At 46.9% G+C, this 53,294-nt stretch overlaps 1 protein-coding gene across 1 annotated transcript; it reads right to left on the bottom strand.

Annotated features, from left to right (window-relative positions):
• Positions 1-14,502: 14,502 nt before the first annotated feature.
• On the bottom strand, positions 14,503-33,272 carry ECHDC3 (enoyl-CoA hydratase domain containing 3). The gene is made up of 5 exons (XM_084781059.1): positions 33,018-33,272; positions 29,017-29,138; positions 27,380-27,477; positions 19,593-19,793; positions 14,503-15,297 (listed from the first exon to the last, which is right to left on the bottom strand). Exons 1-5 carry the CDS (start codon positions 33,185-33,187, stop codon positions 14,986-14,988), a joined length of 903 nt encoding a protein of 300 aa, XP_084637185.1. The 5' UTR covers positions 33,188-33,272; the 3' UTR covers positions 14,503-14,985.
• Positions 33,273-53,294: the final 20,022 nt, after the last annotated feature.

The raw sequence follows: 53,294 nt of genomic DNA, 5'->3' as shown, positions 1-53,294 counted from the left end.
TTTTTTTTCTTGACATGATAGGCTCTAGTTCCGTGGATATGGCCACGTTTTAAGAGTGCTGATTGGAGTCTCTGGTCTCCCCCACAGACTTGTGCCATTTGATTTGATCTCAAGAAGCACACGCTCCTCCAATTTCCTTCTTCTGCCTCCTGGACAACACTCTACAAGGTCAGTGGAAATGGCTGGGCTTCAGCTGGCTTCCGGGAGACACATCCTCCCGCTGACTGTCCCCCAGCCTCCTGCGCTATGGCTGCCCTGCGCTTCCCTCTGCTGTCATATTTGGAGTACTCGTTACCTCTCCTCATGTTGCTATCTTAGCCTGTGTTCGCCCTGAAACCAGAACTTAGGACCCAGGTTTGCGTGTAGGTGGCTTATTCTGTCCCAGGGGGCAGGAGTAGAAGGTCACACAGGAGGGGGAAGGTGAGACAAGGGTGAGACACTGAACTGGCCACTGTGGAAGGCGGCTTGGGCTCCATCCTTATGGCGATATCCACGGAGCCTGCCCTCATTCCCTGGTGGTCCAGGCTTGTAACAAAGGATGGTTGGCAGCCCCTTGTTGGTCTGTGGTGAGTGCGTCATTTGGAGACTCCTGAGTTGATGTCTATGCAGAGTGAGTCCAAGGTGGCCTAGGAAGAGAGGTAGCTTGACAGAGAGAGGCAATGGGGTTGTCTGATTTCTGGTTTCTGTGTCTTCTTTCTTGGTTTATGCATTTGTTCCGGCGTTGCAAAGAACATAATGGCAACAGTCCTTTGAGCTGCCTGGCTGCTGGTGGACAGGGTGTCTGCCTGTGACAGTTATCTTGCTACTTCATCATCCCCAGCACCCTTATATGGATCCCCTTTGCCTCCCTGGGGGGTTGAAACCCTGTTTTTTTGTACCCCTACTTCTTTTGTGTTTACTCTCTTGGGAGGGACATTTCTCCCAGGCTTTCCGAAAGAGGCAGATGGAGGCGGCCATTGTCTTTACGACAAGCAAGCCTGGGAAATGTTCTCATTTTATTGTCACATTTTGGGAAAAACTTGGAAATCGTGCTTCTTTGTGGTTTTGGAGGGATCTGCACTATTGTTTTTTTTTTTTTCTATTTTAATTTATTTTTTTAAATTTTTTCAATCATTTTCTTAATTCTAGCATTGTTGTGAAGTCAAAAACTTTTATTCTTTTGTTTTGTTTGTTTTTTTGTTTTTCTTTGTTTTTCCAGACAGAGTTTCTCGGTGTAGCCTTGGCTTTCCTAGACTCACTCTGTAGACCAGGCTGGCCTCGAACTCACAGAGCTCTGCTTGCCTCCGCCTCCAGGACTGCTGGGATTAAAGGCGTACAGGCTCACAGCCTTTATTCTTAAACTTTTGAAGTGAAGTGTTTGGGGTTTTGTTTGTTTGTTTGTTTTTTGTTCTTTGTCTTTTGTTTTTTGAGACAGGGTTTCTCTGTGTAACCGCTCTAGCTGTCCTGGAACTCTCTCTGTAGACCAGGCTGGCCTCGAACTCACAGAGATCCTCCTGCCTCTGCCTCCTCCCAAGTACGAAGTGAAGTGTTTTTATCTCCATTCCACACAGTCTGAAGAATGATGGATGGCAGCCACACTTCCAGTCTTCAGTGACTGGCTTTATTAAGCATGCAGCAACCAAAGTAAAAGAATAAACAGCCAGTGAGAGATCTCTTGGTGAGCGCAAGCAACAGACGAAGCTTTGCCACTATAACGTACATTGCAGTCCATACAACTCCCCTTGTCATCTTCACACATCTTCTCTCCGGTCATGCCCTGCTTCTGCCTTGATGTAGACCAGCTTTTCCCCACGTGGAAACTTGTATAGCTCTGAGGATGTTGCTTGGGTTATTTCCTTAAAGGCTTTTTCCTCTCCCTTTCCTCTGTTCTTAGTTTTGGGAATTGCTGTTAATTGTTGTTTCTGAGGCTGGTCCTTTTCAATGTCCCTGCCTTTTCCCTAGTGTTTGTGTTTCCGCTGTTTTCAAGAGCTTCCCCCAAGTTTTATGTGACAAGTCTATTGAATTTATGCTTTTAAAGAGACTTTAGGTTCTCGTATATTTCATATACATCTAAAATCATATGTGATTGATAATAATATATAAAACATAGGCTTTCCTGTACTTGGGAGATGGTTCCGTCAGTAAAGTGTTAGCTTGTTAGGATTCCTATTGCTGTGAAGAGACACCATGACCACAGCGACTCTTATAAAGAAGAGCGTTTGATTGGGGCTGGCTTAGAGCGTCACAATCCAGTCCGTTATCATCAGTGGGAAGCGTGGCAGACACGGGACTGGAGGAGCCCAGGGTTTTTGTTTTGTTTTCCGAGACACGGTTTCTCTGTGTAGCCCTGACTGTCCTGGAACTCTCTTTGTAGACCAGGCTGGCCTTGAACTCACAGAAATCCACCTGCACTGGGATTAAAGGCATGCGCCACCGTGCCCGGGCGAGTTCTACATCTTGATCTGCAGGCAGCCAGGAGACTGACTTACACCGGGCAGAGCTTGAACATACACAGGAGACTTCAAGGTCTGCCTCCACAGTGACGCACTTCCTCTACAGTGACGCACTTCCTCCTTCAACAAGGCTACACCTACTCCAACAAGGCCACCTCTCCTAATAGTGCCACTCTCTATGGGTCAAGCATTCAAACATGAATCTATGGGGCCCAAACCTAATCAAACCACCACACCTTGTAAACAAAGGGACCTGAGTTTGATCCTCAGGACCACATTTAAAAAGTTGGATGTTGTATTAGTCAGGATTCACTAGAGGAACAGAATTTAGAGAATTAATTCCCCCCCTCTCTTGTCACCTGTCTGTCTGTCTATCTATCTATCTATCTATCTATCTATCTATCTATCTATCTATCTATCTATATTCTATCTAAAGTAGATTTATTAGAATGGCTTAGAGGCTGTGGTCCAGCTAGTCCAACAATTGCGGTCTGCTAACGGCAAATCCAAGAATCCAGCAGTTGTTCCGTCCACAGGCTGGATGTCTCAGCTGCTCTTCAGTAGATGCTGGAACCTGAAGATGTCACCTCTAATGCCAGCGAAGGGCTGGGCTTGCCAGTGAGAGCTAGAGCAAGCTAGAGAGAGCCAGCTCCTTCTAGGTCCTTTATACAGGCTGCCCCTAGAAGGTGTGGCCCAGATTAAAGGTGGATCTTCCCACCTCAAAACCAAAAAAAAAAAAAACAAACAAAAAAAACCAACAACAACAACAACAACAACAAAAAACCAAAACAAAACACCCCCCAAAACAAAAACAAAAACAAAAAGACAAAAACAAAAACAAAAACAGACTAAGAGTGTATCTTTCCCAACAGCTCAGGCTCTAAGATCAACAATTACTAAACAGAACCTCACGCAGCTAAAAAGCTTCTGTAAAGCAAAGGACGCTGTCAACAGAACAAAAGGACACGCTATAGACTGGGAAAGATCTTCACCAAGCCGCCATCTGACTGAGGGCTAATATCCAAAATTTAGAAAGAACACAAGAGATTAAACACCACCAGACCAAATAATCCAATTAAAAAGTAGAGTATAGAACTAAACAGAGAATTCTCAACAGAGGAATATCGAATGGCTGAGAAACACTTAAAGGAATGTTCAATGTCCTTAGTCATCAGGGAAATGCAAATCAAAATCACTCTGAGATTCCATCTTACACCTGTCAGAATGGCTAAGATCAAAAACTCAAGTGACAGCACATGCTGGTGAGGATGTGGAGAAAGGGGAACACTCACTCCTCCATTGCTGGTGGGAGTGCAAACTTGTACAACCACTTTGGAAATCAATCTGGCACTTTCTCAGAAAATTGGCAATAGTTCTACCTCAAGACCCAGCCATACCACTCCTGGGCATATACCCAGAAGATGCTCCACCACACAACAAGAACATCTGTTCAACTATGTTCATAGCAGCTTTATTCATAATATCCAGGATCTGGAAACAACCTAGATGTCCCTCAACTGAAGAACAGATGAAGAAACTGTGGTACATTAACACAATGAATACTATCAGCTATTAAAAACAAGGACATCTTGAAATTTGCAGGCAAATGGATGGAGCTAGAAAAGATCATCCTGAGTGAGGTAACCCAGACCCAGAAAGACACACATGGTATATACTCACATACAAGTGGATATTGGCCACATAATACAGTATAACCACATTACAATACAGAGACTGATGGACCAGCCAAGGACCATGCACGGTGTGAACCTAGACCCTCTGCTCAGACGTAGTAGATAGGCAGCACAGTCTCCTTGTGGGTCCTACAATATGGAGAGTAGAGACTACTTCTCACATGGACTCTGACTCTGCCCCTCCCCCATGTCGATCACTTCCCCCTGGTGGGCAGCCTTGCCAGGCCACAGAGGAAGAGGATACAGGTAGTACAGATGAGACTTGATAGGCTGAGATCAGATGTTAGGGGAGGAGGGCTCCCCTTTCTGAGGACTAGGGGAGGGAGGGAGAGGGTATGAGGATGGAAGGGTTGGATCAGGAGGTGACGAGGGACGAGGCTGCAATCGGGATGTGAAGTGAACAAATTAAAAAGTAAAAAAAAAAAAAAAAAAAAAGGTGTATCTTTCCACCCTAAATGGTCTTTGTTAAAAGTGTGTCTTCCCACTTCAAATGATTTAATTAAGAAAAAACTTCCTCACAGGTGTGCTCAGCCACTTGGGTTTTAGTTAATTCCAGATGCAGTCAAGCTGACCATCAGGAATAGCCGTCACAGCGTGGAGGTGCATAATTGTAATTCCGGAGCAGATCCCTGGGCACTCTGGCCAGCCACCCCAGCTCATGTGGTGGTGAGTTCCAGACCAGTGACAGACTAGGTCTCAAAGTAAGATGGAGAGTGTCCCTGAATGTCACTGGAGACGGTCTTCAGACATGCAGAAGTGTGCACACATATCTTTATATGTACCCACGTGTACATATATACCTGCACACACACACACATGAACACATACACATATAGATATTCCTTGGTATATAATGGGACTTTGCATTAATAAACCTCCATAAATTGAAAATATATCACGAGTCAAAAATATATCTAAACTACTTTGCCTACCAAACATCATAGCTCTGCCTGTGTATTGTTGTCAATTAACTGTTTCCTTGCAATCACAAGGCCAACTGGGAACTGCGTCTTGCTGTTACCATTCAGCACCCCAGGGCAGAATCTTATTGCATAGCGCTAACTCTGGTTAGAAGATGAAAACATTTCTGCTGACTCCTTATTGGTATCACACCATTATAAAGCCCCAAAAATTGTCAAGTCAAACAACTATTTGTTAGGGATGACCTACACATATGTCATGTGCATATACATGCACGTGCACACATCCATGTATAATAACTTGTTCTTATTTTGTGAATACACTTTCCTTTTTCTCAGAACATCACAATGACTATTATTAATTTTTAAAATATTTATTTATTTTCATTTTGTGTGTATGCACATTTGGCTTTCCTACACAGGTTCTGGGGTCTGAACACAGGCTGAGGCATCTCTCTGGCCTACTAAATTTTTTTTCTGTACTGTATGGTTTGTTTCTTCCAGATTGCTTTGTTTGTTTGTTTGGTTTGACTTTGGTTTCTCAGGATCCCTTCTGGCTCTCCAAGTTCTAGGATTGTAGGCCTGCGCCACTGCACCCGGCTCAGATAGGTTTCTAATACTAGGGTCTCTTCAGTTTCGGGGGTCTCTGTGTTTGACAGCTTGTGGATAAGACTTTGCCTGTCACCATGGAGTGATCTGGGGTCTGAACAAGAGGGCCATCTGCGTGTCTTTTCCCCATGCGCTACTTAGAGTCCCTCGAGTGTGTTTTCTCAAACTGTTCCCCATAGAGTGTCATTGTACGGGTATTAGGGTCTGGGGGAATGTGCAGTATTAGCTGCATGCTCCCCATCTGTGCTTGACTTTTCTTCTTCCTGGCCGTCCACATACACCTTCCTGCGAATTCTATCTTTCCCCAAATTTAGTCGTCTCCAAATCCCCACATTTCTGTGTCTCTGAGATTGAGAAAAGTGATCTTGAAAAGTCTGAGTGAGAGGCTTGACCCAGTAACTGATGGAAACCGATGCAGAGACCCACAGGCAAACATTAGGTGGAGCTTGGGGAACCCTGCAGAAGGGGGGAGGGGACCACAGAAACCAGAGGGGTCAAAGACACCACTAGAAAACCTACAGACTCAGCTAACCTGGGCCCATAGGAGCTCACAGACTGAACTGCCAACCAAGGAGCACGGGACAGATGTAGGCCCTCTGTGCATAAGTGACAGTTGTGTAGCTTGGTCTTCATGTGGGGCCCCTGACAGCAGGAGCAGGGGGCTGTCTCTGACTCTGCTGGCTGCCCTTTGGGACCCTTTCCTCCTACTGGGCTGCCTTGTCTAGCCTGGATAGGACAAGATGTGCCTAGTCTTACTACAACTTGATAGGCCATAGTTAGTTAATATCCAGGCCTCCCCTTTTTTGAAGGCAAAGGGAGAAGGAGTGGATTAGGGGGAGTGGGGGAAGAGGAGGGCGGGGAAACTGCAGTCGGGATATAAAGTAAATTATTTATTTATTTTTTAAAAGCTCAGGGGCTGGAGAGATGGCTCAGCGGTTTAGAGCACTGTCTGCTCTTCCAGAGGTGCTGAGTTCAATTCCCACCAACTACATGGTGGCTCACAACCGTCTTTAATGTGATCTGATGCCCTCTTCTGGCGTACAGGTGTACATGCAGGCAGAGCACTGTATACATAATAAATAAATAGTCTTAAAAAAAAACTTGGCTTAAAATGGTATAGGATTGTGAAGTAGCAAACCTGATAACCAAGCTAAGCAATTCTCAGTGTTCGTGAAACAGTTTATACAGGAGAGCCTGGGGTTGCTGGGTGTTGGTGGCACACGCCTTTAATCCCGGCACTCGGGAGGCAGAGGCAGGCGGATCGCTGTGAGTTGGAGGCCAGCCTGGGCTACAGAGTGATTCCAGGACAGCCAGGGGTACACACAGAGAAACGCTGTCTCGAAAAACAAAACAAAGAGAGCCTGGGCTCTGTGTCATACAGTGCTGTATAGTGCATAAGATGTAGAATAGCACAATACGTTTCTCTGGAAGGGACTTCACATCTACAGAGAAGTCCGCAGGGGCTCTCAGCTCGCTGTAGCCACTCTGTGAGCTGGAGACGATGGGTCCTGTCTGCGCAGCCGCAGACGAGCTGCACCTGAGTGCTCTAAGAAGCGCTGCGTGTGAGACGCAGTTTTCCAGATGGCGAATGACTCTTTGTAAAGTTCTAAACAATAACAACAATAAAGCGAATGACTTTTCAACTTACACAGTTAACTTTCTAGCATATCCTCTGTATAGTGAAGCCATGCAAATGTATTATAAATTACACTTTCTAAATGGAGTACCTTTTGGATTTAGACCGTTGCACCTGTCTGAATAGTCCTGTGTGGTGCATAAGGCCCCCTTTTGGCCTGGAGAACTGCCTCGCGTTTTATGAGATACTTATAGTCCTGGCCTTTGGTTGCTAAATGCTTGCAGTGTCTCCTAGACTTTGGAGCCATGAAAAAAATGCTATATTGAAATTGCAATTACCCTTGGCCACTGGCAGTTCTTCCACTTCCTGTTGCTCTAACATGTACGCCAGCAAGGAAGCTCATCTCTTGGCGCCCTGGCCAAGAGAAGGTAGTCTAAGATCCTTGCCTAAAATTGCTCCTTGGGGAAACAGTGTGCACAGAGAGGTACTTACTGTTCAGCTGCGCTTGAGGAATGCTCAGACATTTGCACCCTCTTACAAGAATTAAAAATGTGGTCTGGGCTTGCTTTACACAAGCCTTGGGTGTGGGAGGGGTGGGTGTCAGGAGGAGAGAAATCAGCCATAAGTTGGAGCATTATTAAAATATGGGAATGAATCCAAGGCAGTTTTGTTTTGTTTTCACAATTTCTCTCTATTTTTCTATGTGTTTGGAGTTGTTCACAGAAAACATTTTTGAGACGTGCCATTCCGGGTTATAATCCTGTGCCTGCTGGTAGGGATGGTGGAGGTGGCAATATTAAAGTAGATATTGATGCTTAAGAGTGGCAGAAACACCAGGAAGGCCTCCAAATGCTTTTCCACGGTACAATTACTTCAAGACAGCGCATTTGAGGACTGAAATAAACAGCCCATTAGGGGACACTGGGCATTCTTTTTTAGTACCAGCTCTCCAGACTTCTCTACAGTGGATTTCCTATCTTCTATAAGATCTTGTCATCCCTCAAAAGGAAGTCCTGGTGATTATTTCCACCACCAAGTTCCCCATTATTTATTTTAAAAAGAAACAGAATCAAAGCTGAAATCCGCCTTTAAAGGAGAAGAGAGGCACACAGTGCCGGAGGATGCCGGATGCGGGATGCCGGATTCACAGCAGCCTGGTTGTTTGTCTCCATTTCCTGTGAATGCCCCCAGGGCAGCTGTCCCTGCAGCAGGGGTGGGAACTGGATTATTGGAGCCTTTGCTGCTGCGAAGATGGATGGCTTCTAAGTGGGACCTCTTCTCCTTACAGTGACCAGGAGTGATATTGAGCAAAATAATGGTCAGGGCGAACATCGCCAGCCCCCTAATGAGAAGCTGTTGACAGAAAAATTGCTCTAACATTCATCAAAAAGCCAATAAATGCCAAGGAAGGGAGTGGAGATGCCGTAGCTCATAAATTCCTTCTCAAGGGGACCGTGGCGTGGAGCTGGGGACAGCGCACCTGCGCCGCCTTCTCAGTGCCGCCCCCACGGAAGATGCCTCTGTAAGCCCTGTAGCACTAATGGTGGCTTACCTGGGTGCTTTTCACTTATTTTTGAAGGGGGAGATTATCAACAAGGAGGCCACTCCAGCCCCTGGTCAGAGGATTCTGTGTCAGGTACCAATAGGCGCTGGATCTCTTTCTTAGTCTTTTTTTTTTTTTTTTTTTTTTTTTTTGGTTTTTCGAGACAGGGTTTTTCTGTGTAGCCTTGGCTGTCCTGGACTCACTTTGTAGACCAGGCTGGCCTCGAACTCACAGCGATCCGCCTGCCTCTGCCTCCCGAGTGCTGGGATTAAAGGCGTGCGCCACGACCGCCCGGCTCTCTTTCTTAGTCTTAGTCACGTAGAGGTCTCTGTGTGAAATCCCAGTTTGAAAGCGTTACAAGGATGACACACTTTGCTCACTTAGAAGCCAAATGGATTCTTCTGTGTTTCCGTCACTCTTGTTGCCCACACTGCTCACTTTATAGCCAGGTGTATGGCTCCTTGGTCTCACGCCTTCTGTGGTGAAAACTGTCTTTTTTTGTTTGTTTGTTTGTTTATTTGTTTGCTTGCTTGGTTGGTTTGGTTTTGCTAAGAGAAAGGGATATGTACCGTTTGGCAAATATGACAACTTCTAGATTTACAGATTCCTGATGGCCGTACCGGATGAGGGATTTGTGTTGGGGAGAATTGGGGAGAAGTCTTTGGAAACTGATCACAGGCAACAAGTATGAGAGACTGGGCTCAGAGAAGGTACCTAAGGATGGGCCAGTTAAGGGCGCAGTAACAAACAGGTCTCCTAACTAGGCTCAGGGATCGGAACAGTAACTGCAGGCAGCCATGAGACTTTACTCAGGTGTGTGTGTGTGTGTGTGTGTGTGTGTGTGTGTGTGTGTGTGTGTGTGTGTGTGTGTATGATTCCAGTGTGAAACGCTGCCCCCCCACCCCCAGGCTCATCTGTTTGAACAGTTGGTCCCCAGCAGGTGGCGCTGTCTGGAAAGGTCAGGAAACTTTTCTGAGGTGGAAGTGGTTCACTGGAGGTAAGCCTTGAGTTTTCCTAGTTGGTCCCACTTCCTGTGACTACCTCAGTGTCCTCCCATCATGCCTCCCCAGCTGTAATGGAGTGTGTCCCCTTAAACTGTGTGACAAAGTAAGCCCTTCTTTCCTTAAGCTGTCTGCTCCCCGCCCCCCACCCCCGTACTTTGTCACAGCAGCAAGAGAAGTGACTAGTACAGGGGCTGACAGAAATGTTCTCTGTGTAGGGCTGAGCCCTCGTGGCAGTGTTCCCACTCCATCCACTTTAAACCCTTGGTTTTTTGAGACAAGGTTTCCCTGAGGAAACTAGGCTGAGTTGGCCTTGAACTTATGACTCTCATGCCTCTGCTTTCCAAGTGCTGGGATTACAGATGTGTGGTACCACACCTGGATTGCACTTCCTTTTCATTTATAAATTACTAAACCTTCTGTCTGCTGTCTTAAGGGAAAGTATCTATCCATTATCTCAACAGCTGGAATTCTTTGTATGCTTTTGTTGATCAGATGCCTGACAGGGAAAGGGCATATAGACAAATTGAACACTAAAAGACACCTCTGAGGATGACCGAAAGACGTGTAATATATTAATGAGAGCAGCGTTTTGAAAAGTTCTGCCTACCTGTTGTCTGTTTTGTTTCGATGGTTTACGTGTGTCCAGATCTCATCCTGACAGAATGCGTGCCCTGTGTGAGATTCACATCAAGGTAAACCCCTCACTCTAAGGGCTCAAGGGCATCCATGGAGCAGTGCACATGCAGCTTGCCTTCTGGAAGACAGCCTCATGGAAATTTGGAGGTAGAAGACTGCACATAAGATTGATCAATGTTTTACTGAATCATAAATTTAAAATGAATTTCTACAAGCCGTCAAGAAAAAAAAAAAGGTTAGAACATCCTAGTGAGAGACTCTGCCTCAAAACACAAGGTGGGGAGCTCCTAAGGAACACCACCAAAGGTTGGCCTCTGGTCTCCATGCACATGGGCACACTGCATGCCCAACACACACACACACACACACACACACACACACACACACACACACACATGCATGCACACACTCTGGAGGTCAGAGGATAGCTTGTGGGTCTCTGTTCTCTCTTCCCACTATGTGTTTCCTGGGATGAAACTCAGGTTGCCAGGTTAGGGGACAAGTGTCCTATTTGCTAAGTCATCTTGCCAGACCCTGCTTCACTTTTAAAATGCAGGTATTTCTGAGAGGACTTAACTTGATGCTTTCACACCAGTGCAGGCAGTCACAAATTTTAACGTGTGGCAGAATCATCTGGAAATCCTGTAAGAAATATTTTTGAAGCAATAGAAACCAGCATTTCCCCCTCTGCTGGTCCGGTGTGAAGTGTAGGCATCTGCAGTTTTTCAGAGAAGCAATTCATTGGTCTTGTAGACTGCAGACGTACAAGCTGGCAGGGCAAGTCAGGGTATCGGCAGAACAGCCATGATTTCTTCTTTTTCTTTTCCCACCCTCCCTCCTTAGACAGGGCCTTGGAGTATAGCGCAGCCCAGAACTCTTCTCTTGCCTTAGTCTCCTGCATGCAGGATTTACATGAATGTGCCAACATGGCCAGCAGCAGTGGTGGCGCGTTTATAGGAGGGGAAACAGTGCTGTTGGAGGCTCCCTCCCCACACATGCCCACACAACCGGGACCAGCGTTCAGTGAGTGTTCTTGGTGGCCAAATGGATGCTTCTCCACAGATCTCTGTTAGAAAGCTGTGTTTCCTTTGATCTGCTAAGAGCATCACACACTGGCTCCAGGCTGCGTAGTGAGTGGTCTTTGCATATCTGGGGAGGCATACAGGACAGTTGGGAACAGAGCTCCTGTAGTCATGCAGAGTCTAAACCTCATACTGGCTCTTCCGAGGGCAATACTTTGACTTCTCAAGGCCTCACACACAGCACAGAGGAGAAGAGTGAATTCTAGGCCTGCATGGCATGGCTGTAGGCTCTCCTGAAATCTCTGGCCTTCTGTCATTTGGCCGCGTTCTAGTTTCCAGGGACCAAGCCAGCCTTCGAACAATGCCTCTCTCAGGGCTAGCAGAGGTAAATGCCCACTCTTACTGACTTGACAGGTGCTGGCTGCTAGGGTGTGGCCTGCTGGGTTTAGCTCAGCTAGGCAAAGCTCAGCTCCCCAGAGGCAAATGGGACCAAGGGAAAGATGAATATAATAGTCTTTTCAAAAACAGGCATCATGTGTAGTTATCAGGAAGTTTTCATTCAGCATCCCAGTGAAAGGAAACAGATACAAATAAACCAAGCACCACATTAGCCTCGGGATAGATTATCTATGCCGGGCGTGTGTGGCGCATTTCTTGCTGGATTATTTTCTGCCCCAGTGACTGCTGATATTTATAGCTAGTTGTTCAATCGCACATGGGCTCACAGGCTGGGGAGCCAGCCGAGAGGCCTGAGGAGCTTGTGATTATGATTTGAGGGAGTAGTGTTTGCTCATATGGAAATGGGGGCATTTCATTTTCATTTGTCAAACATGTGAGAAGGTTTTGTTAGCCCCTCTGAAGCCTGGATAGTGTCTGCCGTCCATGCTTTTCTCATCAGTGTGATCCAACACCCACCAGGCAGGAATCTTCTCAGTGGGGCCACTAAGGAGGAACAGACAGTGGGTGAGGTCCCTTTCTTTTGAAGTAACCACCGTAGCCAGCCCTTACAACCTAAATAGAAATGTCAGCCAGCCAGCCATTGCCCGGTAGTAAAATCTTCTCCAGCATCCTGAGGGTTAACAGACCTACCTAGTGTCTCTGGTGAGCTAGCAAAGCCCACTCTCTTGCTTGGGCACCTTGTGGCAGAGCAGGTCAGTCATTTGCTCTTGAGCTCAGGCCAGACTCACACCCTCCCAGGAGACTGTGAGAGAGGGGCACAGCGGGAGTCCCACACAATCAGGGCAATTTCCTGCAGACACAATTCCAAATTGTGCTCAGCCTCCGGTAACAGATTCACTCTAGCATCAGGCAACTGAGCCCCCCCAAGAGAGCAAGTGTGTGGACTGGGAACTAAACACTTTCCTTTCTGGATTTTGGTCTAATGATCTGGAACATTTCCCGTGGGGCTGTGCAGCCAGGGGATGGGAAACTGTGGCTTCAGCAAGCAGACATTTTAGAATCCTCACACTCCTCCGGTTCCACTGTTTGTCCCTGGACACAGGTGATACCTCAACCTCCTGAGGAGGGGATCACCCACTCCCCTGGCCCTGCAGAGGGCACAGAGGGCGCATTTTGGTTCTGCAGGAGATGGATGGTGCCTCCCATGGTTTCTGCACTCTCACAACAAACTCCTTTCTGCCCGCTAAAACCTGCAGAAGGGAACCACTGCCCATCCCAAGAGAGAAGCATGTAACAATGCTATCTGGGGCTGACCATGCCATGAGGCACTTTCACCCCAGCACTGGGAGTCAAAACCACAGGTTAGACCCATAGGAGCCAGTCAGTTGGCCAGTCAGTCTCTGTGTCTGTCTCTCCCCTCTCCTCGCATCTCTCTCTTCTTCTCCCTCCCCAGCCCTCCCTCTTTCTGCTGATGTGATGATAGAGCCCCAGACCTAGTATATTCTAGATTAGTGTTCACCACCAGGCTAGATCTTTACCTTTTACTTTTTGTTTGTTTTGAGACCGAGCCTTGCTAAGGTAGGCAGGCTGATTTTGAGCATGTGATTCCCCCTGCCTCAGGTGCCTGCGTGGGTGTGATTACAGGAGTGTGCCATCATGTCTTGTTCTAGTCTACTCTTAGGCGACAAAAACTGACTGAAAATCAAGACTGGGATATAAGCCTAGTATGGTGGCGCATGCCTTTAATCCCAGCACTCGGGAGGCAGAGGCAGGTGGATCTCTGTGAGTTTGAGGTCAGCCTGGTCTACAAAGAGTCCAGGACAGGCAAGGCTACACAGAGAAACCCTGTCTCAAACAAACAAAACAAAACAAGACAGGTGTATAGCTCAGTGGCGGAATACTTGCCTTGTGTACTTGAGGCTCTGAGTTCAATCACTAGCACTGGCAAAAAGGAGGTGGAGGAAGAGAGAGGAGAGATAAAGACAGACACAAAAATAGGTAGATAGATATTGATTTATGGTCAAGTTTACAGATAAAGGAATTTTGAACACTTCTTGGGCTGCACTAGACCAAAAGCCATACACACACACACACACACACACACACACACACACACACACACACACATATAATCATTAGTTTAACCAGGGAGTTCCAGTGACTAATGTCACTCTGATTTTTGGTTGTTTTTTACTAGAAATGTATTCTGAGGAAGCGACTCTCATGGGTGGGGCCCGTCTGGGTCCTCTCACTATTCTGGTCTGCTTCTCCCCTCTGATTTAGCAGTAACAGGAAGGCAAGGACATTCTTAACAAGACACGAGGCCCTTGCTAGCTGCCCATCAAAGTGGACATACTAAAAGAATATCCACTCTTTTTCTTTTCTTTTTTTTTTCCCTGTGAAATTCTTTTTTAAAAATTTAATTAATTTATTCAGATTACAACTCAATTGTTATCCCATCACTTGTATCCTCCTGTTCCTCCCTCCCTCCCACTTTCACCCTATTCCTTTCCCCTAGGTCTATGACTTTATGGTCATAGGCTATCAAGTCTCATCTTGGTAACTTGCTTATTCTTTCTTTGAGTGCTATCAGGCCTCCTCACCAAGGGGAGGTGGTGTTTTTCTTTTCTTAGCATGTGGCGGATTAGGAATGAAATGACCCGGCTCTATAATTATTTAATTTATTCAAATCACATCAGATTATTCCAAAGCCACCGGCGTGATTATTTCCTGGTAGAATCAAGATTTTCAGCGTGAAGATGATCTCATGGAGATGTGAAATGGACAGCTTGTCGTGAGCAACTAGAACGGATTCTGCCTTAAGGAAACTACAGGAGGGTGGGGAGCCTGATTGTCACCTATGTATGAGCCGCATCTCGCTTTGGGTGCTGCAGGTTCTGTCAGAATCTGGGCTTTCCGTCGGGCGGGCACACCCGCGTGCATTGTAACCTGGCCACTGACCCAGTACTTCCCCTTACTTCCCTGTATGCATGTCCCACAGAATCGTGGCTTTTAATATAGATCACACACTGGGAAAACAAGACCCGAGCTAGAAAGGCCAGCTATGCTCTCTTACAACCAAGGGGCAGCAGTATGATCGGGTTGTGAAGACTGAGGGCTACGGGACTTCCTAGCGCGCCTCATATTGGCTCAGCGTGACCAGACGGGCTTTCTCTTCTGGATGAAGGCCTCGATCCCTTCCTGCCCATCCTGCAGGGCCAGGTTGTCCACCATGGCCTGGGAGGCGAGGTAGTATGCTGTTCTGAGGTCTTGGGGCAGTTGTTTGTAAAAGGTCGCCTTGCCCAACGCCACCACGGAGCGGCTCAAAGAGGCAACCTTCTTCGCTATCCTCATGGTCTCTTCCTCCAGCCGTGCCTCTGGCACCACTTTACTGATGAGGCCGTGGAGCAAGGCCTCCTGAGCAGAAATGGGCTCCCCAGTGAAAAGCATCTCCAGGGCCACCTGAGGAAAGGACAGGTGGGGCCAGTTAAGCACGCTTTATACACACGGCGCCCCCAGCTCCCATCTCTGTTTCCCTGTACTGAGTCACTCCCTGGACATGCCTATACACCTTAGCCTGGGTATACACTCCCTTAAATGACAGGTCATTTGCCACCCTTGGTGTTGTCACCACCCCTAACTCCCTGCCAGAAAGAAGACCAGGTCATTCTAAGAGCCAAGAAAATACAAGCAGCCTAGAACGGGTGGAGACTCCCCTGGGGTCCTCTTATTGCTCCACAGATTTGATCGGAAGGCCCTGGCAAGCCAGGAGGATGCCACCCACCCCTTTAAAGGCCATGTGCAGAAAGGCAGCCTATCTGATAGGGACCACTGTGGATGCTGCTGGAACTTGCTGCAGCAAGTCAGTACTGGGGCCACGTTCCACAAGAACACACGTCCACAAGTGCCAGGTTCTCAGCAGGACCCCAAAGAGCAGCTTCCATTCTGGGGACATTCAGGGACCAGGCACAGAGCCTAGCATGACTGTGACGCTCAAGTGGGCAAGATTGGACAAGGTGAGGGCACTGTTACCCTCCAACAAGCCCTTTCCCTGAAGTCAAGGTCACGGGAAGATGGGACCCGACCTTTCCCCGTCCTGTGTTCTGCAGCCTGCCATGCGTTGAACCTCATTTAAAAGCCCTGACAAGTCGGCATCCATAGCCTCACGTTTATGTTGACAAGATGGGTCTTTGGGTACACGGGGACACAGAGCAAGGGCACAGTTCTCGGTCCATGGCAATCCTGGTGGCCATTCTCAAATAGTGTGTTCTCATGTCAGGGTCTGCATACTTGTTTCCCCCGAGGCCTGGAATGTTCTTTCCCAAGGAACTAGTTCTCTAACCAATGAGGCCTTCTGATGCCACCATGTTAAAATTCCTAAGCTATCCTCATTTCTGGCTTCATTTACATCCTTTACACATTTTACCATTCAGTATACACTGTATATTTTACACGCTTGCCTACTGATTGCTAGAGCAATGGTGTTTGTCTTCCCGCGACTATGGACTGCAGGCTGAGGAGCTGTGGGGAGGAAGGGAGTGAGTGGGGGAGAGCAGGATTCGGTGCAAAGCCCTCTAGGTAACACACCAGACCACTGGCCTCATCTCACTGGGAACCTGAGGAAAGTCACTAATATTCATGGGTGCTCTTATACTGAATTTCCCAAATGATGCTGGGCACACGAGTCACTGCTAAATAGTCAGTCTGTGTCATGTCTCAGTCTCTGGGCGGGGGGTGGAGGGGAGTGGGGGGTGGGGGGTGGGGGGGACAGAGGGGGTGGGGGGGAGTCTTCTGGCCTGCGTGAGGGTCTAAAACTCTTTCTAGCTTCTAAGGTCCACTCTGAGTTAGCCTGGCAGGGTGTGCAAACACGCAGTCAAGTGGATAGGTAAGCGGAAGCAAGGGCTCCTGGTGTGGCGAAGGGACTGTGGTTGGGAAAGGGACTCATCTTGTCTCCAGCTTTCCTGGGATAGCTGAGGGGCTGGCTCTGATCTGTGTGTGGCCAGGCCTGGCTTGGGAAGGGAGCATCTGGAACATGCAGGGCATTTCTATGGCACAGAGAGGATGCATAATTGTATCCATGCAAAAAGAGAAAGACTTTAAAAATAATGTCTTGGCACAGCAGGCCAGACAAACTGCTTTCTTCACTTTCCAGCACACTGGAGCCGTTTCCTAGCATGTCCAGCAGAGGGAGCTAGAGCCCAACACATGCCGCCCTAACCTACGTGGCAAGGACAGTTTGCAAAAGCAACTACTTGCTTCTCTGTGGATAAACATAGGGACAGTCAGCTATCACCAGCACACACATGGGTATGTGGACAATGTATCTGAGTTCAGTTGTTTTCTGGGGATCAGAACTTAGAGACCAGAAATCTGAGTAGGACATGACTGCTTGTGCGCGCACCCGTGTGTGTGTGTGTGTGTGTGTGTGTGTGTGTGTGTGTGTGTGTGCCTGTGCGTGTGCGTGCCCATGCGCATGCATTTGAGAGGGTACATGTGTGCATGTGAGTTCAGAGGTCAGAAGTCAACCTTGGGAGTTGTTTGCCAGGAGATTTTTGAGACAGGCTCTCTCAGTGGACAGAAGTCACTGGTTGCTTGGACTGGCTGGTCCCTGAGCCTCAGGGATCCTCCTGTTTTGGCCTCCCCAGCTCAGGCATTACAAGGCTGCACCACTAGGCCTGGCTCTGGGGCTTGAACTCAGGTCCTTGGGCTGATGTGGCTAGCATTCTGCTGACAGAGCCTTCATCCCAGCCTCTGGACAAACTGTTTTGCTCATCTTTTGAAAAGGCCTGCTCCCTGGTAAAAAATATCTCTGGGAGGGGAAAGCAATCCTCGTTCTCACAATGCCACTGCCCCCTTCTCTGTCACACTGTGCAGATTATGCAATGTGGTTCCAAGAACTGGGCTTCCATAGAATGTGAGGGCTATTTTGGTGACATTTCTCCTCTTTCTCTAAAAAAAAAAAAAAAAAAACCAAAACAAAACCAAATGTAAAGTTCGATAAACATGACACAGTATGATGTGTCTAGGAATTCTGATAAGCCCTGATTTAGAAGGCTTGCTCTTTTTACCCTGACAGCAGGACTTAAATGCTTTTACCAAGGAACCTTCCAGCAAGTCACGTGTTGGAAGAGGATAAACCAGTGTAGCAACTTCTTGCTATGAAAGGCTTCATGGTTCGAACTGCAGCTGCAAGACAGTCTAACTCTCACAAGAGATTTGTAATCGATTTTGATTTAATGTCTAGGCACAAAGTGATGATGTAAGAAATAGTCACTAAATACGAATACACTTAAAGCAAATAGCTATCCAAAATAATAATAATTTTTAAAAAAAATCCCTTTTTTGGAAGACACTTGAGCAAACCATCCCCTCCTGTAGCATGTAGCCCACTTCTAGGCTGTTGTCAGCACGCTGGCTTGTAGTTAACCACAGACTCTCCCTAGGAACGCATGTTTTTGCAAACACTAACAAGGAGGCTACGCTGCTGGACTCCCTTCCGCTCTCACTGTTTTAGGGCCTCAGGCCTGTGAGCCTCTGTGAATTTGTGCAGCTGTTTGAAAAACAGATAACCCATTCTAGGAAGTACTTCACTTCTCTGCTTGCTGCATATATGATTTTCTGCCTCCTTTTCCAGATTTCCCACTGAGAACAGGATGCCTTTCTTCTAAAACAGACACTGTTGTTTTCCACTCCGGGGACGCTCGCTAAGTGCTATTCTGTGATGCTGCAGTAGGAAGAAAGCTTTCGAGGGGAAATGGACTTGAGTGTCATTAGTTGTGACAAGACAATGCTGACACACAGCTGCTCCCTGTGCAGGTTCAGACACTGTAAGGACAAGGTAGTCCTGGTCTGAGTGTTGCAAAGCCAGCACTGCAAAGCAGCTACTGTAAGTCCTTTCTGGACTAAGAAAGGTTGTCAAGAAATCATTAGCCAGAAATTTGGTCTTATCCCCTTGACACTGGTGCTGTGTCAGCATGCTGTTTATTGTGTCTCATGGGCAGCTGTTTAGTGTGACAAAACTGCTCCAACTGCATTTCAAATAAGATTATACAAAGTCTATGCTTTCTAGAAAATGAAACCTAAATAGTCATATCTAGGAGCTTATGAGATTGAAATGTGGCACCTTCACAGGCACACACACACACACACATTGGTGTTTGATGCTACAGAGGAACAGGCAGTGAGCTACAGAGGAACAGGCAGTGAGCGCTTCTCTCCCCAGCACAGAAGGACACTTGTGTCCAATATAGAAGACAGAAGATACTCTGGGGTATGTGTGTGTGCATGTGCAAGCCTTTGGCCTTGAGTGTTTTGGCCTTTTCCTCCTGGGCTGTCAGCTGAGCTACTGAGCCTTTTGGGTCTTTTCCACTGGGATGTGAGTTGAGTAGGAAGATCAGCTGGGTACTTTCTCTGCTGCTCTGAGCTAGCAGGTCTTTCACCCCAACATCTGGCTCCCAAGTCTTAATTGGTAAAACAGAAGGATACAATGACACCATGTGTCTTGTTTGTATGGAAGGGGGGGGGGGACAGGGTCTCTCATTGGCTTGGAGTTCACTGAATAGCCAAGGTTAGCTAGCCAGCAAGCCCTTCCCTGCAGCAGGATTACAAGTGTGCACCACCACCCCTGGCTTTTTTATGTGGTCTTCTTGCTTGTGTGGCAAGCATCGCCCCCCCACTCCCACCCCCTCCCCCTCCCCAAAGGCACGTTTCCCAAGCTAATTCTGGGACCAGTGAGCACTGAAGGGCAGTTCAGTTACCTTTCTCGGCACTGCTCTCCCCAGGGCCACAGCGGGGGTGGAGCAGAAAAGTCCAACATTCACCCCAGGAGTAGCAAAAGACGATTTGTCACTTGCCACAGCAATGTCGCAGCTGGCAACAAGCTGGCAGCCGGCAGCCGTGGCCAAGCCATTGACCATGGCAACGATGGGGACCGGGTGGTTCCGGATCAGCATCATGACCTGCGGGGGTGGGGGGGACAAATACACCCACTTCACTTTTATGCAGCAGGAGGGAGCTAGGTACCTGCCAGGTCACATGACCGACCTCCCAGAGAACGTTTCTCATGCGTTGGTTCAGAGTCTAGGGAAAAAGCATACAACTATCAACTTGCCGGACATCTCTATGACGATAGCAGGTTCGCACGAGGGAAGAGCCCTATTTAGCAATGAGGACACGAAGCTAGGTGGCTGGGAAGACATCTACCTAAGGCCGGGGCATGATGGGAAGTGGGTGGCGGTGCAGACTGACGCCAGATCTCTAAGGAGATAGCGTCCTGGTGGCTGCGGAGTCTGAGGCCAGTCCTCCTGCCTCCCAAGCACCCCACTGAAGAACTGTGGCGTTTTTGTTCCCGGGGAGCAAGCAAACCCCTTCACAAATTGTCAGTTCTCCATGTCTCTGGACAGCCCTTATGTTAAAAGTCTGAAATTGGCATCCGGTACTTCCTTGGAAAATTAAGGTGGGAAGGGGACTTGAAGGCAATTTCCGTAGTAATTACTTCTCAAATTACTAGGCTGCATAGCACACTCTTTCAATTCCATTAAAACGGGGAGGGGAGGACACCCTGCTGTCATAAAAATAAGCAAAATTCCTGAAACAGGGCCCTTGGCACGGAGAGAAGAGACAAAGGCATGTTCCTGTGACCCCCACCACCACAAACGGTTGCAGTACTAACTTATATTTGAAGCTTATTTTTTTTTCCACAACACTCTAAACAGATTGTGTTGCCATGGCAACTTCGATTTCTAAATTATTGCTCCTTGAACCTTGGCAAGTTGGGAGGGGAGCTAGGGCTACATCTGGGCTTTTCCCCAAGGCAGCAATTGAAAGGGAAATGACCTTCATGGATTTGAAGAGTTTTGCCTGGGAAACTTGTCTTTTATATTCATAAACACTTGATGGTTGTCAGCTTCCCCCACCCCACCCCCGAGTAAGCAGTTATTTAGTCAGGTGCTACATAAGGATGATTTTGGTTGAGTACAAACTGTACACATGATGGTGGCCCTAGAAGATTATGATAAGCCAGGTGGGGAGAAAGCGGACTAGATAAGTGTTTGCCTCACAAGTATCAAGCCTTTGGTTCAATCCCCAGTAACACACACACACACACAGACACACACACACACACACACACACACACACACACACACACACAGCCTGCCTGGGGCACTAGGGAGGTGGAGACAGGAGGATCCCAGGGGATCACTAGCCAGATGGATCTAGCCTAACTGGGGGGCTCCGGGCCAGTGAGAAACCCTGTCTCTAAAGCGGTGGCCTAAGTGTGTGTGTGTGTGTATATGAGTGTTGGGACTGATAATTCCTACCGTTTAAGTAACTACCCATCCTAACACAGTACATCACTACAGAGTCAAGTGTGAGGAGGCGCTACTGCAGGTGCTGTGAAGACACAGCAGTGTGGTGATGTGCAACGCATTAATAGTCAACGTGGGCTCACTGTGGTGATGTGCAACGCATTAATAGTCAACGTGGGCTCACTGTGGTGATGTGCAACGCATTAATAGTCAACGTGGGCTCACTGGATTATATTTTGGTTTTACTGTGCTGAAGACAGAACCCAGGGCCTTGTGCATGTCACTGTGTCACAGCCTCAGGCCGCCTTCTGTTAGATTTTGAGACAAGTTCTCATGGAGCTGCCGAACTTACTCTGCAGCCCAGGGAGGCACCGACTTTGTGATCTCCCTGCCACAGCCACCTAAGGTTTTATGAATACAGGCTTTAGAAACAGTCACTGTAGTGTCTATTCCTTCTATGTTCTGGAGACCGCGTGCCACGTTGCCTTGGTGGCCCTGTTCCCTACAGCTCATGTGCAGCTGTCTATTGCTTGTAGCCTTCACCTGTGCTTGATCTAATCTTGTATAAAATCCACTTCCCATGTCGCCTAGGTATAGTGCTGGCTGGGCCACTCTTACAGCGTTTGCTTAGGTGTAGGCTTTCTTCCCTATATACCATGTGGCCTGGCATGGAGCAGGGTTTCCGGCTTTGCCAACTATATACCACATACCTTAGGCGTGAAACAGACTTTATGGTACATTTTCTAGGTGTAGGCTTTGCTATCTTTAAGGAATCTAGCCAAATTTGTGGAGTTTGGCCGTCCTGTCTATATACCACCCTGCCTGGGAGGTGGTCCAATGGGCTCTCTCATCTGTATGCCATGTAGCCAGAGTGGGCAGGCTGTCCCTCTATGCACTCTGCGTCTACGGGTAGTAGAGACCATACAACCAATGCTTGTGTAAGTACATTCTGCTGTTGGCTGAATTATGAAACCATCCATCTATGCCTTTCTCCATACCCATCCTCACCGTTAAAGACTACATGCGTGTGGTGTACATAAGGGAATTCTATAATACTTAATGGTAGCTTCCCCCCCTTTCTTTTTGGAGGCTGGGGTCATCTTTTGAATAAATGTTAACTAGTCTCTAGCTAGGAAAATACACATATGTATGAAATTCACATAGGTATAGACATATAGAGAATAATAGAATTGGCTCCTGCCTGTCACGGAAGGCAGTGAGGGCAGGTGCGTGAAGACGCTCACTCTTAGAGAGAGCTGGAGTAAAGAGAGGAAGAGCTCACATGCCGTACCAAGTCTTGTTGCAGAAAAAGAAGGGGCTTCCCTTGGCTTTGACTGTTGCTCTCTTTTACCGCTGATCCAGGAATCCTGCTTGCAAGGGTTCTTAAGTAGGTAAAGAGCTCTGGGGTCAAACGTGCTCACCAAGTCATTACCTCCCAGCAGCTGAACCTAGAATGGCTCCAGCGTGCAGCCAGGGAGATGGCGCAGCGGGCAAAGTGTGCCACGCAAGCCTGGCGCCTGGAGTTCCATACCCAGAAACCATGTACAGGCAGAGGGGAGATCGGATTTCACAGAGGTGACTTCTGACTTCCATGTGTGTGTCCTGGAATGAGTGCCCACAACACACACACACACACACACACACACACACACACACACACACACACACACACGCACAGGAGAGAGGAGGAGGGGGGGGAGGTGGGGAGAACAATGATAATGAGAAATAGTAATAAATTAAACAACTTTTAAAAATAAATGGTTACTATGGTGGACAAATGTTCCCTAAAAGTCTATGTATTAAGGACTTATCTCAGGGCAGTGTCATCCAGATGTGACTGAACCAGTGAGAGTGCGGTCTTTCGGGAGATCCTTAGGTCATTGGCATATCCCCTCAAAAGGAATTGGGGTGGGGCTGGAGAGACAGAGCAGCAGTAGGAGGACTTGTTGCTCTCGCAGAGGATCCAGGCTCAGTTCCCAGCACCCACGTGGTAGCTCGCAGCCATCTGTAACCACGGTGCCATAAGCACTGATGCCCGCTTCTAACCTCCTCATGCACTGCACAAATACGGTGCACTTGCATGCACAAGAACACAACACTCATGCACATAAAATAAAAATAAATATTTAAAAAAATGTAAAGGACTTGTGGGCTCTTGATCTCACCTTTTCTCTCTGCTTCCTGGTTTGCGATATGAACAGTTTTCTTCGTTGACACCGCAAGTCCTGCCACAGTCATGTGGCACCTTCAACAAGCTCAAAACAACAGAGGCACCAGATCCTGTTCTGTTTGCTCGATTGGCTTTTGAACTCACAGAGATCCACCTGCCTCTGCCTTCTGAGTGATGCAGTTTAAAGGCATGTACCACCACACCTGGCGTCAAATCTTACATTTGAACGTCAAAAACCATCTTTTAAAAATATATAAATGCATTGCTTCAGTTATTTCTTTGTAGCAATATGAACCTGGCAAATACAATGGTACACTGAACTATAGCTATTTAGTAAATGCAACATTCTCAGTGAAATGAAGGTTTCTAAGGAGGAAAATAAACTACCTGGGCGGTTTAGAGCTTAGACAGTGATATGGAACAAGACTGCTAGGATTTGATGCCCAGTCTATCACTTACTCCCTATATAATAATCCTGAAGAAGCCACATGACCCTTCAGTTTTCACAGCACTAAGATGGGTGTAATATCAGTACTAACCTAACACAGCATGACAGTTGTGTCAGTTAGCAAGCCTGGAGCATCCTACAGGACTCTGCCTGGCTTTGTAAGCATTCAGTGCCGTAATCATGTGTGATACACAGTGGTACACTATAGCCAGACATACATAAGAGCATTTAAACAATTACATGCTTAGGGAAAATCACTATAAGTAAATATAACAAAATAGTACACTCTGATAAGAGTATCTTACTTTTGTGTTTTTTTAATTAAAAAAATCTTCCATAATACATACTTATTTTCACCAGTTAAAATATTTTAAATCAAGTTAGAAGGCAGTTTACAAAAGACAAAGAGAACTTAGATAAAACCAACCAACCAACCAACCAACAAAAACTAAGTGACCAGACAGTGGTGGCGCATGCCTTTAGTCCCAGCACTTGGGAGGCACAGGTAGGTGGATCTCTGAGTTGCAGGCCAGCCTAGTCTACAAAGTGAATTCCAGGACAGCTAGGGATACAAAGAGAAACCCTATATTGAAACAAAAATAAAACAAGACAAACAATCAAACAAAATATTAAGAAAAAAAAGCCAGAATAACCAAACCCATGGAAGTCAAGAATTGGTCCCAGCTTTCCAATCTTCCTGAATTAGCATGTTTTGAGCTCTGCCTACTCCAAAAGGTGGCGCCCACTGAGCTCTGGCCTAGCCCCATACAACAGCATAACTGAGGGTCCGCATAACTGCTTTTCTTTTCTCCCCACATTATTTTCTAAAGCAATGCACTCTCATTTCCTTGGTGAAGAGAAGGAAGGAAGGATCTTCTCAAGAAATGACTCTCCATCTGTCACCAGGCTGGCAGACAAGCAAGAAGTGAGTCCTAGGCCATCCCACCAGCGCCCAGAAGGTCACTTAAGATCGTCCATTCCTGGCTGTTCACATCCCTATGCAGTTTGTCCTCCTCCCGACCTGTAAATAATTGGCTGTCAGGCGGAACCTGCAGTCTGTAACAAATGTGCTCTGGCTTGCAGAGCCCACGCTAAGAGATTGCTGTCTGCCTCTTAGAATCCAACTGTCCTGTGCCTGAACAAAACAGCAAAGCATTTAGCTCACTCTGTTCTAGTCTGCTCTCTGATCACACCAGGAAACTGGAATTTTACACACGTTTCTGGTGTTCATCATTTGTCCAAGGTGATTTGAATTTCACAGAATCAGGGTTAAAGAACAGGCCTCAGGCCAGAGCAGTGGCTCCGTGGTTAAAAGCTGCGTCGCTCCTCTAGAGTTTGGTTCCTAGAACCCTTGATGGGGGGCTCTCAGCTGCCTGTAACTGCTCCCAGGGGATCCACTGCCTCTGGTCTCTGCTCACACCCCTCCACACACGTCTATACATATTAAAAATAATAAAAAGGAGCCTTCACAGGAAGCTGTATTCTTGTTTGGCTTTTAGGACTAAGTACTCTTCAAGGAAGCTGGTACCCTTGTATTCTTGTTTGGCTTTTAGGACTAAGTACTCTTCATATACTGAACCCTTTCTGATGCGCCAGAGGCATGAATGGGCTAGAAGCTTCCAAGAAACATGGCCTTGACATTCTGAAGAAGCCCAGACTCCCACACAGCCCTGTGCTAGCCTGTTCACTCTCTGTTTATCCAGATTTGACAGCAGAGTGATAAAAAACAGTTGCTTTATAGAGGTTACAAGTGGTATACAGGTTCTTTTTAGATATTTTTCTATTTTGGCCAAATACACTGGGAATTGGTAGGAAATAATATTTTTCCCCACTATGGTGGATTGAACTCAGGGCCTTCTGCCGGATAGGCAGATGCTCTACAAGCAAGCTCCATCTCTAGTGGGAAAATGGTTTCGAAAGCATCAAACACCGACAAACCGAAGACTCGGATGCCATGCAAACATTGTGAATGTATGAAATGAAAGGTCCAAGTCTTTTGTTCGTCTTGCCAGGCACGTGATGCACACTTATAATCCCAGAGCCTGGACGGGGGAAGCAGGAGGATCAGGAGTTCAGCACTAGCCTTGGCCGTGTAACAACTAAACAAACCACACCCTAAGTCTTCACTCTAGCTTGCTTCTACTTCTCCATAAAACTGAAAATGAATCGCTTTTGTCTTTTCTTTTTGTCTTTCCACGAAGTGAGAAAGTGATAACCAGATCTGTGTATGGGTTTTGGGATGGCAAAGGAAACAATTTGTGCTCTGGGATGTACCTAAGCGGCTGGGTCGATCAGTTAAATGCTTACTGTGCAGGCTCAAGGACCTGCGTTTGATGCCTGAATGCACCCGCCATCCCAGAGCTGGGGAGGCAGAGATTGGAGGGTCCCTGATTCTTACTGGGCAGCCTGATGCCTAAGCCTGAGATTCAGTGAGAGAGCGATCTCAAAACAAGTGGCAGAGGCAAACACTTGATGTCAGCCTCTGTCCTCCACATCCGGAAAATAAAATTGGAGAGGTTCATTTTTTTTCCCTTTGGAGGTGAGATATATATGCTGTTTATCTCAATTTAGGACTCTCCGTGCTTGCTTGGCAAGTACCTCACTGACTGAGCAGTCTTTCAAGCTCAGTTTAACCTAAAAAAAATTTTTTTTAAATTATCAATATAATTTTAGGTTCTTCCTCCTTGAAGATGTATATCCCTAACTTTTATCTCTTATTCAAAACCAGCCCACAATCCTGTACATGGCAGCTGTCGGTACATTATTTTATTTTGTTGGTGCTGTAATATTGGTAAAGATAAAGATGCCATGCAACAGTTCTGGTATGAAGAGGTTTATTTGAGGGAAGGAAGGGGAGAGGAGTTAAGGTCTGAGTGAGCCATAAGGGAATGTTATAATATATAAATATAGAGAGATGGAGAGATAAGTAGACAGTGGGAGAGCATAGGAGGAGAGGGAGAGACAGAGAGACAGAGGTGAGAGAGAAAGCCGGAAGAGAAAAACAGAGGGAGAGGAATAAGAGAGTGCAGGATGGCTGGCAGGACTTTTATCCTGTGCCACCTGGTGGTGGCAACAGGTGATGACATCACAGGTTGCAAGGCAACCTAGAAGCAGGCTATGGGATGGGCTTGTGAACTAACAGTTGGCATAAGTATGCATGTGCAGAGGGCAGAGGAAGACATCTGGTGTCCCTGTCATTCTGCCCTAACCCGCTTAAGCCAGAGTCTTACACTGAACCCCAAACCCACTGGGTTTTGGCTACTCTGGCAGCCAGCAAACCCCGATGAGCTTCCTGTATCTGCATCCTGCACTGATGTGTGTGGCCATGACCAGTTTTTCACATGGATGCTGGGAATGCAAATGCAAGTCCTCATGATCGCACAGCAAGTGCTCTTACCACTGAGCCGTCTTGCTAGCTCGCGTGGTCACTTCTTTAAAAGTCTAAACCAAATAGTTGTTTGTATGAAGGACTCACCTCTCACTCCAGCTCTTCCGACACCCCCTCTCTAGTGAGCAGGCCCCATGGGTAGACTCTTATCTGAGGCTAGAAGGCTAGCTCAGGGTTGGAAAACGACAGTGGCTGTCATGCTCGCGGTGCTGGCTGTCACCTCGGCTTACCTCAGAACAGGTCTGAAATACTTCAGCGTGGTAATCACGGCCTTGCGCCCCTGTCAGCTCCTTCAAATCATGCCCCGATGAAAACACAGGGCCCTCAGCTGTGAATGTTTCCAGTTGAGAAAAGAAAAATAAAAGTTAACAACCAGATGCAGCAAAATGGCAAAATGCAGTGACTCAGGAAGGCTGCAGGGTCGGGGCTTTTTCTGAAGCTCGGCCTGGTCTGGTGATCTCATTTCTGCACTCTGTCTGGCCTATGCATATCGGCGTGTGTGGGCCCTTTGAAGTCGCCGTGCCTTGAGCAGTGGCCCTATCATCCAGCGGGGTCAGAGTGTGAAGAGGAACACGGGAGCCACCTGGCTCCGCTCTTGATTTTACAGAGGGGAGCTGAGCACGTGGCTTTCACCAGTACCCTTCGCAACCAAGTGTCACTCCACAGATAAGCTGAAAACATCTCCTTTCCTTTCCCCATGTGACAGGCAATGCTATCCTGTTTTTACAAGTGAGAAAGTGGTGTTGTTAAGATGTTAGCAGCTCTTGCCAAGGCCAGTTTATCCTCATGTGCCTGCTGCAAGCAGCAAACTCCAACGTCTTTCCCCTTCACCACATAAAACAGTTGAAAATTTCTGTTTGGCCATTGCTAATAAGGTAGCTCTGACTATATCTCAGGAAACACTGGCGCTTAAACAAAGCATCACCAAACAGCATTGGTTGTATTTTTCTGGCTGTGTGAAGATGCTGGGGTGGCTTTTATTGATGCCGTTGTAGTATATATGAATTGGTGGGGGTTTTTTTTGTTTTTGTTTTTTTAAAGAATTTATTTTTGAGCCAGGCGCAGTGGTGCATGCCTGTAATCCCAGTACTTGGGGAAGCAGAGGCAGGTGGATCTCTGTGAGCTTGAGGCCTGTTCTACAAAGTGAATCCAGAACATCGAGGATACACAGAGAAACCCTATCTCGAACAAACAAACAAACAAACAAAAATCCATCTTATAAGGGCCTTGAAGAAACTGAGTTTCTAATTTAAAATTCTGTTTTAGAATGCTTTTGTGTGAGAAAATGCTTTGCCACTGGGCTGCATCCCATGCCTGGTTCTTCGATCTTTGTGTACATGTGTTCATGTGTGGATGGTACAGATGTTCATGTTGGGGGTCAGAGCACAAGCCTAGGTTGTTTTTCCTGACATAGGGTCTCTCATTGGCCTGAAGCTTCACCAAGCAGCCTAAGCTACCTGGCTAGCAAGCTCCAGGAAGTCATCTGTCTATGCCATGCACCGCCCCGCCCCATGTGTGAGGTTACAGACTTGTAGCACCACACCCTGGTTTGTTTTTTTTTTTTTTTTTATGTAGGCTTAGCACGTGTGAGGCTAAGGGCTTTACTAACCGAGCCATCTCCTCAGCCCCAAGACTGTCTGATTTTGAGGTCCAGGAGAAGCTATGATCTCACTGAGCAAAGGTCTTTGCTACAAGCCCCTGCAGCTAACGAGGGCTGAGCCCACAGCAGCACAGGTGTTTTCAATGCTCTTCAAAGGAGGTCAGAGCAATTCTCCAGTTAAGTGAGAGGAGTCCCAGCTCACCAGCACAGTTTGAGAAGCCACATGTGGGCAGCATGGAGCACTAACGGCAGGCGTCAGATCCATACCTGAGATGATGATGACTCTCAGGTCTTTGCTTTCAGCTTCATGAAGAATGTCACCTTGGAGAGATTTCAGCATGGCCAGTGACAGCGCATTCCTCTTCTTGGGATTGCTTAAGACAATGTTCCTGCGAAAAGCATTTGATAGTCCCCGGGTCATGCACCAGTCAAAACAAGTGAGGACCCCTGCAATTCCTTTCTAATTTAGGAGCAATTTTGAAACCCAAGAATAGAGGACTGCCAGGGCTTAGTGCCAATTTAAAGGGTCTGTCAGCGTTCTGGAGTGACAGCTGAGTCAAAACAAAGAAAAGAAAAGAAAAGATGGCCTGAAAGGTAGCCTAGCCTTTTCTTCTTTGTCCTTTGATTTGTTTTTTCTTTCCCCGCCCCCTCTCCTGACTGTCAGAGTCATAACAGTCCCCAAATCATCTCTGCCCTTAGAGGATCTGAGTTTCAGGTGACAGAGGCAGGGCTAGGTGAATGTGACAAACAGGCCCTACCTGCGACTTATTTCCAGGCTGTGTTCTTTAAAATGAGGTTAGGAAAGGATCCAAGGATGAAAAAGTTCCCCCTCCCCAGCTGCTCCCCCTCCCAGCTGCTCCCCCTCCCCAGTTACTCCCTCTCCCCAGCTGCTCCCACCCATCCCAAAGAAAAAGCAGCAGAGGCCCGGCTGCCAGTGTGCACATACTGCGGCATTTGTGAGGGTTCTGGTAGGTGTGCAGGATAATTTGTGCCGTCTGAGGACAGATGATATACAAAGAACAGACGGACAAGCCCATAAAACAGATGCGGCGTCTCACAAAGAGCCGGCACCCGAAGGGCCTCTTTGCTATTTTAAAATCACCCATACTCAGAATAAGACAGCCTGTATCGTCATCCTACAGCCTCACATAGGAATGTCTTATTTTTGCTGTCCTAAGAAACGGGCAGTGCACCAAACCACACTCTCATTACTTGCTCTATATTTCCACCCAGTCTCCACCCACACATGCTCTAAGCCGTCTCCATTCTCTTCTGAATATGGTATTTTATTGGCGCATGGTCAGTTGGATCTTCCACAAATAACGTTTAGGAGTTTTTGGTTTTGACAACTAACTTCCTCTCAGCACAATAAAAACACTCATTCCTTTCAGTTTCCGTTTTGCTGCAGCTTCCAGGTAGCTGTGGGATTGTTTGTTTCTCATAAACGTACCCTCTCCCAAGTATAGAAATGACTTGCAGCTGATCTGTGATACCTAGAAGCCTTTATCTAGGGAAGTGGAGGAAATTACCTGCAACCTTGCGTAGGATAGTAAGTGTGCTCATGGTGGCAAACAGAAAACATGGTCACCCCAAGGCTGGGGAGATGGTTCAGGCAAGGTCTTGCTTTCTGTCTGTCTGTCTCTTTCTCTCTGTAAGTGGGGCACTGTGACATGTACTTTGAGTCCGCACGCTGGGGAGGTGGCAACAGGCCCCAGGCCATTAGGAAACTGTTCTTGAAAGGAAGGTGGGCAGCACTGGAGGGACGAACTCCAGGTGGTCTCCTGGCTTCTACATGCACATGCGCAACTGTACACACATGAACACGTGCATCTGAGAGTACACGCACATGCACACACAAGCTGCCAGCCCAATATTTACACCAGCTGAAATGAAACTCTAAGGCATTAGGCAAAATTGCACAAAAAGATTCCAACCCAAATGGGCTTGCTGTTTAGTGGTCTCTGTTCACATGACCCCCACTAATCCTTCCAGGGACACTGTCAGGCAGTTCTGACTTGTGACCCCACGTACAGACCTGTTTTCCCATCATTCCACGGGCACCTTTCTCAGTGCTCATCTCCTGATTGGCAGGACCAGATGAGCGAGCGGCCTGTAACAACCTGGACCACTCTCCCCTTTGGAAACAGTCTTCTCTGGGGAAGGGACTCCTGCCTTTCTAGTCCTTTCCTGTCCTCTTTTATGGGCTCCTAGGCTCTGGCAGGAGACACTCGGGTTTCTATCCTTTGTCCTTTTTCTGTTCGTGCACACTTCCCAGTCACCTTCGCTGGCAGCCATGACACCAGCTCGTCCCTCTGTGTTGACATCTCCCAGTCGTTCACCGTAGTTCAAGCCTCTCTCTGGAGCCCTACACCTGTGTGCTTGCTATGATGTTCTCTGGGCTCCTCCATGGAGGTGCGCAGTGGGCATTTTCCTCTCCCCACTCACCCCCTTCCTCTGAGCTGCTACCCAAGCTGGAGCCTAAAAGTCATTTTAGAGCACTACGCAGTTATCCCCCATTTCTCAAGACATCAAAGCTCCTAAACCTCTTACCAGTTTCAGCCTTGCCAATGCCTATTTTAGCTCCAAGCGTGGAACGCCTTCAGCCGAGAGCTTCGGCAATAGCCTGCGTTTAAAGGAGACATTTCTTTCTGGAAGGCTACAATGAGCTATGTGAAGATCGTCATCGTAAAGTACCATTTATGTTTTGAATGGCTAGCTCTACCGGATGTGGTGGCCTGGACTGTTCTCATAGGTCCCCCTCTACCACGTCTGTGAAGAGGGGTCGTGTCCACCTTGCGGGTCACTGTGAGAGTGGAGTGTCTGCTCTGAGGCACAGCTCTGAGATGGGACCCTGGAAGGAACTGAGTTGCAGAAGCCCACCTGCTTAGTGCTCGCCATGGTGCTGCGCCAATGCTTGGCTCAGGGAGAAGCTTATGATCTAATTCCTATGATTTACAGTCAAATGGTCTTAGCATCCCTCCTCTTCTGATCCCAGATTCATGTTAAATTCTGAAGGATTCAGTCTCCTGTCTTTTGCCAGAATATGACCAGACTTTGTTTGGGGGTAGGGGGTGGGGCAGAAGGGATTGGTCTGACTAAGTAGCCCAGGCTAGCCTTCAACTTGCTATGTAGTCCTAGTGGGCTTTGAATTCAGGACCATCCTGTTTCGGTCTTCAGAGTGGTGGGATTACAAATCTGTGCTACCACACCCAGTTTATGACGATCGTGTCAGAAGAGAGATGCTCCTCAAAATTAGAAAGAGCGCCCTCTACATGGGCCCTACACTTGCAAGCCCTGGCTTCCTTCGGGAGTGTCTCTATCTCTGTTGATGGGCAAGGCGTCCACAGGAAATGGGGTTACTCTTTCCAAGCTACACTTTAGTTACTGAGCCCCATGCAAATGCCTAGCCCCTGTGGTAGGCTCCCACAGTTGTCTGTAGGGAGTCAGGGGACAGTCAGAATATGAGCACCCTGGACGGGTATCCGCAGAACTGTGTGCTAAGCCCCTTAAAGGCAGTAGCAGTATAGGAGTATAAGGATGAAGGGAAGATGTGGGAAAAGTGGAAGGCCAGAGGCTGGCTCTCCATTCTTTGGGGGGAAGGGGATAAACATATAAAAGTTTGGGTGAGGATTAAAAAGTCAGATATGATCTTCCAGGATTAAGAAGAGTTACTTAAACAGCTTGGATCGGTAATTCTTAAACGTGGAAACATGTCTTCTTTCACAGCCTTGTCCTGGCCAGGCAAACGGTCAGGCCTGAAAAGAATCTTCGCTACTCTATGCTCCAGGTTGCTCACGATACATGTTTAAGGCTTTAGGCTTGTGGCACAAAAGGGCAGAGATCAGGGCGTGTGCCTCGTGCCTCACCCCCACCCGGCATGCATTTCAGCCCAGGAGCCTACAGAAGTTTGTAAGGGATAGATATTTCTTTTGGGATAGGTTTTCTTGGAGGCCATGGCAACAGCAGGTGGGGTGCATGTGCGGCCCAAACCAGCAGAGAGGTTCAGAAATGACTGGGCAACTGAGTGTGGTAGCCCAGTTAGGGGCCACCAGGCAGTTTGCACTTACAACCCTCGCATGTGCATCATACTAGTGTGCAGAGGGAAGGGACGCCTGTAGACTCAGTATGCAAGGATTCCTCCACCAAAGATGTGATTTTTCGAGATCAAATCGAAAGAGCAGTGACGGATAACTCTGGATTAGTGGCGGCAAGACCTGTTTATCCCGGTGCCTAACTCCAGAGAGTCCTGGCACTGCCCGCAGGCTGACCTGATTCCGTCCTGCTGTCGCATGCTGGTGGGCCTTGCCTCCGCCTCGGGCCGCGCGGGTACTGCTGACCCCGGGCTGCAAAAGCCGGCGCAGAGAGGGGCCCACGGGCTGCGCCAGAGCCAGCTGGGCCCCTTTGCCCCAAAGGCCCGCAGGCCGGCGAGCACCGCCATTGCAGACAAGAAATTGCGTGGTCGACAGAGCAAGCGGCCTAGGCTTCGGGTTTTCCTTTTCAGACCTGACTGCTCAGAGCCCCGCCCCCTGAGCCCCACCCCCAAAGTCCCGCCCTCTGTGTCCTCCTGGAGCAGCCCGCCCCCTTGAGCCACGCCCCGCGAACCCAAGGACTCTGGTCCTGCCCATGGGTGTAGGTCATTGACTTGAAACTCTGGCCAGTTCCAGCGGTTTGTTTGGTTTAGTCAGGCTGTGAAAGAGTTTAAAGGAGGAGAAAACTGGGTTGGCTCGTTTCTTTGTGCAGTGATACCAGGAATGTGCCGGATGTTGTGAAATGAGTGTCATCAGGTGATGAGTGGCAGGAGCTATGTTACACACTGCTACGCCCATGCCTCCCACAGGAAACACTCCCATGCCTTGTATGTGATCCTGGATCAAAGGAATATTTAGCCTACTATGACTTCAATGTTTTGCATCTTCCCCTGCAGACGCGGGAGACCTGTGTTTATAGCTTGGGCTTTCCACATTCAGGTAGGAGAAGCCAGGACTCCTTTTCAGCATCCCAGGGGCCGGATGAGAGGCACATCCTGCAGTGGAAGGCTTCAAGTAGAGAGAGACTACTCTCCTTGCTATTTGGTAGTTCTTGCAAATGTGGGTATTTATGGAAGACATGGAATAAATGTTAGCTCTTAGCATGTGTTGCTTCTAGAGGGAGGTGTCAACCCTAGGAACATGCCTCCTTTCCCACCAGGTTCTGCAAGGATAACAGTATACAAAATGCAACCATTAAATCACAGAAAGTAAACAAAACTTACAAGTATCAGGAAGTTCCTGAAACTTATCAGACCCACAAAGCCCTTTTCAGGTTTTTATAAGTAATAACAGTTGTTGAACAAACCAGACTGTTCCAAAAGCCAATGTACCTGCACGGCATTAAAGAGCTCCGGGTCTGCAGCCTCTATGAGTACTCAGCTGTGCTGGTGTGGGATTTTAATTGATGCAGCTGTCTTTGAATCATCCATGCTCTTGCAAGTAGCGCCTCACCCTAATTCTGTAAGTAACTCCAATAGACTTACTGGTTGCCTAAACTGGCTTTGGGTATCTCCCTAGGAAAAGTCACATGGGAGCTTTTGCTTTGCTTTGTTTGTTTGTTTGTTTGTTTGAGTCAGGACTTCTCTGTGTAACTTTGGCTGTCTTAGAACTTGCTCTATAGACCAGGCTGGCCTCAAACTCACAGGGATCCTCCTGCCTCTGCCTCCTGAGTGCTGGGATTAAAGGCGTGCGCCACCACCATTCACAAGGGGTCAATTAATAATACACATTGCTTAGAATGAGCGAAGCCCTCATTCTCAGCTTTATAACTAGACAAAACACTTACTGTACAAGACGATATTTTGAAATATCATTTAAGGCTTCTCTACCACTCTTCATCCCTCCATTTTCTTGACTTTTGCTTTACCCAGAAAGCTGGATTATTCTTTGTTTCAATGAAGAAACCCGGGATCCAGCAGAATTCGGGAGTTTAGAAGGTTGCAATTCTTGACTTGTGAGTTTTTAAAGCTTCTTTCTTAGCGATGGAAGAATACAAAGCAAGCATATTAGGTTAGCCTTGCCTTGTTAGACCAAACAAACTGTAGAGCTGGCCTATGAGTTTTGAAATGGTCTTCCTTACGTTAGGAGTGTGATGTGAGCCAGCAATAGGTAGCTGCAGGACTCACTCTCCAGGACACACATGCCTAGAATACCAGGCAGAGAGCTAAGGGTTGCTGCCAGAGGGGGCTGTCTGTGGTAGGGGCTGGGTGATTCAAAACAAGGCTTCCAGCTTGGGTTAAGAAAGGGCAACTGGAGCCTATGGAAAAAGGAAGAAGAGACTGGGCACGGTGATGCACGCCTTTAATCCCAGCACTCGGGTTGGGGCTTTAAACGAAGGGCAAGAGAGGGCAAAGTAACAGAAAAATCATCCTTACACTGGACAGTGGTGGTGCACACCTTTAATTTCAGCACTTGGGAGGTAGAGGCAGGCATAGCTCTGAGTTCAAGGCCAGCTTGGTCTACAGAGTGAGTTCCAGGACAGCCAAGGCTACACAGAGAAACTCTTGTCTTGAAAAACAAAACAAAACAAAAACAAACAAACAAACAAACAAACAAGCAAACCCTAATGCTGGCCAGCGTGCAAAAGAGACGGAAAAAAGGAAAAGCTGCAGCTTTCTGAATCAGAAAGGTAAGATAGGACAGAACTCTCTGGGGACTTGTAGGGACTGTCTATGTGTGTGGTTTTTTTTTTCTTTTTTCTTTTATTAAATTATTCATATTACATCTCAATTGTTAGCCCTTCCCTTGTATCCTCCTATTCCTCCCTCCCTCCCACTTCCCCCCTTCTCCCCTCCCCTATGACTGTGACTGAGGGGGACCTCCTCCCCCTGTATATGTTCATAGAGTATCAAGTCTCTTCTTGGTAGCCTGCTATCTTTCCTCTAAGTGCCACCAGGCCTCCCATCCAGGGGACATGGTCAGAAAAGGGGCACCAGAGTTTATGTGAGAGTCAGATCTTACTCTCCACTCAACAGTGGAGAATATCCTGTTCATCAGACCCAGAAAATACCCTACCACACAACAGGGACATATGCTCAACCATGTTCATAGCTGCTTTATTCATAATAGCCAGAACATGGAAACAGCCTAAGTGTCCCTCAGTAGAAGAATGGACTAAGAAACTGTGGTACATTTACACTATGGAATATTACTCAGCTATTAAAAACAAGGAATTCCCGAAATTTGTGGACAAATGGATTGAACTAGAAATTATCATAATGAGTGAGTTCACCCAGAAGCAAAAGGAGACAAACGGTATATACTCACTTATATCGAGACACTAGTCCAGGGGATACGTCCCGTGTGTGTTTTCTTAATCAGACTGTCACTCTAAGGGATGCAGAGCACAAAAGAGCAAAGGCCCGAGCTTAATCACAACAGGAGCTGCAGTCAACTGAAAGATGTCTCTCACCTTATAAGAGGCAGTTTCTCTGAGAGGACCAGAGACGTAGTTTGGGGACAATAAACAGAGAAAAGAGAGTTCACCTCAACAGAGTTGGAGAAAATAAAGCTTGATTCCAAGACTCCCAAGAGAACCCCAAATCCGTGTATACTCCATTCTCTATCATAAAACAGATCCTCTAAAATCCTTTAAATAATCTCTGGAGGTTTGCTTTGTGTTTGTTTTTGTTTTTATTTGGTTTTTTGAGACAGAGTTTCTCTGTTTAGCCTTGTAGACCAGGCTGGCCTGGAACAGAGATCCGCTGGCCTCTGCCTCCAGAGTGCTGGGATTAAAGGCGAGCGCCACCACGCCCGGCATCTCTGGAGGTCTTATAACCTAATTCTATATACCACTTCCTCCCCTGGGTCAATCATAAACATTTAGCATGGCAAGTTATTTTGCTTTGGGTTTTTTTTTTTTTTTTTTTGGTTATTGTTTTGTTTTTGATATAGGGTCGCTCTCATTTCATAACCCTGGCTGTCCCAGAACTCTCTATGACCAGGCTGGTGCCAAACTCAGAGTCTGCCTGCCTCTTCCGCCCACATGTGCCCCCACACTCACCAACATTTTGTACATCTGTGGTGCAGAATTTGTGGATGTGAGCAGGGAGAGAGGGTGGCCCATACCTTCTAATGCCTTGGGAGGTGGAGGCAGCCGTACTAGAAGTTCAAGGCCAGCCTGGGCACAGACTCTTGACCATTTGCCTTAGACAGAAGCCACTCAACACCTTCTGGTGAGGGATGAGGAAGAAAAACATAAATAAGACAAAGTGTGTCTGTCTCAAAAAAAAAAATGCACAGCAAGACTGTGGATATCAAGGGTGGGACGTATAAGGCTTTGAGAAAAGGAATACATTAGGGCATCATGGATAGAATGCAAAGTTTCAGCAACAACTTTCACACAAAGGAAGATGTGCAGATGGGAGACCACGGCATTAGCCAGGCGGGAACTGACGTAACTGGATGACCGTTGCATTACCCAGGCAGGAATTGACATAAGTGGCTGAAACACTGGTCTATCTTGAGGTGGTGCAAGGCTCTTTGTGAATTCAGGCTGCTTCTCCAGGCCCTGTCTTCCTCCCATTAATTTTTTTTTTCAGGGGCTGTCTGTCTTTACTCTCTCTTGTCGGGAGCCCTTCTAATCTGTTTCCTTGTGCCCCTTCTCACAGACACAATTTTATTTCCGGGTTGCTAGCAGGCTTCTCTCTGGCTTTGATTTATGCACCGTTTCCTGAGCCCCAAGCCTCTGTTAAAGGATGTACCTTAGCTTCCTTCGCATTCCCTTTAAAGACCCCCAGGTGCTCGGAGACCGCGACGGAAACCACACAGAATAAAAAGAGACTTCTAGGGAGCTTGGCGTCTCGGGTTTGATGTTGGCATGAAGGAAGGTTTGGGCTTCTTCAAGGTGCAGAGAATGGAAAGTGAAGGCCAGATCCCCGCCCCCCTTTCTTTTTGGAGTGATTTTTGAACTTTCTAAAAATTGTCTCAGGTCTCTTAGGAAGAAATGGGAGGATGTGGCTCAGAGGTACAAAGGGCAAGATGTAGATAGGGACTCAGATCCAGCAGTGATCTCTCTGACACCTGGCTGCATCTCCGTGTCTGTCCCAGTCTTCTTCCCTGGGTCTGTCTCCCCATCTCCAAAGCTAGTAGAAGGGTCAAACACCTTTCAACCAGAGAGGCTTCCAACATCCCTGATTCCCTGTAGCCAAACATGCTTCTCAATGCCCCAGACACTACTATTTTATATTTTATTTATAATCCAGCAGCCATCATCCAAATGCCTTTTGTGAACTTCAATTTCTTCATAGGGACCCATACCTCAAATTGAGTGAAAGTTAATATGGAAATTAGGTGAGGGGATGTGTGTGTGTGTGTGTGTGTGTGTGTGTGTGTGTGTGTGTGTCTGTTTGTGGCAGGGAGTAACTCCCTTTTCTTTCATTTAGCACGTATTTTGTTGTTGTTGTTGTGATTTGTTTGTTTATGTATTTGAGACAGAGTCTCTATGTAGCCTTGGCTGGCCTGGGGCTTGCAATATAGACCAGATCTGCTTCAAACTCACAGAGACCCACTTGCCCCTCCCTCCTGAGGTGCACACACCACGCCCAACGTGTAGCACAAATTCTTGAGTTTACTCATTTGGCTTCGGTAGAACACACTCAGCATGCTCAGGTGAGGGTCGTGGAAGAATGATGTAAACATGACCAAGTGTGTGTTCACAGTGTCATGCTTACAGCTCTCGGGAGTCAGGCCCTTTGTAGTGCATCCTGCATCAGTACTCAGATGCTATTTCTAAACTGCAGTGAGATCAGGCTGTTATCCGTTCCCTACGGGGCTGAAGCCCACGATCAACACTGTGGCTTATAGAGCTATTGAGGACAAGAATCAGTTTCCCTCTACAGGGCCCTGCCGTCCTCCACCTCGACTCCTACTCTGCACCCACGGTATGTATGCACCAACCCCTTCCCCAGCCCCCCCCCAGCTTTATTAGGATAACTGAGAAGTAAAAATTATATATATATATTTGTTTGTTTATTTATTCATTCATTTATTTATAACACGGTATCATGTAACCTAGGTTGGCTTTGAATTTGCAATATAGCTGAGGCTGGCCTTGAACTCCTGGCATATTTTTGTGTTTTTTTTTTTTTTTGTTTTTTGTTTTTGTTTTTTTCTTCATTTTTTTTCTGGGCCTTTGGAGACAGGATCTCACTAAATAACCCATGTTGGCTTGGCCTGGAGCCTGCTAAATAGACCAGGGTTGAACTTGCATTCATTTCCTGCTTCTGCCTCTTGAGTGCTAGGATTGTGGGTCTGTACCACCACCCTCGGGTTGTTTTTGTTTTGAGAGTTGTGCATCTAGCTCTGTAGCTCAGGATGCCCCTCCCCACTCCCTCAACTCTGCCTCTGGCTTCTCAGCACTAAGATTACACATATGCACTACCACACCCAGCCTGATATATTTTTACAATTCCATATTTATTTGTGTGTATCTGTTGCATGACACTCTTCCTGGGGAGATATGAACAAATAGCTATTCGCCCCAGGAAAGGAACCAATGGTGGACCAAAGTAATGATACCACCAAAGTCTAACTTAGTGAACCAGTGAGTTTATTGAGGTGACTTGCAGGAGTATGGGTGAAGGGTTTCTCTAGGGAGAGTGCATTGGCAGCCTATCCCAACCCGAGTGATGGTTCATCAAGGCCAGCACCATGGAGTTCACTGCACAGCTTACAGGCAGTTTGGCAAGTTAGAGAATCTATTCCTGAAGCTCAACTGGTCTGAGTCTCCTCAGCAGCCTTTACTGCTTATATAGCCTTGATGAACCATCTTGCGTCTTATACATCTGACTTTAGAGACTTCCTGAGACTTGTGAATTGTCTACTTCCTGTATGTTAGCAGCCTCCCTTTCACATTTCCTGAGTCTTAATGAACTTTCTTCCTGGATGTAATGTTTCAATTTGAAGGAAACTGATATAGCACTCAAGTGTGACTGTGCAAGCATTCATGCATATGTGTGCATGTGTGTGTGTGTGTCTGTCTGTCTGTCTGTCTGTCTGTGGGCCAAATGACTACTTGTGAGAATCCATTTTCCTATCGTGTGGTCTCAGGGACAAAATTCAGGTCATTGGGCTTGGTGCCAAGCACTGTTACCTACCAAGGCTCATTAGCATATTCATAGCCTCATGTAATTGCAATTTTCTGTGTATTATCAGGACACTTGGGATATATTCCCTTAGCAAAATTTAAGTGTGTGACCCAGTCTTACTAAATGCAGTTATCTCGTTTTACATTAGACCTCCCAAACCTATTCTTCCTGCCAAGGTGGAATTTTATGCCCGTTTGACCAGCCTTTCCCCAATTCCCCGTTCCTAGCCCCTGGAAACAGCCCTTCTCCCTGCTTGTAGGAGTTTGATTTCCATTTATCTAAGCTCCCAAAACACTTTTCTGCCTTGAGGTCTTTACAAGGACATGGAAGACATCTCAAAAGTCCTCACTTGGACACCACTGATGTATACCTTCAGAACTGTAGGAATGCTTCTTTATTAATATGCTCCTACGCCTTTGGTAAGTTATGAGAACAGAGGCAATGTGTGTTTTCCTTATCACTGTGTACCCAACACCCTGCACCACCCACTGATAGGCACACTGTTTGCTTAGTAAATAGGTGAACATGACTTCTCTGGCTCCCATGACGTCACTTAGACATATTTTAGTTCTTTAATTTGACAAGCCAGGCCTTGATTACTGTTCTAAGTTTCTGTTTTTGATGCTGGGCATGGAACCCAGGGTGAGCATGGCAGAACATCTTTTTAAAAATTTTTTATTAATTTATTCATTTTACATCTAAATTGTTAGCCCTTCCCTTGTATCCTCCTATTCCTCCCTCCCTACCACTTCCCCCCTTCTCCCCTCCCCTATGTCTGTGATTGAGGGAGACCTCTTCCCCCTATATATGCTCTTAGATTATTGAGTCTCTTCTTGGTAACTTGCTATTCTTCCTCTGAGTGCCGCCAGGCCTCCCCATCCATGGGATGTGGTCAGAAAAGGGGCACCAGAGTTCGTGTGAAAGTCAGATCTCACTCTCCACTCAACAGTGGAGAATATCCTGTTCATCGGCTAGGTCTGGGTAGGGGTTTGAAGTTTACTGCCTATATTCTCCTTGGCTGGTGCCTTAGTTTGAGGAGGACCCCAGGACCCAGATTTGCCTGTCATAAAGTTCTTCTTGTAGGTTTCCAGGACCCTCTGGATCCTTCTATTTCCCCATTCCTCCATGCTACTCTCACCTAAAGTCTCAATAGGATGTCCTCTCCTCTGACCCACTTTCCTGGTAAGTAAAGTTTTTCATGGGACGTATGTATCCCTTGGACTAGTGTCTTGATATAAGTGAGTATATACCGTTTGTCTCCTTTTGCTTCTGGGTGAACCCACTCATTATGATAACTTCTAGTTCAATCCATTTGTCCACAAATTTCGGGAAGTCCTTGTTTTTAATAGCTGAGTAATATTCCATAGTGTAAATGTACCACAGTTTCTTAGTCCATTCTTCTACTGAGGGACACTTAGGTTGTTTCCATGTTCTGGCTATTATGTGTAAAGCAGCTATGAACATGGTTGAGCATATGTCGCTGTTGTGTGGTAGGGCATTTTCTGGGTATATTCCAAGGAGTGGGATAGCTGGGTCTTGAGGAAGCCCTATTCCCATTTTTTTCTGAGAAAGCACCAGATAGCTTTCCAAAGTGGTTGTACTAGTTTGCATTCCCACCAGCAATGAAGGAGTGTTCCTTTCTCTTCACATGAGCATGGTAGAACATCTTAAGCAAGCATTCTACCACTGAGCTACGGCCCCAGCTTCGGATGGTTCTTGCGCTGTAGCTGAGGCTGGCCTTGAACTCTGTGTCCTTCCATTGCTTCTGCGTCTTGACTGCTGGCATTACCAGTGTGTACTGCCACACCTTCCCCTTTACCTTTTCAGTCTTTTCTAGCTCCCATAGATGCAGGCTTCGGTAACACATGGCCAGCTCTTCTTTCTCTGATTCTGTGTTTTTCTTCCTTGATGACATTGGTTCCTGGGTGAGGGAACAAACTGGCCCTGTACCACGTCCACTCTTTAAAGCAGGTATTAAGTGTCATGTCATGAAGCTGTTCAGATGTCCTCAGCTGAAAGTCACCCTGTGTTCTTCTAGCCTTCTCAGCATTTTTATTTACAGCAATTAAAAGCATCTCCCCACTTTTCTCTTCTGGCCGAGTCTAGCCTTGAACTTACTAAATAGTCAAAGATGACTTTGAACTCCTGATCCTCCGTTGTGTGCCATCGCGCCTGGCTCTATCATTTTTTGCAGTATCTTCCTCCATTTATGCTCTTTCCCGTGGCAAGGGCATACAAGGACAAGCTCCGCACACTAACCACTCCTGTATCTGCTACCCAGATGCTTTAGGGGTGGCGAGTGTTCAGACAGAAAAAGAGCATCAACAATTGACTCAAAGGGCTTCTGGGTTTCCAACTGAAATGACAGTTCCTTCCAGAGACACATGGTGGCGGTCTAACCAAGCAGAGATGCACAGATCGTACCAGACACACTTAGTTTCTCGGCAATTTTAAAGATAATGGTGACTTTTTTTTTTTTTTAATGTTGTCTCACTGGTCATATCAAGCAGCTATGGATGGTGGGAAAAGAAATATGAAAGCCAACTTGATGAGCAAAACAAGACAAGAAAAATCAGATGCAGAGACGCTATCTGTGGGGAGACAAGCACCTGCTCTCTCTGAACAGGGGCCCCAGCTAAGACGGTGTGGGCCTCCGGTGAAGCAAGGCTGCGGCCCATGTGCCAGGGAGAAGCTTTTCCTTTCAACTTTTCCCTCCTTCACCGGGAAATTATTGTTTGTTTATGTGACGGTTCTCAAGTACCCAGGCTGGCCCAGGCCTCCCTATGTAGTTGAGGACAACCTTGACGGTCTGATCCTTCAGCGCCTCCACCAGGAAGTGCTGAGATGCCATGTACCACCACAGCCAGGGAGCAAAGCCGGAGCCTCATGAATGTTAGGCACATCCTCTACCATGGAGCTCCACCCTACCTGGGAGTCCCTTCCTTTGTTAACCGTGGGGCATTGTACAGAAAAGGAGCTATAATGGCTTTGTTGCCTAGGCTAGCTAAATTGAGTATTTTTCCTTATTTTTCTAAATGTGCACGGCATGACAGATAATAGACACAAGAGTGTGTGTCCTGAAGTAGCCACCTGTCCCCTGCAAGCCTTATTATGTCCCACTCTGGCTTCCTTGAATTTGACATTTTTTCCCATGATGCTACTTTAAGACTTTTTGTTTGGTTGGTTGGTTGTTTGTTTTTAAATGGGGTCTCAGGTATTCCAGACTTGCTTTGAACTTGAAGTGTGGCAGGGTTGACCTTGAATGTCTCATCCTTCTGTCTGCACTTCCTAGGTGCTGGGTTTATAGCCCTGATCTATATAGAGTTGCGGGGATTAGAACCCAGGGCTTTGTGAATGCTAAGTGAGTACTCTACCAATTGAGCCACAATCCCTGGCTCCACTATTACACTTGAAAGCCACTTTAGTCACACTTTAACTTCTATTTCCTGACACAGCTTTAAAACCTGCCAGGTTCTTCTTCAGCCTCTTACATTTCAGTTTATTCAATATGTGACCTAGTTTATCCAAATAAAAAGGCAAACTATAAAAGTCTAAGCCATCCTTGGCAGCAGGTGAGACACTGTCTCCAGATTACTGAGTGAATAAAAAAATCAACATGTCAACTCCTGCTTGCCTTTCTCTATCCCTCCACCACCCAAATGTTTTGTGTTAGTGTACACGTCTCTTAGTCTTCCTTCCCGCTCTTCTCTGTGTGCCTACTTATATAGATGTATAAAGTTGAGTGCTGGGCTCTTATTTGTTTGTTTGTGTTTTGTTTGTTTGGTTTTAGTTTTTTGTTTTGGGGGACATTGTTTCTCTGGGTAGCCTTGACTATCCTGGACTTGCTTTGTAGATCAGGCTGGCCTCGAACTCACAAAGATCCACCTGCTTCTGCCTCCCCATGTGCTAGGATAACAGGTGTGGGCCATGGTACCCAGCTGAGTGGTGGGCTCTTAGGGCTGGACAGCATTGGCGTGGAGTGGTAGCTAGGTGACTGCGGTTTTCAGGGTCTACCATGAAGTCAGAGAAGAGGTTGCAGGCAAGCCTCACTCTGAGGACAGCCTCAGAGAGGATGACGTGGAGAGGACCCTCGAAAATGAGATGACTAATGCTGAAAAGTCATCAAAACAGAAGGCCTTTGCCAACTCTTGCCTACCTGGATCAGGCAGCTGTGCCTGCCTTATTACAGGGACTTGCTGTGTTGGCAAAGGAAACAATCACCAAGTCCCACTGGGTTTCCAGCATCTTATCTTTTAAGAAACAAGGCATAGTTTGAAGATCAAAACTGATTTCCTGGGAAGAAAAAGAACCTTTGGTTGCTACTGGAGATTTACATGATTATGAGGCAGCTTTAATTGCCTCGACTCTGCTCCCCAGCTGGAAGACTATAGAGTTGTGGAGGAGAACATATCTCTGTCATCTGATTGAATCACCATACTTATTTAATGAGATAGCGTCTATGCAATTTTTTCCCTCAGATTATCTCTTACTTTGCTTTTTAAAACTAGCTTCAAAATAAACTGTTAAAACAGCAAGAAATGTAAATAAACTGCAAATGAGGGGGCTGCTGAGATGACCTAGCAGGTGAAGGCACTTTCCTCTAAAGCCTGAGGCCCAGAGTTCAATTTCCAGGCTCCACATGGTGGAAGAAGAAAATCAGCTCTTGTATGGGGTGTGTGTACATGCGTGCAAAGCACTAAATAAATAAAAAGTAATTAAAAATAAAAAAGGAAATCAGGGATGAGTTTCACATCTAGAGCAACCTGGTGCCTCCCCAGTCTCCGTCCCAGAAAGTCAGAGGCATCCTAGGAAAGCCTGTAGGCTGCCATAGTTCATGGAACTGGAGGCCCAATCAAAGTGGTGATCAATTCAATTATAACTCAAATTTGAGAAATAGACCTTTTTTATATTCAAGTTACCTATGTTTTCTAAAAATGTACTTTTTGGATGGTGAGCTGACTGAGAGGGGAAGAGTTCCTGTGGCCAACTCCGATTACCCGAGTTTTGTCCCTTGGAATCCCTTGGTGGAAAGGGGAAAGTATTCTGTCCTCGGTATATGCGCTGTGGTATATGTATCTCCCCAATACATATATAGGTGTAATAAAAATATATTCTATACTATGTAACATAAACTTGGAATGACATAGCATGTTGTTTTATAGCTTTTTCTTTTCCCCTAATAAAACATAAATACTTCCATGATGTAAGTCTTTGCTTACAAGTGGACGTAACGGTGCCATGCTATTTTATTATATAGCTTTACCATAATTGGTTTAACCCATCTCTCTTGGCAGATACTTAAGGTTTAAATCCTATAAATAATGCCATACCAAAAAACCTCTTGCACGAATCTGCTTGCACACCTCTGACACTTCTCTGAGGTTAAGTTCCAGGGTCCCAGGCAATATCCTCCATGATTTCTGATATTTGTTGCCCAATTGTTTCCAGAAGCTTTGCACCTCCAGCACTTAAGAAATTTTAAAACTTGTGACCTTGGATTTGGTCTTAGCCATGACCTCTTGGTGTAGATGACATTGCTCCACAGATGAGAAAATACTTGCTGGGGACATGAACACCCAGCCTTGTAGATTGATCCGTTTCTCAGATATTTTGAAGACTTCCTCTATATTCAGTAACTGGAGAAAATGAACATTAATCAGAGTTCTCTAGAGAAATAGACTAATCGGAGGTGCATGTGGTAAAACGTATTAAAATTGACAAGGAGATTTATTATGAACACTGGCTTGTGTGACTAGCAGGCTGAGAAGTCCCACAGTCTACAAGCTGGGATGCAGGGCACGATGTAATTTGTCCCAGTCTGAACAAACCTCATGCAACGGAGTCTGAGGGTCCAAGAAGATTAACAGAGATGTTCCAGGTCAAGCAAAGAGACAGAAAGAAAAAGAACAACGTTCTCTTCTGTTCTAACCAGGCCTTCAGTGGCTTGGATGATGCTCAACCATTTTGAGAAGGGAAATCTTTACTGAGATCACAGATTCGAGTGCTAACGCCTTCCTGAAACACCCTCATAGACACACGCAGAGATGGTATTTAATCTGGACACCCGTCAGCCCAGTCAAGTGGACGTGCAGTAACCACCACAGTGGCAGACATAGGCATGGGTGAAAGGGGGAAAACACTGATCTCCACAACTTTACCATATTGATTATCCATGCCAGGAACCACAAAGATTGATTAGCACAAACTCTATAGATAGACCCACACTTTGGAATGCTGTGGTTAGACCGCCAGCGAGTTAAGAAATGGCGTTTTGCAGAACGCCCATGTTAGTGTTAGGCTATCTCATTTTTAACATGAGAGATGTGGTGGTCTGATCCAAAGAATGCATGTAGAACAGTCTCCTCTTGCTACTCTTTCCCAACTCATGGAACAGTTCTCTTCCCTCTTGTTTTCATCATCATACTTTATTGTATTATTTCCTGTGTGTGCATATTTGCCTGCACACATGTCTGTGTATGCATGGCTGGTGCCCAAAGAGGCCAGAAGATGACACTGGATCCCTGGAACTATACTTACAGATGGTTGTGAGCCACCATGGGGGTGCTGGGAATCGAACCCGGGTCCTCTGGAAGAACGTTCAGTGTTCTGTTAACCACTGAGCCATCTCTTCAGCCCCACTTTGCATTGTCTTTTACATGTGAACAAATTGTATTTAACTACCTCCTGTCAGAAATGCTTTGCTGTAGTTTGAGGCTGACCTGTCCCGCACAGGCTCATTTTGAACTCTTGTCCTTAGTGGCTGCTGCTAGGAGTCTGTGGAAATTTTAAAAGTTTGGGACTTAGTTAGTAGAAACAGTGTAGTGGTGCGGGCCCTGGTTTCAGGCGCTTACTGCTTCCTGGTCTTCCATGGTATAAGAAGCGTCCACCACGAGCTCTCACTGTTATATACTCTATGATGACTTAATGGCCTGAGGTCCTCTGCAACCATAAGCCAAGATAAAGCTTTCTTTCCTAACATACATTCTGTTAGTATTTTGTCACAACAATACTAAAAATAACCAATACGCACTTGATTCTTTTCTTCCCGAAACATGTTGCTTCTATCCACCTTCTATATTCTATCTGCTTGCTCCCTGCCTACTGCCTTGACTCTTCACCTCCCTGTGCCGTTATATCACTGTCTTAGTGGCTATTCTGTTGCTGAGATGAGACACAATGACCAAGGCAATGTAAAATAGGGCATTTGATTGGGGGCTGGCTTATAGTTTCACAGGGTCAGTCCATTAACATCCTGGTGGGGAACATGGTGGCATGCAGGCAGACATGGTGCTGGAGAAAGAGCTGAGAGCTCTACATCTGATCTGCAAATTTCAGGGAGGAAGAAAGTGAGAGAGAGAGAGAGAGAGAGAGAGAGAGAGAGAGAGAGAGAGAGAGAGAGAGAGAGAGAGGAAACTAAGTCTCCTCCAACAAGGCCACACCTTTTACCTTCCCAAAGAGTTCCACTAACTGGGAGCCAAGCATTCAAACATATGAGCCTATGGGGATCATTTTCATTAAAGTCACCACAATTTCTGTCAAGGATGCTGAGGCCCAGGCAGCCCTGACCCAACCACCCCCTACCCTGAACAGTTCTACTCTTATTTGTGTTATGGACTGAGTTCTAATAAAAAAAAATTAAACTAATCCTATGGATTTGATACAAGCCAACTTTGAAGACTGTTAAGCTCAAAGATATGTGAGGGTTCCTCAACATCATGTACTTTATTATTTTGAGTCAGCCTAAAAAAATACAAAGGGAGCCTAGCATGGTGGTGCACACCTATAATCACAGCCCTCTAGGAGGCAGAGGCAGGCAGACTTCTGTGAGTTCAAGACCAGCCTGGTCTACAGAGTGAGTCCAGGACAGCCAAGGCTACAGAGAGAAACCCTGTCTCGAAAAACCAAAAGGAAAAAAAACAAAAACAAAACCAACCAACCAACCAACCAACCAACCAACCAAACAAACAAACAAACAAAAAAAGGGAGGGAGATAATTTTCTTCCTCATAGACACTCCAGGGAGGGCTTGGGTTTTTTGGTTTTGGTTTGTAGACAGGGTCACACTATGTAGCCTAGGCTAGCCTTGAACTAGCTTTGTAACTCAGGCTCTCTGTCCTTCTACCTTAATCTCTTGTGTGTTCTGGCACGCACTACCACACCCAGAGAGAGGCTTTCTGTGAATGGCATAAACTGACTATGATCTCTTCTTTTCCTCGGAAGTGGCTCCTTCTGCGATGTGCACACAGGCACCCCTGAAGCTCCTGTCCTAATGCACCTGCTCCACTTCTCAGCCGTTCTCCTGACTTGGCATTCTGGGGCGTTTGCTTTCTGTGGGGAGCCCTGCTTTGTGGAAGAGGAAACTGGGACAGAGAGGACGCGCCACACTGACCTCGAATGGCCCATGCCATCTGTCAGGAGGACAGCTTCCTCAGGCAGGTCCTTTCCCCCTGGTGTTACCCTGCCTGAGAGAAACCTCATTCTCTTTTCTGATCTCTTGATGGCACGCAGTGAGCTTTTCTCACTTTATATTTTCTTCTTATAGGAAGCCAGCCTGCCATTGTTTGGCTGCTGGGCCTCGCAAAGGAGAGGCCACAGAGTGAAAGGACACATCTGCTCAGTCCAAGTGGCAAGGCCAGCCTTCCTGTGTGGCTGGAGAGCATGAGTGTCAGGCTCTGAGGCTTGCTCTTGTGGTTCCAACCCTGTCTCGTTAGCTCTATTGCCCTATGTTGCCTGGGGGATATGCATATGTCATGCAAAGAGCAGCCCAGAATAACCCAGATGGAACAAAGCAATTGGTTGTGTTTCAGCCGAACACAGGAATTTATAGCAGGGTCCATGGTTACAGAGGCCAGGCCCATTTCACTTAGGAGAACTGAGCTATTTTGAAAGGGAAAGGATTTGAATGTTTCAGTAGCTGCACTTTGAAGGCTGAGAGGAAAGGCCAAAGAGATCAACCCGCTTGGCTTCCTCACCTCTTCCTTCTAGTGGCCCACATTGGAAATGATGACACTCTATTCACAGAGCATGCTAATTGGCTACTGATGCAGGGGGGTCGTTGGCTCTAAGTCCTAATTGGCCACCTGAGAATTGTGGGGCTGGGTATCCTAATCCATTCATTCTTGTTGACGGAAGCTGCCAAATAAACAACAGAAACAGACGAACTAGTGACATGCTTTCAGGGAAGGTGACATAAAAAGAGCACAGAGTGGCACTTTGAAGTGGGAATCCTGAAGGGGCCATTTCTCTGGGCCAGACTTGGGACAGACAAAAATTCAATTAAAATTAATTAAAAAAAAAATTGGTGTCTCTGTGCTGGCATGTGCGTATGCGTTCAGGTGCCAGTGGAGACCAGAAGGGGGTGCCAGACCACCTGGAGCTGGTGTTACAGATGGCTGTGAACTGAAATGGGTGCTGGGACTTGAACTTGGCCTTCTGCAAGAGCCCCATGCATTATTAACGACTAAGCCAATCCCTCCAGTCCATGCTTAATTTTATTTTAATTGTATGTATGTGTGTGTGACTGTAGATGTCAAAGGCTGAAGGTGTCGGATCTCCCTGGAGCTGGAGTTTTAGGTGGCTGGGAGACACTGTGATGTGAGTGCCGAGAACTGAGCTCAGATCTTCTGCAAGATCAGTACATTTTCTTACGTGCAGAGCCTTCCCTCCAGCACTTCCCCTTTGAGTTTAGATAGAAGCTAAAAATAGCCCAGGTTGGCCTGGAACTTCCTGCATGGCTGACAGATGATTTTGAACTTCTAATGATCCCACCTCTACCCCCTAAGTCACTAAGATTACAAGTGCACACCCACAAGCCTGGTTTACACTCAGTGCTAGCAATCAGTTTCAGGACTTCTGTAGGTCAGGCAAAGACTTCATCAATTGAGCTATATCTCCTGTACCCGGAAGTCAACCTTTTAAGATTCAAGAGTGAACCACAAAGAGAAGGCATTAGAATGATCACCACTAAAAACAAGCAAGCAAGCCAGGTGTGGTGCATGCCTTTAATCCCAGCACTTGGGATCTCTGTGAGTTCAAGGCCAGCCTGGTCTACAAAGTAGTCCAGGACAGCCAGGGCTATTACACAGAGAAACCCTGTCTCAAAAAAACCAACCAACCAACCAACCAACCAACCAAACACAAGCAAGCAAACAAATAAAAACCCCAAATATAGAAAATAAAAAATGGAACACTTGTCTACTCCTAGTGGGAATATGCAGTGAATGACTTGTTCTCGAAAAGTTAAGCATACATCTACCAGAGGACCCAACAATTCTGCTTCTGTATATATGGACAGGGTGTTAAATTTCACCATGTGCATTTACACACACACACACACACACACACACACACACACACGTAAAGAATCCAGGGCTGAGTTCAGCCTCTGTGGAACTTTCAGACTTTGTCCTCTGACACCCTCTCCTGCTTTCATGGGTCCCCTTTCTTGGCTAAGGGGTGAGCAGTTACCCCTTTTTCCGGTCCCAATGCCCCATTTTGGGCTCCAACCAATCCTCTTCTCGACCAGTTGCAAAGCCTCTCTCCTCCCATTTCCCCACCTTTTGGGACACACCACGCTGTTTCGCTGTTTCGGGCGGTTCTGACAGGTTTGGGGCCCTCAGTGAACAGAGTATGTTTCCATAATGGGTTTGGCCTCATTGAGAACCACAAGTCTTGCCCTTCTGGCTCCTGCTGGTCTCTGACTGTTGGTCAGTTTGTTGTGAGGCAGAGAGGGGAGTAGGGCACAGCAGCGAAGCCCTACACAGACACCTCCTCTGTTCCCCTAGCACTCTTGGATGCTTGGGGCGTGGCTCCTGGCCACAGCCATTCCTCCTCCCTCCACCAGTGCCAGCTGGCCCCTCATCCCCTCCTGTCCTGTAGTGCCAGCTCCGAGCATGAAAGGACGGTTCTTCACTGAGGGCCCAGTGGAGCCTCCACTCCAGCCATCCTTAGGGAACCTCTTCGTCTAGGGCATGTCTGTAGTGCCAAGGGATTATCTCTGTGGCTTGGGGTGAATTTTAAAGTAAATCGACGTGGGAGATGAGCAGCAGAGCCTGGCTTTCTCCTTGGCTTATGTTCTCTGCCTGAGAGCGTTTCCTTGAGCCCTGGGCTTAGTGCTGGGCTGAGACCCACCTTGTCAGGTCCTCTGTTTGGGGTCCCTGAGAAGATTTCCTAATTTTCCCAGGCTATCCTTGCCAGGGGAAAGATTTAGGAGCAGCCCATTCAGATACTGGGACACAGAGACCCTGCCATAGCAGGCTCTTTGTTTTCTAAACCCCACTGGACTGCACCCCACTGTCGGGTCTCAGTTTTGGGTGATGGTGGGTAGGGATATAGCCAAGTTGATAGAGAGAGTTCTTGCCCGGCATGCTTGAAGACCAAGTTCAGTCTTCAGGACCATGTAAACTGGTAGCAGATACCTGCAAGGTCAGCAATGGTGAGATACAGGCAGGCAGCTGGGAAACTCAAAAGTTATTCTTGGTTCCATAGTGAGTGTGAGGCCAGCTAGGGCCGTGTGAGAGCTTGAAAAGAAACAGAAAGACCAAGTAGGGATTTTTCCTACAACTCAGACCTTAAACCCTTTCAAAGATCTGCAGGTCCTTTCACCTTCACATCCAAGAGCATCTCTCACCACATTCTGTGACTTTCTCAAAAGATCCTAACGAGTCTCAAAGAGGTTTAGGAAGTAAAGGAGAGGCCTTCCGCCCGGGTGTGGCTGGAGTAAGTAGATTCTTGGCAGCACATGTGTGGATGCTGGCACGTGAGTCTCCCTGTACCTGGATTACAGTGACTTCACACACAGACTCCTTTCAGTGGTATTTGCATGTTCAGAGAGGTCAGAGTTCATTCCCACACTGCTCCTCATGCAAGTTTCCCATCTCCTTGCAAATTGTGGCTTGCAGATTCAAGCCACCACATCTGGCTTTAAAAAAAGCATGTGGGTTCAGGGATCAAGCTATGGTTGTGTTGTTAGGCTTGCAAGGCAAAAGCTTTTATGCCCTGATGCATCTCATTGGCCTTTATTTTCTTTTGAGACATGGTCTCAATCTGTAGGTCAAGCTGGCCTTGAACCCAGTATGCTCCCGTCTCAGCCTCCTGAGTGCTAAGATGACAGAAACTGGCCACGTTCCCAGCCCACATTCTACTTCTGTTCAGGATGATTTCACAGCACGGTGGTGGCTTAGGGAACGTCAGGCACCTCGCCATAAAAGAGTTCTTGGGGGGGGGGGGTGAGAGTATAATCCAGGGGAAGAATTCCTTTGGCCAGAAGCTTGAACACGCCCCAAGGAGCAGACGTTTCTCCAGGTCAGAACAGGATTTGAACAGAATTTGAGGGAACTTAAGGTGCTTTTATGTGGGAAGCTTTTATGTGGGAAGTAAGTTGATGTTAATGGTGATTCAATGCCGGAGATGCCTCTGTGCAAAATGAAAACAAGCGATAAACAAAAGCAGAGAAGTAAATGTGTCTTGTGCATCCTTGGTGAGTGTTGATGTGGATGTGAAAGCAGGTCACTGAGGGAGACCTGGGTGGTGCTGCAGTTGTCTGTCTGGAGAGCTATGATATTCCTGCTGCTCTCTCTGGACATGGCCAGTGTATACCCTGGAGATCCACAGGTGGCCTCAGACTTCCCGAGATCTCAGAACCCTTCCTCCTGCTCCCTTCTCCCCGCCAAGACGGGCTGGTGGGCCACAGAACTTCAAAGGATTTCTGCTCCGGTGTCACAGGGCTCTGTCACACTTCCTACCTAATGCCACATCATCAGCAACTTTTGTTGTTCTGGACAGAGTTGTGTGACCAAGTCCTACCCACAGGTCATGTCAGCCTTCCTTACTGTCTTCTGCTCCCCAGGCAAGGTCCCCCCTACCTATCTATATGGCCCCAGCATGTCACCTTTTCACTTCAGAATAACCAGGATGGTGATAAAGCTGACTCACTCTATTAGTGAACACACACTGAACACTTGTGATGTACCAGACACTGTTCTGCATCTGGGGCTATGGCAGGCACAAAGCCTGCTATGCGCAGAACATTTGGTTGTTTCTAAAGTACCTTCAGATCAATTGCTAGAACTTAAGATTCTTTCTCCATTTTCTATTATGGTAAAAAGTAAATATGGGGGTTGGGAACATGGCTCAGAGGTTAAGAGCACAGATTGCTCTCACAGAAGACAGGAGCTCAGTTCCCAGCGCTCACCTCAGATGGCTCACAACCTCCAGTAGCTCCGGCTCCATGGGTCTGACGTCCTCCACAGTGACCTCACAAGTTGGCTTTGAGTCACAGTTTCCAGGTGAGAAAACTGAGACTCACAAGCATAAAACAATTGCCCAAGACTATGTAATGGGTTGAACTATGTGCCCTCAGATATACAGCTTGAGTGTCCATCGTCCCCCACCTCCCTGTGCCCCATTACCTATAAGTATGACCTCTATTC

Source organism: Acomys minous (genome assembly GCF_964271855.1).
Source record: "Acomys minous genome assembly, chromosome: 5".
Taxonomy (NCBI): domain Eukaryota; kingdom Metazoa; phylum Chordata; class Mammalia; order Rodentia; family Muridae; genus Acomys; species Acomys minous.
This window is presented reverse-complemented; position numbering and strand designations above follow the sequence as displayed.

Excerpts from the sequence above, each read along its gene's own strand:
- ECHDC3 (XM_084781059.1), bottom strand. The coding sequence starts at position 33,187 with ATGGCGGTGCTCGCCGGCCTGCGGGCCTTTGGGGCAAAGGGGCCCAGC. Across the intron at positions 29,139-33,017 it reads CGACAGCAGGACGGAATCAG|GAACATTGTCTTAAGCAATC; the intron begins GTCAGCCTGCGG and ends TGCTTTTCGCAG. Across the intron at positions 19,794-27,379 it reads TATTTCAGACCTGTTCTGAG|GTCATGATGCTGATCCGGAA; the intron begins GTAAGCCGAGGT and ends CCACCCCCGCAG.